Below are 72,089 nucleotides of genomic sequence, written 5' to 3' on the forward strand. Positions count from 1 at the left end.
AAGGTCAAACCCTCTATAGCAACAAACTTATAACAGATGGGTTGGTATAGCAATAATACCAACTCAGAAATATAAAACCAACACAGAAATATCAATACTTCACATTAAAGTCAGCATGAGCATTGCTTATAAAGGGAAGTACCCCTTAACCAGGGAGTAGCTTAGAACTCAGGTGAATGGTCCCTCCGGTGGCCCTGGGGTGAACTGCAGTGTAACAGGTGTAGATTTTAAATCTATTCTACACTGTACTCTTGTATATACAAATGATTGTGACAAATATTTCAGCATAAAAAAGCAGCTTTCCAGTGAGTTGGCAACACTGGTTTTCCCAATTTTTTCATGCCAAAAGAACATATTTTATTAAGTCTGTTTTCACATCCCGTAGAGTTAAGGTGTTGGACTACTGATTGGAAGGTCATGAGTTTAAATCCTAAGTCCTCCAAGCTGCCACTTCTGGGCCCCTAAGCAAGGACCTTAACCCTCAATTGCTCAGCTGTATAAGTTGAAATAAAATGTAAGTCCCTCTGGATAAAGGTGTCTGCAAAATGGCAGAAATGTAAATGTTTTTTTTAATGACTATGTTTTCCTGCAGAATGCTTACTTTCTGTGTCCTTACCACATTTTCATTCAGATTCAAGAACCAACAACAGGTATATAATCTTACAAGAGTATCAAGTATCTGCTTCCTACACGAGTATCTGCTTCCTAATTCAAACAATCAATTTTGTTAATTTGATGTTAAAAAAAAAAAATAAAAATAAAAAATAAAAAAATACATTAATGCAAGGACATTAGTAAAAAGAAATATGTGAACCCTGGACCTGCCCCTAATCTGTGAATCAGTTCTCTCCCTTCTCTAAGTTCTCTGAGTTGATCGTGGTGTATATTTTTACAAAACATGTTCTTTTTAATTGCATGTTATTTTCTTGCTTGCTTTATCAACCTTTATTTCTTTGTTTCTAGTTTTTATATTCAGATAATCACGATAATTATGTGAATATGCAAAAGTCTAGCAATGTTTATAACATTCATTAGCTACTTTCCTCAGAGTTTACAAATGCAAATATACTGTAAATTGAGCACCAATTATTTAATGTCATGCTCTTGCCCCTTGCCTGCTTTATGGACAATTATTCCATGTTTCTAGTCAAAATTATGTTTTTACCTTTTTACCTTTGTGTGTTTGTATCCCTGTTTCTTGCATATTATTATATTCCTGCAGCCTGCATTATTAGCAAAGACAAACAGTCATGAAGCAGCTGTTTGGTGTATGGCACTGCAAAGCCATTCATAGATATTAAAGATTCTCTTTAAAAATAGTTTTATTTAATATAACATTATATCTTGACTTGGGCATTATGCAAAAAGTATTCTGTTTAAAATGATTCATTATTGTTGTTATTTTTGTTTTGTTTTAATTGATATCATAGTGGATGACAAATGTTCTTTTCAGTCAAGCCAGGAATACATGACAAACTGCAGTATTCTAAAGGAACCAGGAAGATTTGAGTCACACACAATGACTTTTCCTCAACCAGACTGGAAGTGGAATCTGCAGATTTTTAACTGAAATTCTGGGCTGGCCTCATCACATCATGCCCATCATTGTTCAACATCATGGTCATATAGCATTTTGTATAGATTGCCTATTGGATGCACATTTTAGGGAAAAGAATAAAGCTAAATAAATAAACACAATAGGCTGATAGCAGAAAAAAAGATTTATTTTGTGATTGTAAAAACTGAGGTTTTCTGAAGTCTCGTTTTATTGGTTCATATTGCAGGTAAACAGAATTCTGTTATGTCCCATTATCGGGTTTGCATGCTTTTTCTATCACAAACCTTGATTAAACAATTGGATTAATGCAAATCTAGCAGTGTAAATTTTTGCACTGGAATTGTATTTGTTAAATATCTTTTTACGATTACATTAATTTTGCTTCATTGTAATAATTGTGTAACAATGTAATAATTTTAGTTAATGGTTATGTACATGGTTTTTCAGAGATAGTGATCAAACTCATTTTATATAAAAGGCTTCTTTGCCACTGCTGGATTATTTTGTTTGTAATGGCTATTGCAGTGGTAGGACATTCTTTTCAAAGTAGCCAGCATTGCCAATATTGCCTGCTGGTAAGTACTGGCCCACCACAAAGGTTGTAGTCCCATCTGTGGCTAGCCCAACACCCAGCTGCTTAGAGTCCTTCCAAACCACCTGTGTGAAGTGACCTTATAAGGCCAAAATAATTTATACAGGATATATAATAGATACAGAATATAGTACATTTGCATCATGAAATCATAAAGCTGCTTGTTCTTCTGTCCATGTTATTATTAAAAGGTTCTGCATATAATCAAATAGACACCTACTCTTATTCATACATTCAGCACAAACCATACAATTCAATACATTTATCTAATAATGTGATCTTCATGAAGCTGCTGTTTCTAATAATTACTGCAGGACTGTTTGTTTATGTGTTTTCACCTGTTCCAGAACTGAATCCCGGTTCTTAAAGTCATATTTCTTAATTTCATTGTACCAGCTGTCCACCGCTACACGCCCTGTTGAAAAACATTACTCATGACATGTAAAAGAACATGAAAGTCTAGTAACCAAACAGTAAGTAGGAAACTGGTTAGTTACTTGCCTGGAACTTTTTGGGTGGTGAGCTGTATGTATAGTACAGGTTCTATCCAGCTTTGGTATTGCTATTTTTAAGGTTTTGATCGACAGCAGTGTTTGAGCCCATGCCTGAGCAGAAAGGTTAAGCTTGGGATCCAGTGTAAGAGGTGGTGCTCCATGCTTACTACGGTATTCATTGTGAGCCTGCAGGAACTCACTTTTATCTCCTAACAAGTGCACCTCCCACTCAGGTTAAGGGGCTAGTGTGAATTAAAAAAACTGAATTTGTTTAATTTCCACATAGGTGTCATTACACATGCATTCTCACAGAGAAATTAGGCTGGGAAATGGGAAGGGCATTCTTCCAAAAACACAGACAGGTACACACCCTTTTGTTCAGACACAAGAGCAAATTTGTATTTAGTAACAGCCAAAAAAAAAATGAAAATGGCCTAGAATCTATTCACATATTCTGAACCGGTCCATTGATTTTTTTTTTTTTTTTAAAAAAAACAAACCAGAAAAAAATCCTAACATATTCATATATTAACGGTAAATATGAGTCATCTGTTTACAAGAGGACTCAAAGCACAAATTTAATGCAAGTCAAATTTATTGTACTTGTATCATACTTGTTCTTATGTGTTTTGTGTGTGTGTGTGTGTGTGTGTGTGTGTGTGTGTGTGTGTGTGTGTGTGTGTGTGTGTGTGTGTGTGAGTGTGTGTGTAGAGCACACAAACTGTGCATTCAAAGTCTAAAACCTGGTGAGCTGTTGATGACATTGACATTTTCTATTTTACAATGTGAAACACTACAAATAAATAAAAAGCTGCCTTTTTATTTCAGCCTCTTATTTTATCCTCTTATTTAGGTTTGAGGTCAATAAAGGTGAATATGAAAAAAGTCTTTTAGCTTCTGTTTCTTTGGTATTTATTAGTAGATTTGTTAAATCATCGCATATCCATCTTTTGATCTCAAACACAAATGTATTGATATATAGTTTTGGAATTCTAATAGTTTTAAATATGGTTGTCAAAGTCCCTGAGGAATGATTGTTTATTTCTGTTTCTCTGTGCCACCTCCACACTCTACTTTCACACACAAAATTTAGTTTTTGTTTTTGTCTTTTCCTCATAACTCCATCTCATGTTAAGCAACAGGTCCAAACTGTAAAATGTAGTATTATCTGAATACATATATAACACGTACAAAATATATCTGAGTTTCAATAGTAAACATGTCAGTATTATTTACATATGGGTGTCTGTGTGATGTACCTAATAATTATGTCTATAATCACAGTCATTTGAAAAGGCTCAGCACTCAGTTGCATGAATCATTGACATAGTCCTTCATAAAAGACTGTTTTTCCAAGCTGAATCTAAGCTCAAACTAATTACTCTGTCACCAAGGATTCTCATTCTTTTTTAAATTCAAGATGAAACTTATTCTGTGCCTCAAAAAAATTGGCAGCTGAGAAGCCTTAGATTAGTTTTAAGTCATTTGAATGCAACTGTTAAATTAATTTGACAGCTCTGATATGTAAAGTTATAGTAGGTCCAGTTTGTATGAATCATTTAATAATGTAGCTTGCATATATTCTATATAAACTATATTGACAGTAAATGCATATTATGGCCAAAAGTTTGTATACCTGATCATCACACCCAGGGGGACTTTCTGAACTGTTGTCACAAAGTTTGAAGCGCACAGTTGTCTAGAATGTTTCTGTATGCTGTAACATTGTAATACTCAGTATGACAGTACCCCTGTACACAATGTGATGTCCATAAAGGGGAATAAAGTAATAATCTTTAAATTTATTATGGATTACTCAGGTGTACACATGCATTTGGTAGTGTACTAGATGGAAGAATAAACAATAAAGAGAAATGTGAAAATAAAAAGGAGCAGCTGAAAGACCAACAACAACAATATATGTTTGTAAAAATGGCCACAGCTGTAGGATAACTGGACTAGGCTGAATTGTTTCATTATGTAGTCAGAAGTAGATTAAAGTAGGTGATGATATCTCTCTATATATATATGAAAGTTTCTGGCTGAAGGTTTTCACTGCAGGCAAGCAGTGATTCAACTTGTATAAGTTAAATCACGTGTGGCTCCTGCTTAGTTACTGCATCCATCCAAGATCAAACATGTATATCCTGGTTATTTTTTAAGTGCCCATGACACATACAGTACTTGGAAGAAATTAGTTTAACATTCTGTTATATAACGGTAACACCAGTAGGAGAAAACAAATACTCCACTGTCAGGATCATGCCCGGACATTTTACCTGTTGGAACATTAGGGGGCATTCCGGCAGCAAAGACAGAGCTACATAGAACAACACAGAGCTAAGGACTTAAGTAAGCTAGTCCCAGCCACATAAAGTGCATCTGTGCAACCTGGTGCAAACATTGAAAGACAAAAGACAGTGCAGACAAACAAGACATTACACAAAAGACAATACACAAAACAAATTGTGTCTTGTTTTTGATTACGTTTGTGTTCACGTGTCTGCCCCACCCTAGTCTTATTGCCTTCCCACCTCTGAACACCTGTTCCATGTCTCTTATTGTCTCCCTATTTATGACTCCTGCAATGCCTTTGGCAGTGTGGAAACTGTCATTGTTTTTGTCTTTGTGGTCTTGGTTTGGTTAGTTTTAAGTTTTGGATTCTTTTCTTTCCTCTAGTTAGAGGTTTTCAATATTTACTCATCTTTTTTTATATCCAGATTTGATAATCTGAATTTGAATAAGAATATTAAAGCATCTAGCAAGACATTTTCTGAAACCGGAAGGACAGAAATATTGTGAGCAATATATGTCTACTCTTAAAAGAAGAATTGATGATGCTCCCTTCAGGAAGGTATAAAATTCCCTAGCCAAATCCTAAAAAAAGATAAAATTAGTCTTTTATTTGAGAAGAGACTGCTCACATGTCAATGTTAATTATTCCCCACAATTATTAACAATGATTTATACAACAATGACAGTATATTTAAACATTTGGAATATTTAAACATGTATATTGGAATATTTAAACATGCAACATTTATTTATGTTTATCTGTTCCAACATTTGAAAGTCAGGAAGTAATGTCAAGGAAATCATTAATCAAGTCACAACAAGTTATCTAGTCTTTTTTGAACAATTTTTCACATTTCTGTGCACCATTTTTAGTTTAATGTTATGGTGTTTTCAATGAACACATGTTATCTCTTCTTTGTCTGTAAATGTCTGTTAGTGGGAAGAACATATTGTAACCTGGTGAATAATTTGGCACTGCAAGTCTGAGTGAGTCTTGTAAATGTGCATCAGTAAGGCGTGTTCTGTGTTAGTTCTTGATAAAGTTCATGTTAGAAAAGGCTGATTCACAGAGATAGGTTGAACCAAAAAGGCAGGCAACTTTCATAGCTGCTGTGCATACACCACTGTATTTTTCTGTGTCCACAAGGCACAAAACGTTTGATGCAGACTGATGGGCCTTGAGGTGAAGGTCATTTTGCAACGTTAGGATCTTTACCTGTCCAGCATCCAAGTTGAACAGAGCACTTAGTTGCTCAGCAGTGCATGTCATGTCCACTAGCATGAAAGAATATTTACCGATTTTTACTGTGACATTTGACTTCAGAATAGGCCAGAGTTTGTTATATACATAACATTTTTGTTTACATTCATTCATTCATTCATCTTCTACCGCTTATCCGAACTACCTCGGGTCACGGGGAGCCTGTGCCTATCTCAGGCGTCATCGGGCATCAAGGCAGGATACACCCTGGATGGAGTGCCAACCCATCGCAGGGCACACACACACTCTCATTCACTCACGCAATCACACACTAGGGACAATTTTCCAGAGATGCCAATCAACCTACCATGCATGTCTTTGGACTGAGGGAGGAAACCGGAGTACCCGGAGGAAACCCCCGAGGCACGGGGAGAACATGCAAACTCCACACACACAAGGTGGAGGCAGGAATCGAACCCCGACCCTGGAGGTGTGAGGCGAACGTGCTAACCACTAAGCCACCGTGCCCCCCTTTGTTTACATTGTTTTTAAATTAAATAAAATGAAATTAAATATAGTCATTTTAAAATCTACATTAATGCAAGCATTTTTTATTCAAAAACTACAGCAAGAAAATTTTTTTAGACGGAACTATATTTTGACCAGTGCTATTTTTAGAACATGCCTCGCGGGTGCCTTAAGTGCTCCTTGAGGGTGACCAGCTGCCCGCAGGCACCGCGTTGGTGACCCCTGGATTAGTGTATCACATATGAAAGTGGTCTACTGTAAATTGGAAATGAAAATGTCAGATGTGTTTTCTGCTGTTTACACAGCCATGGTGCATGCATGCACTTAAAAAATCTGTGTCCCTTTTGAAGAAAAAGGTCAGTTTTTTGCCAATTTTTCTTGCTTATGTGAATATAGCCTAATTGTAGCTCATATATGGCATGGAATTGGCTGACCAATGCCAGATCAACTTAATGCCAGTTATGCTTATTCATGGAGTCCCTGTCAAAATCTCAATTTCTACATCAGATTCTGCCAAAACTGCAGACAATTCATCACTTTTACTGTGCAGTGTCATCCTAATGAGGATAAGGTTCCCTTCTAAGTCTGGTTCCTCTCAAGGTTTCTTCCTCATATCATCTCAGGAGTTTTTCCTTGCTTGTTATGGATAGATAATAGAGATAAATCATAACTTAATTGTAAATTTATATATTGTTTCTATGCTTCTCTAAAGCTGCTTTAAGACAATGTGAATAAAATAAATTACAAATAAATTAAATTAAATTGAATAATTTTGGTCCAAAGAAAGCTGGAGACTAAGAGTGAAGAATGTTGTTGTTTGTTACTATAGAAATCAGAAGGCACAATGCTCTGGGCTTGAATAGACCTCAAAAGACATGGCTTGTCATTTTGGCACTGGACTACTGCAACTCACTTGCTGATAGGTCTGTCTCTGAGCACCATGCAACTTCTGCAAATGATCCAGAAGCTTGTTTCTACTTTCACACTTCAACCTTTCACACACCACTCCATTGCTTCAATCCCTTCATTGCCTTTTGTAGCTGCCTACAGCAGATTTAAAACACTGATGCTTGCATATAAATATTTCTAGGTATGCCTTTGCCCTTTAACTAAAAGCCACAAGGTAACAGAGAAATTAGGGCATCCTGGGACATAAAGCAGTCAGTCACGCCACTGTCAAAAAAAGGTTTTCAGCCTAGACTTAAAGACTGACATTGTGTCTGAGTTCCAAATATTAATTGGAAGGCTGCTCCATAACTGGGAGACAAAAAGATCTATCCCCTGTTGTATTCTTTATTATTTGAGGTATCAACACAGAGCCTGTATCTATGCTTTCCCTGACACATCTGCATTTATGCCCTACAGCACCAAGAAGAAGAACATTAAATGATTCAAAACATATTTATAATCAGTTTGTAAAGGTTACATGTTACAACATGGTACAACAGCTGTGTGTTTCAGAAAGCCTAAATAAGACATCAGTTTAAGAGAGTCAAGAAATACTTAAAGTATATTGCTGTGTAACCTCCTTCTACTTAATTCTTAAGACAAAAGTACCTTTTAATACAGCCAGAAACAGATGCAGAAAAACTTGCTGACTTTGTTACTCCTGGTCCTTGATTTATTTTTTATAAATTGTACGAGGTTGCACAGAAATTCGAATGGGTTAAAAGCAGAAGGGGAAGAAAAAAGTGATTTTTAATTTCTTTAAACATTCATCTTCATATCCTGGTTAAGTTCGTAGAGGTATCACTAGGTTGCTGGTTAAATGCATAACACAAACACTATCACACGCATAACCAAGTGCAGCATAGATGCACATTTTCCCACAATTCAGGCTTTTATATCCAGTGTGTAATTGTTTCCCATCATACATCACTTAAAAATCAACGTCCTTTTCCATCACAGTCATGCTTCACTTCCTGAATATAGTGGAGATCACTTTTGCCGTCAATTAACGTGTGTCTGATTGGACATTGGATGGGGCGGGTCATACTTTACGGCACGTGAGATTAGAGCAGAAAATTCTGAACCGCGCGTGTAGCAGTAGCAGGAAACTAAAGTGAAAGGTGTTGGGGATCTTCCTGAGAGCCGTGTTTGGGCATTTATACGCGGAACAAGATTTAAAACTTTAATTGACTTAAAATTGACCAAGTCGGACATGTTTTAGTTTGAGGTGAGTTTACCTTTTATGCTGGTTATTTACAAACAGCTTAAAAAGAAAATGGATTTTTTTTTCTATATTTTCATTCATTTAGACTTTTAACTGTAAGTGAATATTTTGCTTCTTCTTCTTCTTCTTCTTCTTCTTATTATTATTATTATTATTATTATTATTATTATTATTATTATTATTATTATTACTTTCAAATATTTATAGTGCTACACCTGCTCTGCTCAGATTTTTAATTACCCCTAACCCTAACCGCCATTTTTCTTAATTGTCTTTCGTGGTATTTAATATCAGACTGATGACAGGCTTTCGTTGTATTACATTGGTATTATAAACCGTCCTCATAACGTCAGTAGAGATTTTAATTGTTTTTTTTTTTTTTTTTTTTATAATTTTTTTGCTTGAAAAATATCCAAATGAATAATGCAGTTCTCTTTGTAGCCAACGGGAGGCTGCACGAATTTCTATATTTGCTTGGTCCAAATGAGGCAAAATCAGTCCAAGCACCCAGATACTGGAGCTCATAATCCAAGTGCCATACTCCTCCATACAGATTTATAGTCACCAAGTGCCTTATGCACACCAAAGCTTTCATGCAATTATCTAATCAACTATTCATGTGTCAGCAGTGCAATGCATAAAAACCTGCGTATATAGGGCAGCAGCTTCAGTCATGTTAACATCTATCACAATGGGGGAAAACTGTAATCTCCATGACTTTGACTGTTGCATGGTTGTTGACATCCAGTGAGTGTCAGAACAGTAGCTGGAAACACCTTTTTGGTGAGAGAGGTCACCAGGGAATTACCATACTGATTCAAAATGACAGAAAGGCAACAGTACTTGAGGTAACCACGCTATGAATAATAAGAGTAATGATGTTGGGAATGATTTGACAATGATTGACACTTTAGTGCCAATAATCCATCACCTGGATTGGCTGCAGCCCAAGGGCGGTTCTAGACCTGTTTTTATGGTGGCCCCAGCCACCCTAAAACTATAAGTATCATTTTTTCTTTCAAAAATAAACAATAAAAATTACGTTAAAATGCAGGACATGTCGTCGATGGGAAAGAAAATTATTTATCATTTTGATCCAAGAGCGATTTTTTTTACTTTGCTTTTACGCGCGTACGTTGTAGTCTTTCAAAAGTGCGTCATCAGCTGTCTGCTTTATTTGAGCGGAGAAGCACAGGCACGCGCAGCGTGCACGGGCTGTCAGAGCTGGAGGCTTTTATCTATAACGTTAATCGGCAGAAAGCCGCAAAGACGGCAACCAAAAGCAGTGAAATTTTTCCTATTATTACTAGAACTATTCTTATTACCAGAGTTGATAGCAGAAACAAAATATTAATGCAAACAATGCATTCAACACTAAATAAAAATAACATTTATTGATTTGGTCTTTGTCTTGTGAATTTTTTTTATTAATGACTGCATTCATTGGACACACTGTTTGTAGAGAATGCACATACACATGAACTGATTTGATTCAAGACTGGCATCATTACATCATGCATAAAATTTTGGTGTCCACTTTTGCCATTTTAAATAATACCATAACTTTTGGCTTACTATGTAGTCATATAATATATAATATAAAACTCTTCTTGTTTTATATTCTCACTGAGGGCTAAGCCCCCTAAAGGTGAAATCCTAGAACCGCCCCTGCTGCCGCCTATATGAGTATTGTTTCTGTCCATTTGCATTCCTTACAATTGACCATGTTCTAATTGATACCTATAGCATGATTATTCACCATTTCACATGTGGAATCCATGTCACAAATAACTCAGGCTTTTGTGAGAGCAAAGGGAGGCCCAACCCAGTATTTGTATAGTGTTCCCAAGTGTTTGGGGAGCGTATATTAGCCTCTTGTTCATGTTGCTCATCTTTGAGACCATGTCAGTTGATTAAAGCCTAAAGGGAGCCTAAACATTTCTACTCTACATTATATGCAGCTTTTAAGTCTGAAAGTCTGAAGTTCTGTGAAACCATGCTTTGATTTATCAGCTCAGTCAAGTGATGAAGCGGCGAGCACTAGCAAGACCACTAAAGGGCATCTATGTCATATTACTCCAGCCTTGAACATGCCAGTAGCAGACTTTTAGCGGGCGGGGTAACTGACAGGGCTTGCAGAAATCCTACCATGCTTAGGGAGGCCAAGGCTAATAGCAGAGCTGTTTTCAGTGTCAGAGGCTGATTGGCTGAAAGGTGGCTTAGAGCAGTCTCTCTCCTCTAGATCCTGTTGACCAGGTGTCCTTTCCAACAGATAGGATGGAATACCCACAAGCGGGAAACAGACATGTCCACATTATAGCTGAATCTAAATCTATCCCCAAGAAGGTAGTTCTATAAGAGGGAGAAAGCACGCACTTCCCTACTTTAAGCCTGAGGCCTAGGGACCTCATGTGGGCAAGAAAATGGCATCTCAATGCCCAGCTGCCACATCCCTTGACTGAGTCAAGATGAGCCATGTCTGAGTCTTCTGCATAACTGAGTACATGGATGCCGTGAGGGGCAATGATGCCAGATCAGTCTCCATGCTCTTTGTGAGCTTGAGTGATAAAACTAGGCCAAACGGGAGAGCCCGGCATCGGTATGCTTTGTGCCTGGAAGCAAACCTGGGGTCTCCTGTACTCTGGCAAGATGCCTATGTGAAGATAAGCATACTTCTGGATTATTTTCGCAAACTAGTCCTTGGAACTGATCTGCAACACAGACCATGCAGGTCTAAAATTGGGTGTAGCCCACATCCTTCTTAGGAAACAAGAAATGTGGGCTGTAAACCCAGAGCCATGCTCTGGGAGGGGAATATGATTTACAGTGCCTTTCTTAAATGCGAGAGAAGTTCCCCCTGGAGGAATAAAGTTTGCCCTGTGCGAACAACAGTGGGCAGCACACCATGAAATAAGGGTGGGAGGTAAACTGTATTCTGTAGGCTTTTGTCACAATATCTGGAACCCACCGTGGTCTGAGAGAGGTGCGATCCTCTTGCTGTTCTCACCTCAGGAGGTGCCCTAAAACAGCGAGCTGGCAGGGGCTAACCCAGGAGGGGGAGATACATAAGAAGCAGGAGAATGGGTAGGTATGACTGACCCCTGAAGCACCAGATGTGCGGGGTAGGCAGCAGTCGAGACGGTCCTAAAGAGATATCCCTGAATATGCTAGACCTTGGGCATTAGCATTCCTTTCTGGTCCATCGGGTAGAGATGACCAACCCATGACCAGTGCTGGCTGGCCTCTCAGAAGTTACACAGTGAGAAAGTTCCTCTCCAAACAACAAATAACACAAACATAGACAGAGTGCTTGCTAAATACTAACAAGCTTTAGGAATGTGACATAGATGCCTATTTATTCTCTTGCTGGCGAGCTGCACTTCATCACATGACCTACCCAATTTCACACAGAGCTTCAGACACAACTACTTGATGCATTGTCGAGTTCCCTTAGGGAACTAAGTATTTCTGTCAAACCAAAGGCAGAAATAAAATTTGCCCCACAGAAAGAGAAAGAAAACAGGATGTGAAAGAAATGTATTAATTTCTGGCAGAAGTAACCTTTTCTTTGTGACCCAACAGAATCTAAGTCGGTGTTACTATGTTTTCTTTGGTTGGTTCTTTGGTTTCTGTCAGGAATCTGCTTGGACATTCTCTGCTGGAACATTAGGGAGGGCACTCTTGTATGTTTGTGTCACGTTTTTTTTCTCGACTCATCTGTTCCTAATTGGCCATTAATGACTATGCCTATTTATTTACTCCACATGGCATGCGGAGTCATAGTCTTTTTATTTGTCTGTGTTGTTCTATGTACTTGTTGCTTAGTTTTTTTGTCAGTGTTTGTTTGCCGTACCATGTTTCCAGTTCCCCAGATTATTTTCCCTGTTTATGTTTTATTTATTTTTTTATAATAAATTGTGTTTTTTTGTTTTCCCTGCATTTGGGTCTAGTTTCATGCATTCTGTGGAAACCACCACTATAGACAGAAGGACTCTGCCACCTACAGACACATCAGGATAATGACAAGCTCAAATCACCTGATTGTGGATTGTTTTTTTTTCTTTACATTTTGGTGCTTCTGACATGTTTCTGTTTTGAGGCAGTGTTCGTGACCTCCGTGACCTCTGCTCAGTTAAGGATGTCGCTCGGCTCTGTTGCTTGTCATGGGACATTGCTCGGCTCTGTTTGCTCGATGTTAGACATCACTCGGGACACTTTGGCCTTCCTGACATCAGATATGTCAGTGTCCATTTTTTAAATGTAAATTAATGTGATTTAAGAAAATGTAATTTCCTTGTTTTTTTTTGTTTTTTTTTTACTTTTTCAGGATTTAAAATGGCATTGAAAACACTTGAGCCGAATTCAACAACATCTTCTGTGTCCATCTTCACTTTTGAAAACTCAGGAAATCTTTTGGTCGATTCAAGCACTTCCTGTCCATTTCCTACTGCCAATATTACTTATGTGGATTTTTACCTTCATGATTGCTTTGTGTCTACCATCTTCATTGTATCTTACCTTATCATTTTTATTATGTGTATGGTTGGTAATGGAGTGGTGTGCTTTATTGTGCTGAGCCTCAAACATATGCGCACTGTCACCAACCTATTCATTCTCAACCTGGCCATCAGTGATCTGCTGGTTGGAATTTTCTGCATGCCCACCACCTTAGTAGATAACATCATTACAGGTAAGTTAGGGTCTGTTTAGTATTGTTTTTGTTAACTAATTGTTAACTAATAAGGTTGAGTATGTTCTTTTTTGACAAATAATGATATACCTATTTTGAATAATTAGAGTATATACACTAACCATCCACTTTAATTAAAGCACCTGTTTAATAGCACCTGTATGATGAGCTGGTTTGAGTATTTCGCAAACTACTGATATGCTGGTATATTTAAATACAACAGTCAATAGAGTTTACATGGAGTGCTGCAAAAAAAAAACTTATTGAAAAAATTTATGATAAGAGAGGTCAGAGGAAAATGGCAAAACTGGTTTAAGCTGCCAGGAAGGATATAGTAACTCAAATAAAATAAGTGCAACACTGTGCTCAGAATGCACAACAAATTAAACATTGAGGTAGTTGGTTTAAAAAAATCTTGGTCAATCACAGGTCCAATCCATATTATGTCCACAGTGTATAATTATCTGTGTGTGTGTGTGTGTGTGTGTGTGTGTGTGTGTGTGAGTGAGAGACAGAGAGAGAGAAAGAGAGAGAGATTCTATGCTTTGCTATTAATTCAGTCTGTTTGCATTCGTATTCCTTTTTGCACATTCTTTATCTGCTGCAAAAGATGAAATATCCTTAATAAATTATAACAAGCAATATTCTGTAACATACTGTGGCCACCTACTGTACATGGGTCTTTATCACAGACTCAGTGCTGGTTGCTATGCGCTGCACCTGGCCATGCCTCTTTATAATCTTTTACTCATGTATAATGCCTCGTTCTGCATGCAGACATATATTTATGCCATGTAAAAATGCAGCATCTTTCTCTGAAAGAAAGAAAGAAAGAAAGAAAGAAAGAAAGAAAGAAAGAAAGAAAGAAAGAAAGAAAGAAAGAAAGAATCAACAAGAGTAACTAGATTAAAGAAAAGAAAGAAAGAACTAAAAATTAAGAGAGTATTGATTAAAAATAAAATAAAAATATATAGAAAATAAACAGCAGAGTATCTGACTTTTGGTATAAAGATGTGAGAGGAGTCCTTTAAGTTGTGTACAATTTGTTTTAGACTTAGTGGGTGTTTTTCAGTTTGGTCAAAGAGATTTTTATTTAATATTAAACATAGATATGAATATAAGTAAATGTAAATATAAAACTTAATGTTAATCTAAATGTAGAAGTTAAATCTTTTGGAGAAGTGGAGAAGTTGGTACATAGCACATTGAATGTAGCAATGCTGGCTACTTAACACAATATGGTGTAATCTCTTCTGGCACTGTGTTTATTTTTTTAGTTTATTTTTAAAATTTACTCCTGAAGTATCTGAACACAAAATCTGTGCTGGTGTTTTTGCTATCCACTGAAGACATTCAGGGTTCAATCAAAGATGAATGAGACAATAGGTCTGAAATTAAGCTTTCATTTCCTAGTATTTCTTCTAGATGTGAAAAACAAGGCAAGGCATGTTTATTTATACTGTATACCACATTTCATACACAATGGTAAAAAGTGCTTTACATAAAAGAAAGTAAAAAAATCATAAAAACAGTAATCACAACAATAAAGCAAGGAATTTAAAAACTTTTAAAATGATTTAAAAATTGATTTTAAAATAAAATTAAAACAATTAAAAAGAGGAAAGGATTATACATAGTGCAATCATTTTGGACATAGCACATTGCTCATTCAGAAAATGCACAGCTAAACAGATGGGTTTTGAGTCTAGATTTAAATGTGGCTAATGTTTTAGCACACCTGATCTCTTCTGGAAGATGATTACAACTAACAATAGATTCCCCTTGTTTGGTGTGAACCCTTGGAATTTCCAACTGACTCAATCCTAACAATCTGAGTGATCTGTTTGGGTTATATTCAGTGGGCATTTCTGCAATGTATTTAGGTCCTAGGCCATTTAGTGTTTTATAAACGAGTAATCTGTAGCTGTTTTGACTGAGATGTCTGAAAATTTGAAAATTTTGATATTAATCAATAATTTCCCTAATTTATTCCAATTTATTAAATTCAATTCAATTTATTTCTAAAGTGCTTTTACCAATTCACTTTGTCTCAAGGCAGCTTTACAGAAGTATAAAAAAAGAACAATAATTTAAAGTTTAATGTTTAAAAAAGTTTCTAATGAGCAAGCTCATAATATCATTAAATAAAATGAGTTGTATTTGATGCAACAAATAAAATGGAGCTTTCTTGTCATCATTATACATCTGTTCATTAATTACTCTCCTAGGGTGGCCATTTGGAAGTTTGGTGTGCAAGCTGAATGGGATGGTACAAGGAATATCCGTGGCTGCTTCTGTCTTTACACTGGTAGCCATTGCTGTGGAGAGGTAGAGAACTGTTTATATTTTTGTGTTATGGAAAATTAATAACATGTATTTTATATATTTTTATACAGAGAATTTGCTGTACATATCTATTTGTTCTGTGTCTTGTTTCTCTCCTGCTTGTACTGTCACTTTTTCTCAGGTTTCGTTGCATTGTTTACCCCTTCAAACAGAAGCTTACTATTTCCACCTCCACTCTCATAATTGCAGTCATTTGGGTTTTGGCTATCTCCATTATGTGTCCATCAGGTGTCATGCTGCAGGTCACTAAGGAGAGCCAAATCTCCATTTTGTTATGGGATGGTAATTCTACAAAGCCATTTTACTGGTGCCATGAGAATTGGCCCAACAAGAAAATGCGCAAAATATATACCACTGTGCTCTTTGCCAATATCTATTTGGGTCCACTCACCCTTATTGTCATTATGTATGCCCGCATTGGGCTAACTCTGTTCAAGACAGCTATCCCCCCCTCTAGAGACCAAGAATCTAGTACTAGATTTGGAACTGGCTCCAGAAAACAAAGTGGCTATGAAACTCGCCAGATAGCATCAAGGAAAAAGAAGCATGTAGTTAAGATGTTACTGGTTGTAGCATTGCTGTTCATTCTGTCGTGGTTGCCTTTGTGGACACTGATGATGCTGAGTGATTATGCCAGCCTAAATGAATTTCAGCACCGGGTAATAAACATCTATATCTACCCTTTTGCCCATTGGTTGGCCTTTTGCAACAGCAGCATCAATCCTATCATTTATGGCTTCTTTAATAAAAACTTCCGCAGGGGATTCCAAGCTGCCTTTAAACTTCAGCTTTGTTCAATTCAGCACAGCAAGAGTAGGACTTATTTGCACCACATTCAGGGGAATGCTGTCCTGCCAACCAATCTGAATTTGGAGATAAGTAGTGGTCCGCGCAGCAGACTGGGTAGGTCCAAAGAGTTAGGTAAAAGCAGTGATAAAAGTTTGGTGAGGAACAGACAGTTCTCAGAAAAGAAGAACCAGAAAGAGCAAACCATGATCATGGAGGATCTAGAAAAGTTATGTATTAACAAGGACTAAATATTGTAAAAATTTTATTTGTTGTAAATGTTATTTTTAAAAATCTGGTATAAGTTATGTTAAAAGCATCCACCCATTTACAGTGGTTCACAATTGTTTTCCTATGGATATTGTACACTTGTCTAGATTCTTGACTAGCATACCTAAAAAGGCTGAATTATGAGAGAAAGAAAGAGAGAGAGAGAGAGAGAGAGAGAGAGAGAGATGGAGGTACATTGTAATAGCGCACTTTAAAAACTTGTATAAGAAAGTATGTAGAAAGATTATGGATAGTTTTATTCAGTAAATGGGCATAACTAATGAAACAGTTGACTCATTTTACTTATTACCACTCATTACCACTCACTGCTCTGTCCTAAAACCTATTTCTACGGTGGCTGAGAAGTGCAAAACAAATGAACAAATCCGAAAACACATTTAACAAATCCGAAAATAAATGAACAATTCCGAAGTTAATTGATGCATTAACAAATGCACATGTCGTGGTCATAATTGAGGTATAAATTTAAAGTCATAGATAAGGTTAGTTTTTCATTCATTTGTAATTAGAACATGTTTTAATTCAGCTTTATTTTATAATTAGATAAGTACAGTATTAATTCGGATATTAGTGCATGAATATTCATGTACTGTAATTGTAAAGTGTTACCAAATAATGTTTAAACAGCTCATGAAGAATGCTTGGAGGTGGAACAAAGTCTGAAGGGTTTTTCAAAAAAAAACAAAAACAAAAAAAAAATATATAGGAAGTTTGTAATCAGTGCAAACTTAAGTAAAATGTGATGAGATTTTTCTACTGACCTGTATGCGTGTTAAGAGTGTCTGATAACAATTTCCATGCAACTGTAAAAACTGTAAATAAATAAATAAATACATAAATAAATACATAAATAAAGAGGAGATTTATGTAGGGTGACATGATTAGGTAAAGTAGCTTATCTCAAGCAAGATGTCATTAAAAATGTGAAAGCTGAACTTTCTCTCAAAGAGTACATTTTATTTATATTAAACTACATAAGAGTTAAGTAGTTACAGTAAGTATATTTGTGATGTTTCATATGTTAAAATACATACAAAATACTTTTCTGATCTAAATTTTATTTTATATGAAATGACTAACTAAAATAAAACTCTGTTGTTTCATATCAGTTAAACAAGACCCTATGTTTATTACCAATTCAACTGTCCCTGTTTGAGCACCTGTGTAACATATAAGATTCTAATATTGTCATGTAATATTTTGTTCTAACTGTAATTAAAACTGCATAAAGTTTTTGTCTGTAAACACACAATAAGGGCAAACAAAAAATTAATAAAATTGAATCATTTATGTTGACAAAACGTCATACAGTATGTTTGGCTTGGATTTTACCATTGTATCTAAAAAAAGATCTGTTTAGAGCTACAGGTACACTCACAATTAACTCCTAATAATGACACTGGCCAATAAGAAGCTTCCAATATAGAATTACTTACATTTATATGATCTTACAGATGTTTGAAGAGACAGTTAACTTTGTGTATGTACACTTTTGTCCCATTGAAGTTCTGGTAAAGTAAAAAAAATAAAAAAGTAGAAATCTCATCTCTTAGCTATTATTTTAAAATAATCTTTTATGAAAATATACCATATTTGACAACACATTTGCTAACATTAGATACTAAAAATAATGGTCATTTTATTTTAACCAATTATCTGTTATCACAGCTCAGGATACATAATCAGTAGTTGCCCTGTCATCTATAAATTGAGGATGTTGTGTATTATCAGGGTAAAGTTATAAAAGAGGTAATAAGAGAAAAATATTAAGTAGCCCCTTGACAGTGTATAGTAACAATTTGCAGACATCATCGTAGCACTCAGAAAACATTTAAAGTGCATATTCCCTAAAGTGGGTTTTAGAAGAGCACCAAGAGATCTACAGGGGGTTTTGCTCACCATTAAAAGATTATGTTAGTCCAGGGATTAAAACTGTGAGTTAATAAGTGAGTTAGTGTTTTATGTATAAAGTGGAGTTTACACTCGACTCATCTATACACCGTGGGGTTCAAAAGGCTGAGATCACAAATGAAAATACTATTTTGCATTATTTTCTAATTTAATACAACAATCAAAATAATCACAAATTATATTACTGATATTATAAGTGAAGGGGCACGGTGGCTTAGTGGTTAGCATGTTCACCTCACACCTCCAGGGTTGGGGGTTCTTACTTTATTTGTTTAAAATATTTGTAAACTGTCTTTGTAAACTTATTTGTAAACCGAATATGAATTTGTACATCCATACAGTTTTCCAATTATTGCTGACTGAAAACATAGACATAACATGATACTACTTCCACAATGCTTCACTATCATGACTGTCCTCTCAGAAACCAAATATTCTCAGTGTTCAAATTTTCCAGGATAGTAAATTAACACATTTTATTACATTATATTATATTATATTATATTATATTATATTATATTATATTATATTATATTATATTATATTATACAGTGTTGTATAAAGGGGGGCACGGTAGCTTAGTGGTTAGTACGTTCGCCTCACACCTCCAGGGTTGGGGGTTCGATTCCTGCCTCCGCCTTGTGTGTGTGGAGTTTGCATGTTCTCCCCGTGCCTCGGGGCTTTCCTCCGGGTACTCCGGTTTCCTCCCCCTGTCCAAAGACATGCATGGTAGGTTGATTGGCATCTCTGGAAAATTGTCCGTAGTGTGTGATTGTGTGAGTGAATGAGAGTGTGTGTGTGCCCTGCGATGGGTTGGCACTCCGTCCAGGATGTATCCTGCCTTGATGCCCGATGACGCCTGAGATAGGCACAGGCTCCCCGTGACCCATGGTAGTTCGGATAAGCGGTAGAAAATGAGTGAGAGAGTGTTGTATAAAGTACTAGAAAGCAATACTTGATTAAAAGTACAAGTATCATACTAGAAAAAGACTTTGGTAGAAGTGAAAGTTACCTTTTAGAATATTACTCAAGTAAAAGTCTTAAAGTATCTGATATATACTGTACTTAAGTATCAAAAGTAATTTTTTGATACTTAATGTACTTAAGTATTTGAAGTAAAAGTAAAAAGTGATTTTCGGTAGGCATAAGAGCAGGGGCGGTTCTAGGATTTCATCTTTAGGGGGTTTAGCCCTCAGTGACAATTAAAAACAAGAAGAGTTTTATATTATATATTATATGACTACATAGTAAGCCAAAAGTTATGGTATTATTAAATGGCAAAAGTGGACACCAAAATTTTATGCATGATGTAATGATGCCAGTCTTGAATCAAATCAGTTCATGTATATGTGCATTCTCTACAGTGTGTCCAATGAATGCAGTCATTAATAAAAAAATATTCACAAGACAAAGACCAAATCAATAAATGTTATTTTTATTTAGTATTTAATAGATTGTTTGTAATAATATTTTGTTTGTGCTATCAACTTTGGTTGCGGTCTTTGCGGTTTTCCGCCGATTAACGTTATAGATAAATGCCTCCAGCTCAGAGTAAAAATACTTCGTTACTGTACTTAAGTAATTTTTTCTGGTATCAGTACTTTACTCCACTATTTATTTTTCGGACAACTTTTTACTTTTACTCTTTACTTTTTGCATTTTTACACAAATATCTGTACTTTTTAGTTCTCACATTTTCAAAACAGACTCGTTATTTTAGTATTATTTCTTCTCATTGAGCGCTGTTTTCAGCCTATCATCCTATCATTGTGCGGCTTTTTCACCATGTCACTGATGTATTATTTACTGACTATCAGAGATAGACTAAGGATAGCAGAGCTAACAATGAGCAGCACACCTACAAAAGGAATGGCTAATGTTAATTCAGAGGGAGTCACAGATGTTAAAATAACTAACAACGAGGACATTCCTGAACACCCATGGCAATATATGAGGGAGATGTTTGAAATAATCGGCGTCAAAAAGGATTCCTGGCGAATGCGTTGCGAATTGTGTCAACCCAAAATTGCTGGCTTTCAAGAATTTGCCATCAAATTTGAGAAAGCACATACAGGTAATCTAACGTTTTATTGTTATCTTTCTTGTCTTGAGCCATTTTAATGTTTTCAGTAATAATGGTGTTTGCTATGTCTGTAATGTTAGCATAAATTTTTATGAATGCACATTTCAGACATGTGTTTGCTTGATTAGTGAATGTTAGTTAACTTTGCTAGTTATACATTTGTAATGTGAGCTAGCTGTTATTTTTATTGGAATATTAATTAACTTAATTCACCATCATTATATCACCCCCGGGTGCATAAGGTTTACTTTTAAGGAACTGTAATTCTGTTAGTTGAATTAATTTTCTATGTCCTATGTGTCTGTCTGTTTCTTAAATCTACTTGTCACTTCTAGAGAAAGCACCCCAATCACTTGGAGAGGTATACCCAGCTCACTTTAACTGCTCTAAAAAGAAGATCGTCAGATGAAGGCCCCTCATCAAAGCAAATGAAGTTGTGGTAAACCAAGAGGGTCTCACAGCACAGCATAGATGAAGCTATTGTAAACTTTGTCATTCAGGGTCTACATCCACTAAGTGTTGTTGAACCGGAGGGTTTTAAATCCCTTGTGCATCTCTTACAACCAAGTGTTGCAGTAATGTCTCGAGGTACTGTAAAAAACAAAGTTCAAAAGGCAACACAGGAAATGAAGAACAACCTGAAAGCAGCCATGAGTGAAATTGAGTTCATTGCAACCACCACTGACTGCTGGACAGCACACCGACAGAGCTTCATAGGTGTCACAGCACACTGGATAGATCCAGAAACTCTACAGAGATGTTATGGTGCCCTGCCATGTAAACAACTAAAAGGCACACATTCTTTTTCTGCACTTGCAGGTGCCATGTATGAAATTCACACTGAGCATCTTTAACATCTGTGACAAGATTGTTCGCACAACAACTGACAACGGCACCAATTTTCTAAGCATTTAGAATCTATGGTGAGCTTGAAGAAAACAATAATCCAGAAACTGTGGAAGGGGCCAGGCAAAGTCAAGAGGGAAAAAGAGAGAGTGGTGATGATGATGATGATGATGATGATGATGATGATGATGATGATGATGATGACTATGAAGAGGAGGAAAACATTGAGGGTGTTGAGTTTGTTGAAACTGGAACAATGTTGGACCAAGATGATGGCCTGGAATATCAATTGCCTAAACACCATCGCTGTGCCTGCCACCTCCTGAATCTGGTGTCTACAGTTGATGACTTGGAAGCCAATTTCAATTCAAGTCTGTGGCACAAAAGTGCAAGATCCACCACAGCTGCTGAGATAATCAAAGAAAACTGCAAACTCCAGCTCTTGAGGCCAAATGACACTAGGTGGAATTCCCTTTTTCTAGCTGTGGAGAGGATTGTGAGAATTGTGAGGGAACAAGGAGAAAGAGCCATTACAGCTGTCTGCAGTGCATTAAAAAATCCCATGTAAGTACCACGTCATTTTCAGAACTTAGCCTATTGGTTGTAGTATGATTAATACATTATTTATGAATGGATCATATGAGATCCATTCATAAATAAAAAAGTAAACTTTAATTTCTTACTCACACACAGTATAAATGATATAGTACTACTCATTAACATTACAAAACAAAATCTGATATTTGTTTTAACTTGCAACAAAGCATGACAGTCTTTTTATTTATTTATTTTTTCACAGAGTCACTCCTGCTGAGCTTGCATTTCTGGAAGAATATGCAAAGACAATGAGCCCATTTGCAAAAGCACTCAGTGTTCTTCAGGGAGAGACCAATGTGCAAATGGGGTGGTTGGTACCTACAATAACACTTCTAAACATTTTCCTCCAGGTTCTGTGCGCCTTTGGTTGATGCTCTTCTAGCAGGAATCGAAAAACGTTTTGGACAGATGCTTGTTGATCCAGAGCTAATCGCTGCTGCGATTCTACTCCCCAAATTTAAGACGTACTGGACAAGTGATGAATGTGTCCTGAAACTTGGTAAGCTTTGAACAGTTTACTTTATGCTTTACTGCTGAAGATAACAAAAGACATTTTGGCATTTAAAAAAAAAACATAGTGAGCAATTGTTTTTCATGCAGGAGTGGGCAAAATGTTACCTAACCATCTTGGCATAAAAAAAAATCCTTCTTGGGTTTGTATTCGATAGGTCTTGACTGTATTAAAAGCCACCTGAAACAACAAATGGAAGTGCATCAAAGTGAGACCTCACATTCCTCAGAAGATGACTTTTTTTCAGCGATGAAAAAAAGTTCCACTCTTGATATCACACCAGCCAACTAGAGACCTACCTCAACTGTCCCTCTGACACTTTGGAGATACTAAAGTTTTTCTCTCACTCTGCCACTTATCATTGAGGCTTAACACACCTCAGCTGCCTGGGAGCGAATTTTTACAACCAAAAAGAGCATGTATGGATTCCAAGTACTTTGAAAATCAACTGCTTCTCAAGCTAAACAAAGACTTTTGTTAATAAGGTTATGGCTTAATGCCAAGTTTATAAAACTTGAGGCTAAAAAGAAGGCTCTCATTGTTTGTTGTATATGCCTTGCCTTTAAATTCCTTGCCCCAGTTTTTGGAGTGGCTAAAGTTTTTCCCCTACAATTTTGTTTATGTTTATATAAGGGATGCTGCCACATGGTGCTATTTTGTTTTAATATGTTCGTAATATTCTTAATTTCTGTAATATGTAACTGTTATCTGAAATCTGATTCAGTCAGAGTTCGATAGTTTCTATATGCCGTAAAACTGTTATAGAGGTAGTATAAAGTATAAATTAATAATTTTTCTTCTCAAAATGTTCCTGTTTTAATTTCAATAAAATGCACAGGTTAATTCACATTAATTTTGTCATTTGTAAAACATCACAATAATTTTGAGTTGTTTTCAAGGACAGACCTGGAATCTCCCTACAGTTTGGGATATGGCCTTGGTGATACACTTGGTATACATTATATTTCCAAAAGTATTGGGTCACCTGACCTTTCCTGCTATATGTGGTTGTTTTCTGATCTCATCCCTACTGAACACCTTTGGGATGAATGTGAACGCTGACTCCACCCTACCTCACCTACATCAGTGCCTGCCTTTCGTAACACTCTTGTGGCTGATGAATACAAATATCCATCAGCACACTCCAAAAAATTTTATATATATATATATATATATATATACGTATGTATATATATATATATATATATATATATATATATTCATTCATTCATCTTCTACCGCTTATCCGAACTACCTCGGGTCACGGGGAGCCTGTGCCTATCTCAGGCGTCATCGGGCATCAAGGCAGGATACACCCTGGACGGAGTGCCAACCCATCACAGGGCACACACACATTCACTCACGCAATCACACACTAGGGACAATTTTTCCAGAGATGCCAATCAACCTACCATGCATGTCTTTGGACCGGGGGAGGAAACCGGAGTACCCGGAGGAAACCCCCGAGGCACGGGGAGAACATGCAAACTCCACACACACAAGGTGGAGGCGGGAATCGAACCCCGACCCTGGAGGTGTGAGGCGAACGTGCTAACCACTAAGCCACCGTGCCCCCATGTGTGTGTGTGTGTGTGTGTGTGTGTGTGTGTGTGTGTGTGTGTGTGTGTGTGTGTGTGTGTGTGTGTGTGTGTGTGTGTGTGTGTGTGTGTGTGTGTGTGTGTGTGTGTGTGTGTGTGTGTGTGTGTGTGTGTGTGTGTGTGTGTGTGTGTGTGTGTGTGTGTATATATATATATATATATATATATATATATATATATATTTATATAAATATATATATTTAAAACATGACGTCCAGTTAGAAGCATGACACTAAACAGGTAGTAGGAACGGCGACTTTTTACTTAAGTACATGTCAGAGCCCATACTTCTTTACTTTAACTTGAGTAAAAGAGTGTAGTCACTACTTCAACTTTTACTGGAGTCTTTTAAAAAATGAGTATCTGTACTTCTACTTGAGTAAAGGGTGTGTACTTTTGCCACCTCTGCTCCAGCTCTGACTGCGCGTGCACGCTGCATGTGCCTGTGCTTCTCCGTAGAGCAGCAATCTAGGAGCAGTGATACCACAAACCTCCCTTATTGCAGTCGCACACATTTCTTCTGATTTTATTTTGTAGTAACGAGTAACGAAGATGCTTAGTGGAAATATAAAGGAGTAAAAGTATACATTTTATGGAAATGTAGTGGAGTAAAAGTGAAAGTTGACAAATTTAAATAGTGAAGTAAAGTAGAGATATGTGAAATTTCTACTTAAGTACAGTAACAAAGTATTTGTACTCCGTTACATTACAACACTGATATTATATTATATTATATTATATTATATTATATTATATTATATTATATTATATAGTAGAACATTTAGCCCCACTATATTAGCCATTTATTCAACTCAATGAGGTATTCCCATTTTATATAAATAAACTATATTTAATAATATACACATAATGATTATATGTTGATTATGTTGATGTGAACTGGACCCCCTGACCAAGACAATATCCTCAGGAAGGCCATACACTGTGAATACACTGTGAGAATAAACAGGCAGAAGTCAGTAAACCAGAAAATCAGTCAGTGGACTAAACAAAAATAAAACACAGGATCCAAAACACAGAACTGATATTTTACAGGGCCAGAAGGTAAATGAAAGTTGATAGGCAATTTGAAATCTTCAGTAACTGTTTAACTCAGAACATTCTAAACATAAACATTCCAATCTTTTAAACGCAAATAGAATACGTAATTCATAAAATTTTAATATGACATTTGGAAAATATTATATAATATATCAATAAATATATATTCATTTTAAAAAATGGCATCTATTAGATACCCTCAAAAATTCACAGAATAATATTACAAAAAAACTAAACCTTCTGTAATTTAAACATGGGAGCCTGAAATACTCTTGCAAATGTAGTATTCCAAATGTAGATTTGGATTTAGAAACATCTCCTTAAAGTAGAAGTTGTTTGGCATCTGGCAGATTTAGTATTTGAAAAATTCTATTTATGACACATTCATATGCATAGTATGAATGTACATATTTATGCAATATGCTTGAATGGATTGCAATCTGGGAAATTTAGAGGCCATGTTAACACTTTAAACTCTTTGCCATGTTTATCAAACAATTCCTGAAAAAGTGTGTCAGGGTGCATTATCCTAATGAAAGAGGCCACTGCTATTATGGAATACTGGTGGGATGAAGTATTGAGTAATTAGTCTCAATAATGTTTAAGTAGATGGTACATGTCAAAGTAACATCCGCAAAGAGTGAAAGGCACAAGGTTTCCTAGCAGAACACCCAGGGCATCAAACTGTCTCCTTTCCTCCTGTAATGCATCCTGTTGACATCTCTTCTTCAGGTAAGCAATGCAACTGATCATCTATATGATGTAAAAGAGAATGTAATATGTTAGGCCAGGCCACATTTCTTCTATTGCTGCCTGGTCCAATTTCTGATGTCCATTGTACTGGTGAACATAGGTCAGCACCATATACAGCAAATTGCAAAGCACTGGGTCCCTACCAAGATATAAAAACATAAAGCTAAAGAAAGGCAAATTCTACAGTAATGTTACTGTAGAAAAGTTTTATTACTGGATCTTTAAATAGATTATTGGACAGTTAAATGAAACTCCTAACTTTGGAATAGCGTTCCTGACAGTGTTTGTGGGCTCAGGCACACCCTCCCAGATTAAATATATATTAAAGACATAGCTCTTTAGCCAGGCATACACATAAAACATCCTATAACCATGTGTTCCAGTATATTTTCATTTCTCATTATCATCTAGTGCTTGCTAATATTATGAACAGCAGCTATGCTATTTCCTCTCCATTTGCTTCTCTTATTCTACCCATCCCAAGGCATACAGATATTGTTCTGCTTAATGAAGATTTCAGACCTCAAAGAGAAGAGGCCAACCCCATGAGGATCCCAAGTTATCTAGAGATGTACCAGCTCCAGTTGGATTCCGCTTCATGAAGTTTTTGGACATTTGCCTGATCAATACAGATGCTGAGCTACTTTATGAGTTTCTTAGGAGCTCCTGGTTACACAACTCCAATTGACTGTATAAGGCTGTATAAAGGACATTATTTATAATCCCACTCTCAGGTGTTTATGTAATTCCACACTCTGCAGTATTTACTATAACATATTCACACTCTCTAGTGTCATCCAAATGAGGATGGGGTCCCTTATAAGGCTGGTTCCTCTCAAGGTTTCTTCCAATTCTTCTCTAAGGGAGTTTTTCCTTGCCACAGTCACCGCAGGCTTGCTCATTAGGGAGAAATAGGGATAATAAATGTAAATAAACATTTTATGTTCTAGAAATCTGCTTTGAGACAATGTTAGGAGGAAGAAACATTGAGAGGAATCAAACTCAGAAGGGAACCTCATCCTCATTTGGGTGACACTTGACACTAAATAATGTAAATTAAAATAGTCATTTCTGCAACAGTTTGTAGATGAGTGGAATTTTAAAGTAATACAGTACTTTGATGGTGGAAGCCACTAGCTGGCCAACTGTTTTACAATAATCATTATAGCATGAATTACTTATGAGAATACATGTTACACAGCAGTTTATGGTCATACAAGAGCCAGACAAGAACTGGTCTAATTAGATGCGCAAATGGACACAGAGTGGGTTTCATTTCAAACTGGAGAGTATTCTTGTGGGAACATTAGTTGTTATATGTAGTGCAACTAACTTATTTTGGAAATGAATGGGATGATACACAGTTGACAACACCGGTTAAGGGTGCATCATGCAACAAAAAGCTCTGGAATCCCCAAAACCACACTTTTGCATCTTCATATTTTCATCACCTGTACTTGATAAACATGATCAAGGTCAAGGCATGAGCAAAAACACAACTGTACCAAATTGTGAATTCTGTCGTCTCAAAGCTCAGAAACAAAATACTACATATATTCTACATGCCAGATAAAATATAAAACTGTTATGTATACATCACACTAAGCAACTGATCCCGAATGCATCTGTCACATTCTTTTATCTTTCTGCATTTATAATCCTGCTACTCCACTGTTCCTTCTACTGGCTTACAATAACTGCCTGCATTCAATTTAATGTTATATTTATTAAAAACAGAGACAAGTTTGGCTTGAAGGCTCTACCCATAACTCTTCAAGATAAGCAACATGAATTTCAAAATAAGAGTCCCATTTACATCTTATGAATAGAAAAAAGTTGTAACTGCAGGATAATCACAAGAAAAAAATTCTGACAGACACTGTAGGACTATTTATAAAAATGTTTATTATCAATTACGATGATTCAAATCAAACCTCTTTGCACTTTCAAGTCATAAAAACCTTAAAAACTTTATTTCAAAATCTACCTATAAAGACATTTTCTCTCTCAACCTTCAAAACTACACACATATCTTGACAGTGTTATCATGAGATCCCTCTCTTGAGGGCAATGTCCTTCCAGCAAAATGCACCATGCTCCAAAAACACCACAGGGCTCATTAATCATATAGTTAAGACATTGATTGATTAAATATGAGTTCAGTTTTCAGTGTTGTTCCCAAAGATGTTCACAAGCTAAAGTAGAAGTGACAATATTTCTATCCAAATTTCCAATTGAATGTAAGCAACTAATTAAACTTTTCCCATATGAAAAATGAAATTTTTTTTTTTTTTTCATATTTTTCATATATGAAAAATGACCAGAGATTAAATTTAAAAAGGTTGTGTCCCTGACTGTTAAAAAATATATATTTTACAGGGTTACATGATACATGATTGTTACATGATACATACATGATCCCATCATGGCATCTGAAATAAAGCTTCATAAACATTTATAAAGACATTTAAAAAAAAAGTGCTTTTAATCTACTTTGATAGACTAATTCACAATTTAACATTCAAGTTATATTGAATGTTAACAAATGTTGTTAACATGAGACATTTTCTTGCCTGAAAAATCCGACTTTGTATTTACTTTTGTTGTGTCAGAACCATATAGTGGTGATGTGACACAATAAAAATTGTCATTTACATCAGACATATGAAACAGAAATGAGACACACACTTTACAACTGTCACTGGTAATAACATGATGGATGTGTCATATAGCTTTTTTTCTGTGGTGGTTATCAGCAAATGCAAATGAGTTCACGAGATACAAAACAGAATTTCTTTGAATTTTGTTAAAGCAAACTATAGTCATTACTATTATATGACTATGACATACAAAAATTGCACTGAGCTCTGAAGTCAGTTGTCATGGCATTATATAATGTTGTAACCCTATATAACCTTGTGTTTGTCCCTTTTGTTTTTGGTGTATTGTCAACATAGGGGTGCTTTATGAATATTTCAACAATTAATTGATGTAGTATGGTTATATGAGTTATATTTTTTCCTAGACCGGCCAATATTGGAGTTCATCTTTTACACCTTTGACTATATTGATACTACAGTATATTGAGGCTACCGTGCATTAAAAAGTGCTTAAAGGGCAGAAATATTATTTGTTTCTTTATTTATTTAACATCCTTGATTATATGTATAAATCTATTTAGTTTATGGCTTTAATGAAGTAGGATGGTTTATATGTTTAATTACAAGATAATGCAAGTATATTAATGTGCACATGATGGAACAAATTTGGGAACAATTAGATCACTGAATCAACTCACATAAATGCAAGTGATTTGATGAGCTTATCATTTTTCAATGTTATCAAGATGACAGAAAGCCATGAAGCTCATTTCCAGAAGATGTAGTTCAGCCATCCTCCAAGCCTGTGTTGTCCTCCTGGTCTTCTGTGCTGTCCTCATCACTGTAGATACCCTTTATTTTAGAACTGGAATTAGCAGAAATAGTAGTGCTTCTCTCCCTACTATTGTCAAATTTGGCTTTTGTTGGTTCTGATTTTACTGAAAGAAAATAGGAGAAAATAGTTTCAACGTATAAGTTTCACAGTGGACACAAAATTTGTATCCTAATCTTATTTGTCTGAATACATTATTTTTTGGCAGTAGTTCATGAGTAGAAAAGATGTACTAGGTCATGATACTTGTAATGCATTTGTGGTGGAAACTGCAATTTGATTTCAGAACAAATTCCACAGAAAGATGGTGCTGACAGAGTCGACACAAAATATTATGTGCCATGTACACTATGTACAAAACGCAAGAAGGAGGTAACACACCTTACCATAAAAACTGAGATAACTCTAAGAGAATGTTCCATTCTCATGTGTTCTCTTGTTCTGCAGACTTTATAGTAGGTAAAGTGAACCAGGAAGTGATAGAGCTGATGGCATCAACAACCATGTGTGATTACCGTGTTCTCACATGCCCAAATGAACTGAATCAATGTGGAAAACACATCAGGGCTGGATTCACACAGACTAAATACTACAGACTAATACTATTGTCTTATGTCTTAATCATATTCTGTACTGGACCCCAAGCTGAATAAATCTAAGATTTTTCTTTAGGTGACTGAGATAATCTGATTATATCTAAAATAATGGGGGAAAACAGTATTTTGAATAATTGCATATATTTTAAAAACTGCCTTAATACATTTTTCCATTCTGCTTTGTAGTATCCATAGCTACTAACAGATAAATTTTGTCTCCAACATTTCAATTTTTTCAGGCATTATACAGTATAATAGGTCTTCTTCACTGTAAACCAGGATATAATGTCTCTTTTATACAGATGCAGCAACTAAGCACTTAATATGATTTTAGCACATTATATGCAGTCAGACATGTCCTACATATACTGTATCATGTTTCAAATTAAATGTGTAACTATACAGTATAATAAAAGGCAGTGTCTGATGGCTTTCTGTGTGTATATGCAGAAGGACTAATCCAACCATGTACTGTAGCTATGGCTCTGTGGAAATTGAAAAAGCATTGAATAAATGTTGGAAATATTTTGCAGATACATATATGCTGTATGAACCCACTTTAAGTTCTGTAATGGGCAAAAATGCAGAGAAACTGCTCTTCACCCCCAGGAAGCAGCTGACAACAACTCCAGGCACTTCAGCACCAGGGTCAGCTCTGCTGAATAAGAGTGCAAGGCGGGCAGCAAAACTCCCATAAAAACCAGCAGACTAATCAGGAGTGCCACTGGGGCCATCACCCTCCAGCAAGAGAGCACAGTGGAGAGCTAGGCTCGGAAACTAGAGGGACGTAAAGGGGGCAACCCCCACACAGATGGAAGTAATGTACTGTCTCCCTTTGCTGTTTCCTTTACTCACCTGTCAAGTTCACATCAAGCTCCTGGGTCTTCATCTTCCAACCACTACCGGTTGGACTCCCTACCTCCCTCGGCTGTGGACCGCCCATGTAAGTTTGCTAACTTCTGACTGCTGGACATCTTTACCTGTCTTAAATAAACACAGACTGTCTTTTGCACCTAATCCCCATCTCTGTGCTGTCCTTCTGTGTCTACCCGACTAGCGTGCAGTACATTGGTGGAGAATGCGGGAAACAGACACAAAGGAAACCCCTGGGCCCGGCATGGAGCAGATCCTACAGCACCTGCTACAGTCCAGCCTCCACCAGCATGTTTATACCCTGCAGCTGGCCAAGAGCATTAAAAATGCTGGTCAAACATTGGAAAGGTAGACGCTCAAACAAGGGAAAGGTAACCCGCAGACATTGGTGACCCCTTTCCCCAATCCTGGCCATGATGCTCAATGCCAGTTTACACTAAGGTTATGGCAGAAGATGACATTGAGGCCTTACTGGACACCTTCAAGCATACTGTGAACTAGTCGGGCTGGTCAAAGCAAGATTGGGCAGATGCTCTAGCCCTACTGTTTAGTGGAGATGCCCAGCTGTCCTTCTATGCCATGGATCTAGAGGACATGGCAGAGATTTTTGTCCGCTGCAGCCAATCTCCTGTTAACGCCACTGGCGATTTCCATAAGTGGCAGTAACACCCTGTGAGCAATCCCTGATCACAAATGAAGAAGCTGCTGAGGATCATGAGGCAGTGCCTCCAATATGACCAGCTAAGCACCAAGAAAGTTGTCTGAGAGGGTGGCAATAGACTGTTTTCTGTGGGCCTTAACAATGGAGAAGCAGAATGCTGTGGGGATGAAAGGACCTGCCAACCCCAAGGAGTTCCTGAGCACCTTGCAGTGTGTCATGGCCAACCTGAAGATCGGCCAGGACAAAAAGCCCTAACAATTGCTGAAGCCAGAGCTGGTCAGGGAAAGGAGAAAATTGGAGAATAGCCCTGCCCCGGGACCAGTCAACAAGCCAATGCCCACCAAGTCAGAACCCATGCCGCCACCCAGGGGCCACAAGCAGTGGCTTGCTGGCTGTGGTCTACATGCACTAAAAGCACCACAACTCACCATGGAGGTGAATGGCTGTCTTGTTTTCACACTCCACAACTAATAGCATGGCCAGCCATCCTCTCTCTAGTAAAGTCTGCACAGTCTGTCAGTAATGCTGCACAGATTAAGATCCATTGCAAGGGTGGTGATTGGCCACTCCTCATCGGCCTCATCCCCGACCTCTCCGTCCACCTGCTACTCGGACATAACTGGCCATCTTTGTGGCCGCCATGAGTTTGCCACACAAAAGAAGTTGGATTGTGAGCAGAAGGAGCGGATGCAGCAGGCAGCATGGCTTGGGAAGAACGCAATGCGGTGTCAGTGCAATCCCCTCCTAAATGACACAGATCCCAGAGGGCTGATGGAGATGGGGGAAGCCCTAGCACCCGCACGGGCACAGTGCCTGGGCTACTGCATCGGCCGTGGCTACTCAAACCGCAGGAGAAAACGATTGAGGTCATCAGGGAGTACCCTCGTCCAATTAAAAAAGCAGGTACATGCCTTAAGAATAACTATGCCACAGTAGAACGGGAAGCCCTCACAATTAAATGAGCCATCGAGGAACTCCACTATTACCTAGCAGGGTGACGGTTAACCCTCGTCAGGTGAAAGACACCAATACCAGGGTGGTAACTCGGTGGTTCCTCTCTTTGCAGGATTATTCGAATCAGGTCCAGCATTGTGCCGAAACCCAGGGCAGGAATGGCAACGGCCTCTCAAGATGCTTACACTCTCTGCAGGGGCTAAGTGCTAAGAGATGCTTACACTCTCTGCCAGGCAGGGGCTAAGTGCTAAGGGGGGCCCCTATGTGTTGTGCAGCTAGTCCTCTGTTCTTTCCTTCAGTTTCTCCCCGACTAGAGTGCCCTACAGTTCATTCAAGTAAATTAAATCTTACTATCCAGGTTTAAATGCTTGGCACACACTGCCTCGCTGCCTCCAACAGCATCGGTGTCCTCTTGATTGATTTCTACTATCCGTTGTCTTGCACTTTCAAAGACTGACTTCAGCACAATGGAATCCTCAAAGATCTGAAATTATAGTACAAATACACAATATCACAACCATACTAGTTTGATAGTAAAATAACTTTAAACATAGTTTATAATTGGTGTAAAACGGTGAACATATAGTGGTCTTTAAATTTCTTTATTTACTAGAAACTGAAGTTGAAATAGCTTAAAAAATGTTTCATATGCATCTTTGGCTATATTAATGTTTATTTCACAAATGTAAACAAACTAGAATAGCAAAGACATTCAGTTTGCATCTTCATATTGTTATCCATTTTACTACACAATTAATAAATCCAACTTTACTAACTTAATCCCAATATGGCCTTTTTTACTCCATTAAGATGTGATATATTTGCTTTTCAAATTTAGCATTTCATGGTAAATATAATTGGGCCAAGTCAAATTGGAGCACACCTGAGATCCCTCCAGGTTGTAAGTCTGAGCATTGTGACACATCTGTATAATATCTTTCTCCAAGTCTGCAATGCACCTGTATTTGTGGTTACGTACTCGTTCCTACACAAAAAAAAACTCTAGTTAGAAAATTATAACTTTTTACTAAAACATGCAAGAGATATATGTGGTTGGTTTATTAAAATTATAGTAACATATTTGCATAGTTCCTTTTTGACAATCTGTAGACAACACAAAAACATTCTCTTAAGATTGTTTTGTATGTTGAGTATAGATTGAGACTGAGAATTCTCTTAAGATGAAAGAGAGAAATGGCATCAGTTAGCTTGAATCTATTTATAGACTGAATATACTGTTGTAGTTTGTCATTTTTACGATTTTTTCACAAGCTATTTTGCATATAGATGAACATTTGATGCATTGTCAATCGAGTGCCTTGCATAAATATTCGGCTATATTAGTGTGTTCAATGCAGAATTAATTATTCTTTCCATCATTAGTAGTATATTTTAGTTGCATTAAAGGTGTGAATCCTTTGCTAAACCTTTAAGGGCACCAGCTTTAGTTAGGTGTATATCAGGAGCCAGTATGCAATGCCAGACATATAAAACAAAACAAACAAATGGATAATTGGAGAAGTTTTGAAGTCATGGCATTTTAGGGCAGGATATGATGCCCTCATTTCTTGCAGCACAGCTCATAGTTTCAGAAAAAAAGCCTAGTTAATTAGTGACACTCCAGAGCCAAGGCCAGGGAGTAGACAAGCAGGCTAAAATGGCCATCACCTAGCTGCAAGTTGTCACTCAGGTTCCACTATATTGAGACTGTGTCTGTTCCTCAAACAAAAACAAAAATGTAGAAATACTCAGAAAGTTTGTTTAAGTATTTAACATAAAATTAGATCATAATGAATGCACAGTGAGCTCTATTGATCTGAAGCTAGGGCTGTTAAATATGAAATTTCTTATATTTAAAAATGCTTTTAAATGCTATTACTGATTAGTAGTTTAATGTACTGTGTTTCAGAAATGTGGAAATGGTAATTGTTGTTTGTGAATGAAACAAATAAACTGGTAATTGTCTTCCATTAAAAAAATTATGGACTAGGTGAAAAAATGAGCATCACTCACTGATGTTGTATGCACTCAGCTGATATATGCATGTTGTTTGTTAAGTTCACCACCACCAACAAGAAGAGAAAGAGTGCAGAACAGCGCATTTGAAAATTGTGTTAAGTCTTATGTGTTGTTCATAGCAGAATCCACTCTACACAAATGTGTAAATATGAATGATGGATCTTTTTTCGTTTTGTTACCATTAAAAACTATTTCACACACATATCTATTTTTATTACACTTGTATCCTCATTCGAGACATCTCTCAATACTAGCCTACACTAACTGAAATGTCTTTCTTCACCAGACCTTCTCTTTGTGGATTGGACATGCCAATAAAATGTCATAATACTAAAACCTGTCTATTGAAAAGTTGGCATTTTAAATAAATGTATTGAGTGAATAAACAATAACTTACTCATGATATCTAAAAAGACACTTACTGGCACCATCTATTGGTGCAATTATGTAGTTTACTCAGAATCACTGAAGTAATCAATGAGTAAACCAGTGCATGAATCTGAACCAATTTTTTGGTGAATGAAATCAAAACATTTGAGTCACTGCAATAAATTGAAATGACCACAGCTAATTTCATTAAATCTATCAGTCAGGATGTAGGCCTCATCATAGAACAGAGAGAGCACTGGTTAAAGTGGTAAATGACCTAATACTGACAAGGGTTGTGTCTCCTTCCTTGTGTTGCTTGACATTAGTGGACCTTTCTATTTATCACAGCATTCTATTTGATATATTATAAAATGTTGTTAGAGATAAGGAAATAGCCCTCTCCTTCCTAAGGTATTATTTCATGTTTTATTACCAGTTTGTAGATGACTTCTCTATGCATACTAAAATTATAGTTTTAGTTACTATAGATAAGTTTTAGATAAGTTCTGTTTTAAAGTCCACTGTTTTTTAACATATCTTACCAATAGTTAAATTATTTTTTAAACACACTATTAGCATACACTGATAATACATAACTGTATGTTTCAGCAAAGCCAGAATAGACACCATTACAAGAGGACATTAGACATTGCATGCATATTACATCATTCTTTCTACTTAATTCTACTTAATTGTGTAAAAGAAAGACGTACTTTAACTAGGGCCACATGCCGCTAGAAATGAGCTTTTTGATCACATACTAAACCTAGACGACCTTTAGGTGTTCTCATGTGCAGCAGGTAAAGACCTTGGTGTGATTATTGACTCCAGTCTTTCATTTATAGCTCATGAATATAAATTAAGCAGAATAGATTTTGCATATCTCAGAAATATTGTCAAGATAAGAAATATAATGTCACCATACAATGCAGAAAAACAAGTGCATGCCTTTCTAGATTGGATTATTGTATTGACCTCCTGTCTGATTATTCCAGTAGGTGGTGCCCCAGTTAAAAAAAGAAGATTTGATGGTATCTCGAATAGTGAAAGCAACCGCAGGGGGTAGAACTTTTTTCCAGAGTTAGAACAGCCTGACAAATATTGTTCAGGACTCAGACACAGTCTCAGTGTTTAATTCTAGGCTGACAACATATGTGTTAAGTTAAACTTTTTGTTAATAGTTTTTTCTTTGGTAACGGTACAGATCTAGAGGGATTGTGGGCATAGAGTGTTTTGTTGATCTGGGCTGTTTGGATCCTGTTTGAATGTCAGTCGAAGTCTGCAAGTCCTGAGATAATTTTTGCATTTGTAATGGATTCTCTATAGGAGGATCATAAATCCTGCAGATAGTATTCAACAACGGTATAAATATTTTATACACAGTATATTTACCAGTCTAACTATAAGCCATTCTTCTCTCTCTCATGTAAAGGTGGTCATTCTACATTTATAGCATTTGGCAGATGCCTATTTCAATGAATTGTTGAAGTATTTCACAGTTTAGTCAATGACAGTCCTCTGACATATTGCTGACAGTCTATGTATACTTTGTTTTATTGTAGGATGTTTAAGGTAGGATTAAAGTACAGTTCTTCACTTTGTAGTACAGTTGGACAATAAATATTTAATGTTTTGATGGCTCGTATGTATATCACAGCAACCTGACCCACACTAAAACTACAGTCTATTCTCTCTTTTCTGTTTGAAGAAGTACAAAATTTGGTAGAAGGTAGGATACGTTTCCAATTACCCTGATCCTCCGAAAGTCCACAGGCTTGCGAATAAGCTCGTAGTATTCTGGTACCTCTTTCCTAGATGGCAGCTGAACAAAACCTTTGCTGATCTGGCGACCCAACCTGTGTGACAGTAAATAATTAGTTGTGGGATACTACCATTTAATAACAATATGATACAAGAAAAGCTGTTTTGCTATATACAATAAATGAGAGAGAGAGAGAGAGAGAGAGAGAGAGACTGCAACAATCAGTCAGCTCTTGAAGATGATGTGTTGGAAGCAGGAAGAATCAAGAGTGAGGATCTAAATGACTTTGACAAGGGCAAAATTGTGATGGCTAGTTGACTGGGTCAGGGCATCTCCAAAACCACAGGTCTTTTGGGGTGTTCCTGTTATGCAGCGGTAGGAACCTACCAAAGACTTTTCACAAAAATATAAGCAGTGAATATGACCCTGGCAACAGGGTCATGGGTGCCCAAGGTTCACAGATGTGTGTGTGGTGAGCAAAGGCTAGACCATCTGGTCAAATCCCACAGTCAAGCTACTGCAGCACAGAATGTTGAAAAGGTTCGCTATGATGAAATGTGCCAGAGGACATCCAAGCTATAATGGATATAAAAATTCAACACAATTATATGAAAATTGACAGGCTTTTGTGGAAAAAATTTAACCAATATAAAAACATGTCATAAAAATTGGATAAAAATTGGCTGAAATCCATCCAAAAGCTTATTTTGGGGAAAAAGGAAACTATAATGCATAAGTGTGCATGACCCTAAACTAATACGTTTGATGTTCTAACCCCACTTGGTCTTTTATAGGTAAGAGTCTATGAGCATGGCACATCTTGACTTGGCAATATTTTCTCCATCTTTCTTCTAAAAACATTTCAGATTCTTCAAACTTTAAGTGTTTCTCCTGTACACACTCAGCTACAGGTCCACACAGAGCTTTATTTGGATTCATATCTGTGCTCAGACTAGGTCATTCAGAAACATAGATATTTTGGTTAAACCATTAATTTGTTGATTTGGAGGTATGCTTTGGATCACTGTCCCACTGAAAGGTGAAATACCTCTAATCATCACCTAAATGTTTTTTAAATAATATATGTAGCTATTCCTTATTCCCTACACCTTCATAAAAGCCATAGTTCTGGCGGAAGAAAAACAACCCTAAAGCATGATGCTGCCACCACAATACTGCACTGTAGTTCTGATGATGTTTGTGTTTTTTTGTACAAAATAATATACCTCTTAGTATTAGTCTCATGAGATCATAACATATTTTGCCATATAGTTAGAGGTGATTTAGTTACGTTGAGTTCTTTTTCTTTTTCTTCTTCTTCTTCTTCTTCTTCTTCTTCTTCTTCTTCTTCTTCTTCTTGCTACCTTACCCCATAGTCCAGACAAATGACAAAAATGAGAGTCTGTTGTCACATGCAGAGGGTAATCAGTACTTATTAAATAATCCTTTTAATGATGACATGACAGCATCCCTAGTTTTTTTTGTTGTTGTTGTTTTTTTTGTTTGTTTGTTTTTTGATAATAGCCATGGTACACGGTTCATGAAACTTGCCCTTTTTACACCCCTCTCATGATCTATACCTTTTAACAAGTGAAGTAAAATGCAGAGCATGATTTCAGCAGTAAGATGAAACCAAGAAGATGTGAAGAAAATCTTTCCAAAACATCTGATCGTTATTTGGGGTTAATCAGAATAATATAATTGATGACAGCTGTTTAAAAAATAATTTGAACATGAATTGATTAATTCTGAACACATCCACATGCCCGATTATAAAAACACATTTGTACAAATTTGCAAGAAAGTTTTGTAACTTTTGTACTGTATGTTATGTTAACTTTTGTATGCTTTTGATTGTTTTTAATCACCTTATTTTTATACATTATAAGTTCATATCAAGGTTGTAGAACCTTCAGACATAATTTATATTGTTTTTTATATTGTTTTTTTCACATCAAAAAAACCTGCCATTTTAGTAGAGATATATAAACAAGATATACAACCATTGCCTTTACACTAATTTTCAACAACTTCAATTTAGTAACTAATAGCTCACTGTACAAGTAAATTTCAGATCAGGATATAAAAAATATTAAATGCAATATAATATAATAGCTTGTGCTGGATTAAATGCTATTTTATAAACAGCCAAATAAAGAGAATGTTAGCGATATCTTTATAGCAAACCTATTGCAGTGGTTGTGATGATTACTAAAAGGACTATTCATACAGCAATACACTAGAAAAATACTAGAATCCTGTTGAATGTTTATTTCAATGCTAAGCATCTTTACATACATTTTTCACTAAAATTAGACAGACGCGTAACTTGATTCTGAATAACAGGAACTTTTATAAATATACACATAACTTTCAAAATTAAGTTACCAAATGAATATAGCCCAAGCAATGCATTTTCTTACCTGTAATGCTTTTTCTATATATACATTAGAAAATACAAGGTCCATATCATTTTCTGTCTGGGCATGCAATTAAAAAAGTGTAACTATATTTAATTGTTTGTTTCCAATAATAACTGTCAAATTCTCACTGCTTTGAACAATATAACTAAATGCTCACAGGTCACTGCAAATATATACTGTAGCTCTGAATGCATTATGATCAAACACTTCTGATACACAAAAACAAACAAATACTTCTTACAGTGAAGTCACCTACCTGTGTTGGTAAAGTGTGACATGAACAGTAAACATCCACATAACCAGATTTTTTATCTAATGGGACAAGACCTGAAGTCAGGAAAAATTATTGTTTTTTCCCATATTGTTGTAAGACTAGATCTCAGGAAGCAATAACATGCACGTTTTTGGAGCAAAATTTAATTTAAAGTCTGTGATCTGAGACTGCTGTGTCTGAGACCATTTTAGTTATCACTGACTATTCTCAGAACAGAACAAGAAACAAAAGAACAATTATTATTATTATTATTATTATTATTATTATTATTATTATTATTATTATTATTATTATTATTATTATTATTGCTCAATATGTCTAGGTCATAAATGGTTAGACTCAAAAAGTAAAGATATAAAGTAAATATGTGGTAGAGTCATTGCTACTTACGTGTCTTTGTAGTTGATGACCATGTCAACAAGAGTGTTCATTTGCTTGGTAAGTTTTGGGGGATTTGGTGGAAGTTTCTCAGCTGGTGGTCGACCACGTCGTTTCTTGACTTTCTCAACAATCTCCTGCCCAGTCTCAGAGGCCTGGATGCCCTGTTGGTCACTTTTTCGTTTCTTCAAACTGCTTTCTTCCTCCATATCCTCAGACGCTCCTTTTAGAACAGCCTGAGACTGTAGAAACAATCCATGGGAATGATGAAGAGTGAATGAGGGTCAGGGTTTGCTGTAGGGTCAATAACAATAATATGATAAATTAAATGTAAATATTTGCAAGTAATCATATATGATTTAAAACTACTACACTCTTACATGCTTATTGTATTTTATGTTATTATCATCTTTGGCTATTATTACTGTGCTTAAAAACAAATGAAAAAAGATTATATAGTTGCATATCAATATATTTGAATTTGAATCCATTATCAATAGCTGTTCCCTACCATTTTAGTGATAAAAATGATTAGCTTTCTGGCATAAATTACAGTTTCTGTTAAAATAATATCTACTATAATATTATGCTAATATTTTAGTAGCAGTTGCACAAACAAAAACATTTAGGTGCAAGTGTGTGAGAAATTCACTGTTGTTAAAACGCTGATGTTTAATGATAGACAGAATAATATGGCTTTGTAATGCATAATGAAACATAATATATATAATAATATATAGGATATAGAAAAATATACGAGTAACATCAAAAGTGAATACTCAAAATTACTCAAAATATCAGTTCAAAACAGGACTTTGTGTTTGAGCTAACAGGTGCCCCAAAAGGCAGTGAAATTCTAGACCATAGTGGGGTTGTATTTGCCTCTGTACAAAGAGATTTCAAATCTCACACAATCTATTGTGACAATGTGGCACTCCATCCACATCAGTTTTCGGTTCAACCAGGTGAAAACAGGGAAAAAAAAATGCTTATGTTCAACCAAATTACCAATATACCCATGTATACTAGGAATATTTTATATTTTTTACTTAATATTTTATATTCAATACTAATGCCTGGTAATACACATGCAAAAAAAGATTATTCACAACCTTATTTAATGGAAAATGCTGCTGTATTTAAAAACAGATTATCAGAGCAGTGCTACACTGCCTGTTTATCTAAAATGGTAAAAAATTGGAAGTGGTATTTTTAGCCAAATCTGACTACAGCCTGCTAGTTGCTAGTTAATGTAAAAAGCTGTCATGTTTCCCCGTGTATCCCATTTTTCTTACATGGCTACAGGAGAAGGAGAGGAAAATCTGTGTGTGTGTGTGTGTGTGTGTGTGTGTGTGTGTGTGTGTGTGTGTGTGTGTGCTGCTGAGACTATGTTCTACACAAAGGCAATTAAAGTGTAGTGATATGCATGCCGCAGCTCTGTTCTGCTGGCAGAGAGAAGCAAGAAAAGGAAGAAAATATGAATTCTGAATAAGCTGCTCTGCAGGCAATGCCAGCTATTGATGTCTAAGACACACTCACACCAAATATAAATATGAAACACACACACACACACACACACACACACACACGGAAAACATTTACTCTCCCCAGGGGAGAATGGGTCTGGAGGCCTAATAATCAGAGGAATTATAATGGAATGCAGACATGCATATGTGTTTGCATACACACACACAGAGAAAGAGAGAGAGAGAGAGAGAGAGAGAGAGAGAGAGAGAGAGAGAGAGAAACATGCTTGCATATTTGCACAAGAAAAGAAACTGAGCATAAGGACACCAAAGGAACACTCATTCAGATAGACTATTTACAAAAAACATATAGCAATGTGTTTGGACATATGTGCATATGTCTGTGTGTTTGTGTCCGTGTTCCTGCTCCTCCTGCCTGTGTGCGTACATGCGCTGTGCTGTCCTTGTAACCTCTAGAAAAAAAAAACATGCCAGGATTTGCACAACACCCAATTCGTCTGGCCAATATTCCCCAGTTATCAGACACAGCTCACACCTACACATGCCACACACTCTCCCTTGCTCTTCTCTCTCGCTCTCATTCTCTCTCTCCCTCTCTCTCTCTCTTTAGCTCCCTCTCCATTTGTATGACCGTGTGTTGAAACCTGGCATGATGACATGCTCTGAGGATGGAGAGCGAGCAAGAAAGGGTGAGAAAGAGAGAAAGGAAGGAGTTTTTTTACCTGGCTGTGGTCTCCAGGCTGCCGCTTGTCTGCAGGCGAGAGAATTAGCAACCCAGCATTGCAGTGTGCACTCAGTCTCTTCATCAGCTGATCATTCAGAACACACAGGCAGAGAGGGGGGCGAAAAAGCGCCCAGCTGTTCATACACAAATCAATTGACGCGGGGCTGATGAGCGAGAGAGAGAGAGAGACAGAGAGAGACAGAGACAGAGAGAGGGAGACAGAAGGAGGGAGAGAAAGATAACTGCCGTAAAGTGTCTTTTCTTTCTAGTCGTCCCTTTGGAAAGGCCTGGATCTTGGTTTCCTCTCTGTTTCTCCCCCTCTCTCTCTCACACACTGCATGTTTTAATATCGACTGTCGCAATCTGATTTTTCTCTTTTTTCTGTGCTCCCCCTCTCCTTGCTTGTTCTCACTCCCTCTTTCTTTTTTAACATTGCACTTTTAAAGTAGTAGGATCCATTTTTTTGCCTGTGTTGTGCTGGTCAAAAAAGAGGGATTGAAAGTCCTCCATGGTGATTCATACACACACGTGACAGAATGGAAAAGCTCTTTGGTTGTCTGTGGGATTCCATGTTTATGTAATATAAAATGCCAGCTATTGCTTTTAAATCAAATAGTCACAAAAGATGAAGTCTCCCTGACTCCAACAATTTTAGGTATTACTAATAGCAAAACATTACCTGAGGTATTTAGCTTTAAAAGGACCAGCAGTGGCATTACATGTTTGTTACTCTAAAAGAGAAAAATGGGAATCTGGAACTTAGTTGCTAAATCACAAATATTCTTTCATTCCCAAGGTCACTGACTGCAGCAAGTGAGCATTGGTTTCAAATTTATGTTAATTATATTTTGAACAATCTTAGGTAATCTCCTAAACAGCTGAAAGTGCTGTTTCATTTATCATAAATCCCACCAATCAAATCCATCAGGCTTTAATTATTTTCCTCTTTGTTGATATCACTTGCGGACAGGGATAAAAAAATACTTGAGTGATTCTTCTTAAATACTATACTTAAGTATTGCCTTCGGAAATGTACAGTATATTTCACTTGAAGACATTATTTACATTGACATTATTTACTGTCCACTATCACCCAAATGATGAGGTTCCCTTCTGAATATGGTCTCAAGTTTTCTTCCTCATATCATCTCATGGAGTTTTTCCTTGCCACTGTCACCTCAGCCTTGCTCATTTAGGATAAATATTAGAGAGAACTAAGTACCTTATTTTAAAATTTAAATTTTTTATTCTGTTTCAATCTTTCTGTAAAGATGCTTTGAGACAATGTTAAAAGTGTTATTTAAAAAATGAATTGGACTGATTCTTCATCTCCTTCTACTTTCGGCTTTTCTCGTTAGGGGTCGCCACTCTTTCAACACATCCATATATCTCCTTGGCCTTCCTCTTGACCCCCTGAACTTCCCTCTCTCTCGTTTGTACACATGTATTCTGTCTTATTTTGACTTACTTTCATTCCACTTCTTTGCAAAGCAGACCTCCACCTGCTCCCTACTCTCACAACAATGTCACAATGTCATCCGCAAACATCACTGTCCACAGAGAATCCTGTCTGACTTAATCTGTAAGCATGTCCATCACCATAGCAAAAACAAGAAGGAACTCAAAGCCGATCCATGATGTAGCACCTCCACCTTGGACTCCTCTGTCTGACCTATGGCACATCTCACTGCTGTCATACTCCTCTCATACATATCCTGAACTACTCTGATGTACTTCTCTGCCACTCCTGACATCCTCATACAGTACCTATGCTCCACTCTCAGCACCTTGTCATATGCTTTCACTAAATCCACAAATCCTTCTGACCATCTCTGTACTTCTCCATTAACATTCTCAGAGCAAAAATTGCATCAGTAGTGCTTTTTCTGGTCATGAAGCCATACTGCTGCTCACAAATATTCGCTTCCTTTCGTAGTCTAGATTCTGCTACACTTTCCCATAGCTTCATTGTGTGGCTCATTAATTTTATACCTTTGTAGTTCCTACAACTCAGCACTAGAACACTTCTCCATTCCTCAGGCATCTTCTCACTCTCTAAAATCGTCTTGAACAACCTCGATAAAAACTCCACTGCTGTCTCTCCTAGAAATTGAACAATGTACAATGATCTTTTCAGGCAGTAGGGCATAGCAGCACTAATAGCAGCAGCATCTTATCTCAGCTTTAGATAAATAATAAAACACTATTCAAATAAAAACATTAAGTAATTTCATCATTTAATAAGCAATCACTTTTTAATGTGTATGTGTCAGTATGTGTAAAAAAAAATTCTTTCATCTGAGTATATTTTGTAGGGGGCACGGTGGCTTAGTGGTTAGCACGTTCGCCTCACACCTCCAGGGTTGGGGGTTCGATTCCCGCCTCCTCCTTGTGTGTGGAGTTTGCATGTTCTCCCCGTGCCTCGGGGGTTTCCTCCGGGTACTCCGGTTTCCTCCCCCGGTCCAAAGACATGCATGGTAGGTTGATTGGCATCTCTGGAAAATTGTCCGTAGTGTGTGATTGCGTGAGTGAATGAGAGAGTGTGTGTGCCCTGCGATGGGTTGGCACTCCGTCCAGGGTGTATGCTGCCTTGATGCCCGATGACGCCTGAGATAGGCACAGGCTCCCCGTGACCCGAGGTAGTTCGGAAAAGCGGTAGAAAATGAGTGAGTGAGTGAGTATATTTTGTGTCTGGGTACTACCAATTTATTTTAAGACACATAACAGATATATATTTTCACTTTTCCCTTGTTGGGATTTCTGATTTAAAGCTTTGTAGAGACAGGTTTTTGTCACTCAGTGTACCCAAAAACATCAAACATTCACTGAAAGATTCTATTTCAATGACTCTGCAAGCACCCTAGGTCATTTTCTAGGACACTTTATGACAATAGCTCTAATTATGAGAAATGCTGGTCTCTGTAGCACCTCATGCTCTATATAAATGATGATGCACATAATCTGAACCACCACCATCAAAACAACCTAAATTGTTTTCTACAATTCAGTACAAGGTGTCTGCTTTACATTATCTGTTGTGGCATAGAATGATTTTAAATTTCATCATAGTTTTCTACATATTACTACATTGGCATACCTATAATCATGTTTATTCTTTACATTTATTATACACCTGCTTTTAACTATATAAAACTGTAGATGAAGTAAATTTATAATAATTTTCCTTAAGAATATTATAGTCTCATCTGTTCAACCCCTGAGGCAGCTTTCACAAGTGGGAACATTTTTTTAATTGCAATTTTGCCATGGCAACAGTTGTAGCACCAAGGACAGAGCACAGTGATCAAATATTAATGCAGCTTTATTCCAAGAATCATGTTAGAGATGACATTTAGCCATTAAACCAGCACCAATAGGGCAGTGTGTATGATTACCTAGTGCAATGCTGTTATAACAATATAATTCATATTCATGCTATATACCGTGATGGACTGGGGCATTTTTGTAAAAAAAATCTCTGTACGTTACCATGGCAACAGCACGTTTTACTGCCTGCAGAGCTGTAACACTCTCTATAGCATTCACTACACATGCAAGCATACACACGCGCACACACACACACACACACACACACACACACACACACACACACACACACACATACAAAGAGATAGCAGTACAGACTTTAGGTTGTACCTTTATGAACCATAAAACAATCTCAAATGGACAAATAAGTAATATACATATATATATATATATATATATATATATATATATATATATATATATATATATATATATATATATATATATATATTATTACAAGTAAACAAACCTGTGCTGGGCTGAACCCATTGATTTGATTCACTGCAATTTCATATAAAAATCTCAATTCCAGTTTGTTCTCTTCCTCTGGTGATCTTTAAGCATCGTATGAATTGAATAATTACTTTTTATAATGTAACTGTAATGCAGGAGAAGCTATCTTAGGTACGTAGGACACTTCCTTGCCAGACCACCAGAGAGCAACCCTGCACATATGAGTTAAAGTCTTCTTTGGTTATATGATTAATTTCCTGTGTTCACTGTGCTCACTTCTTCTGTGTTTAGTGACTTATTTAAATTCCTATTTTTCAGTCTTTCCATAGCTTGGTACTCTATGTGTTTGTTGAACCAAGCCCTGTTCTTACAGCTTTCATTCAACCAGGTTCAGGTTAAACAATAACAATATGCACTCCTCAACCTGTACAACAAGCAACAACTCTGTTTCTGGAGGAGCAGGTTGTTTCTGCAGAAGTGATGTCAGGCATTCCAGAGTCTGCTGCAGCCCACTGAATATCCAGCTGTGTCCCCTGCCTTCATGTCATGTGTGGCACTAAACAAGATGGCCTTGATTTTTAACTGTCTTTTTCTGGATACAAATTGTACCCAGTGTGTTTGTTGAACCTAGTCCCTTTCTAGTTTTTTGAGTATGTAAGTATGTTGGTATTATTTGTTAATTGCTTTTTTTTATTCCAGGTCTTGTTTGTAGTTTTCTGCATTTGCATTCTGTCCCATCAAAGTAGCCACTCTGCCTACTTGCTCAGCTGAGGATGTCACTCTGCCTCCTCACACAGCTGAGGTCATCGCTTTGTGAAGGACATCGCTCTGCTCCCTCACTTTCGTGTGTTTCTTATACCCCGGGCTTCATTGTGATCCCCACTCAACCCAGAGCTACAGGCCTGGTCAGGTGTTGGTGCTTCCAGACCTGAACCTTAGAGAGGCACACTGTCACAGATATCTGAGACACTTTCCAGCCAGACCACCAGATGGCAACCCTGCAAATTTGAATTAAAGTCTTCTTTGGTTGTATGATCAATTTTCTGTTTTTATTGTGTAGACCCATTCTGTTTTTGGTGATAAGTCACATTATTTAAATTCCTATTTTCACATTGTCTTTCCCTAGCTTTGCACTCTGTGTGTTTGTTAAACTAAGTCCTGTTCTTGCAGCTTTCATTCCACCAAGTACAAGATAAATTCCATCAAATCCAACAGTAAGCACTCCTCAACCTGTACAACAAGTAGCAACTCTGTTTCTGCAGGAGCAGGCTCTGGAATGCTGATTGGCATTCCAGAGTCTGCTGCAGCCCACTGAATATCCAGCTGTGTTCCCTGCCTTCATGTCATGTGTGGCACTAAACAAGGTGGCCTTGAAGGATGATCCAAGGACCAAGTGGCCTTCCTGGAGCTCTTTGAGCATGTGGAAGTAGCATGAAAATAGCTCTGATACTACTTCTCATACTATCTGGGGAAGCCCAGCTTGCTACCCAGCAGATGCTGACACAGTCACAGCTGGAGTATTCCAGCATCAAGAGGGTGGTCCTGCAGCGCATTAGCCAGACACCTAAGGAGCACTGTTAATACTTTCAGTCACTGCAGTTTCCCAGTGTCAGCTGTTCTTTCACTTACACACAACAGCTGAAGGACTCCTGCTACTGGTGTTTGAGAAGTTTATGCAAAACATATCATCAAGATGATACTGGAGAAATTCATGTTTCAACTCAAAATAGTGGCACTTGCACCGTTAGGTGGTACAGCAGACCAGCCTATGCCATATAGTGGTTGCCAAACAAAACTGTAGCAGTTTACTTGAGGTCCTGAAACATAAGCCATATTTCCACTAAAACTTTTACTAGTGGTTGAAACACCATAAAAAATCATCCCCAGGCAGGGGGTGAAAGGAGTGGCACATCCTTATTAACTACACCTGTGGGGTTGGCCCTCTGATACTGTGGGCAGACTGATGTCTATGGCCTGACACTTCAGGAGTCCTACAACCTTACTGTGATGGCCTTGTGCATTGAGAGTATTGGGCTTATAGCATTATTCTGGAAGGAGCTTTGTAATCTTCATCCTCCACATTCCCCAGAAGCCAGCTATGGAATCTCTCCACATGTGTTGAAATCCCTCAATAGCTTTCCTAATAGACCAAAACATGATGTGGGCAAGAGTATCAACATAGACATTTAGCCGGCACCTCAGCAAGGGCACCTCAGGCACCTCAGCAAGGGCTGAGAGGAGTAAGCTTGACCAGTGTCAAAACTCACATTTCCTACCCAATATTAGGTGTTTCAAACTAAAAATACTGATAATTGACTTACAATGTCCAATATGGGTCAATCTGTAGAATGATTCCTACTGTGCACTAAACATACTTAATCATATTAGCTGAAAACAGAATAAGGGGCAACAGATTTATTTCTGTGGCTTAAAAACATGGTGACAGGTTACTCCACATGGAATGTTCATTCTTAATCTGTGCTGTACTTATCACGGTATCATCATGAAGCTCCATTTCAAAAGATAGCATCAGATGATGGCCAGACACTCCTTCTCTATTGTGCTGTGCTGGATCTCCTACACTATGGTTTTCTGGCTGAAGTACAACACTGAGCATTCCTATCCCTCCACCACCTAGGGGCCAAAACCCTCCTATCCAACACATCAGTCTGCACAAGAAGTCAGGAGAATGCAAGAGTGGGCTACACTGTTTTGCACTGTTTTACTAAGATGCTTATTATGAAGAGAAATTGCAATCTATAAATTAAAAGTGAATACATTAAGAACAAAAATGTACATTAAATTGCATTAGTATGCACATTCCTAGACTATTGCTAAGTTAAAGCACCCTTAGAAATTATCACTGCACTCAGTATTTGTTATAAATAAACGATATATTGCCATTCTTCCTTGTAAAATAATTCTAACTCCCTGATCCATGAGTGGTACTCCCCATGATACAGCGCCTCTAATTTTAGAACAGCTGCTGACAGCCCCACACCATGCACCTATAATGCATCCACCAACATTCCCTTTAGTAATGCCAATTGGACTAAAATATAATATACAAATTGTAGGTAGTTTCATTGACATATACTACCACAATAAATACATTTGTGCACTATTTTGCCATAATATGTAGTAGGGTAGGATTTAGAATTTTGCTGGGCACGAATATATTACATGACTCAGGCTTCAATTTTAAATTACCTTTATTAACAGCATGCTATAAAAACAATTTTGAGACTATTTGAAAAACTTGAAATGATATGTATCGTTCTCTGCATGTCACATGCTATAATATAATACACAAATATAAATCCATTAGCTGAGTGCATCTGAAAATTCATAATCTAAGTAAATGTTCACATGCATATTGCTCTAATGCTAAAATGACATGCTTATGATATTTAGTCATGTAGTTAAATATTGTTAGTAAGGTTGTCAATTCAAATTACATTTTAATGTCATTTAACACTGCATACTGCATAGCCTGTGTGTGGTGTTACCTGAGAGAGCCAAAGTTATTTGATTAATAGTGATAAAGTAAATTACAGACAGCATGCAGTGTTTTCTGGTTATTCCATGGGGTGTCTGTAGGCTTCAGTTGTTCACTGCCTGATTTAATATCTGGAAATGTAATTACATTTAAATATATCTTGTTTTGTTTTTTTTTTTAAATAACTGCAATAATTCAATGTATATGTGTATTTGCTGGTACAAGTGAAACAATGCAAAGGAGAAAAGGTATTGTCCTGTACTCAGGATTATTTTTCTGATGAATTAAAATAAGAATAATTAAATGATTCAGTAAATCATTCACTGTAGATTTATTATAGGTTTGATGTCCTTATATCTGTCCTTCATGCATGTTATGCAATTATGCAACTAGTTGTGTTTGATAAAAATACAGAAATGTTTGATTTGCAAATACAATATAATGCCCAATATTTCAACTGAGCTTATAGTCAGATGATTATTATTGGATCATCCATCCATATATTGATTTTATACAGAGCTTATCCTAAACAGGTTCACTTGGAACCTATTGCCTATTACAGAGGACCCAGGGCACCTGCAGAAAACCCCTGAAGCACGGGGTTAAACCCCAACCCCAAAAGTGCTAGGCAAATGTGATAACTATTAAGCCACCACTACTGGATCATTAGGATATATGTAAATACTGTCATCTAGGCCTTGCTTTTGCACAAATCTCATGAGAGTGTCAAGACAAGATTTAAGGTAGCGACCTATGAAGATTTAAAAGGACCAGGCATGCAGTAATTGGAAATAAGTTAAACAAATCAATGAAAAAGGCCTGTAGTTGGTGAAGTGTCCAGCTTCAAGAAATAGCCTGCAAACACAAAGATATAAAGGTTAAATACATTTTCATCTTATAACTAATGTTACAGTCCTCACTGTATTCCATGCAGCAGTATCACAGTCAATAGTCACAAAATATGAATGATCCTACCAATGGCTGGCCCATTCCATAGTTTATATGCGCATACATGAGCATGGCAATGTCATTGTGGCCAGCATCCAAGGCTATGGACATTGCAGTGCTGTCATCCTACCAGAAACACAAAGATACACACATCAAAGAATTTGACAATGATGTAAAAAAAATGTGTTGCTTGAAATCATATAGACTGCTTACATTGTCACTCAGAGTGGCATCACAGCCTGGCTGAGCCAGTAGTAGACGAACAATATCAACATGACCATGCTCACTGGCACACATGAGTGCGGTAGAGCCCTCATCATCCTGAATATTGACCTTTGACCCCGTAGCTAGGAGAATTTTCACCATGTCCATGCGTCCATGACTGACAGCCAGCATGAGAGCAGTCTGACCAGCCTACAATATGAGAACAATAGTACACAAATATATACAAGACACATATTTACACTACACAGAGACAGACACAAAACCTGAATGGCTTTGGCATTGACGTCTCCCTTCCTGAAGAGTCCCTCTACCACGCTCATGTCCTCCTTGGTTTCCACAGCAGCCAAAGCAGCCAACATGATGGGAGTGTATCCAGCCTTATTCTGCTGATTTACATTACATACTCCTGTACATCCAGACACACACACCAGCTTGCATTAATAACAAGGAAATAATACTAATATAATAAGCAAGCAGCACTATTGCTAAGATTGTTAATATAGTAAAGGAAAAACTCTTAACACTCCATGTTATGGCAAGGGGACAAAGGAATATTGCTTTAAAAGGTAACGTTTTTAATGTTTCTGCAAGTCCACTTGCCTTTGGGGAAGATAATAAAACCCTGATTCATCCTAATGAACAAATATTTTTTTTTGAGCACTTTTTTAGTTTCTTCCATAATAATAAATGTAATAAACCATATAACAAATGTAATAATAACAAAGCTGGCTCATTTAACTTGAGGTTGTTTGACAACATATGATGTTAACATTTTCTGAGACAGGCAACAAATTAATTACTCAGACTCTTTGATAAAAAGAGTAAAAATGTATACCTGCATCCAGTAGTTTCTGCACCACCCTGAAGTTAGAATGGGACACGCTGTAATGCAGTGCTGTGTTGCCATTCTGGTCAGCCATGTTAGCCACCTGAGTAAGAACAGCAGGTGATACATGACGACACATGCTCAGAAAACCATCAACTGCATCTGGACATGCTTTCTTCTGACTGGACGCACAGAACCAGTCTTGCTGGATTATGTTCAGACAGGAACGCTTTAAAGGCATGAAATCAGAGAAATTAGAGAGATTATTCAATACCTGGAACTCTTCTTGTCATGTTTTTCATGTTCCTGAACAGTTTTTCTGTGTGGCAGGCTAAAAGAGGCCAGTGCCATTATGGAATATCATTGTCATAATGGGCAGAATTTGGTCTGCAACAATTTTCAATGTAGGCACTTTCAGATGTGGACAAGTATTAGCTTGGGGCACAGGTATGTGACAATGTAGCCTCATACATAGGAAGCCTCAATGCATTGTGTGTTCTGACACCTTTCTATCATAGCCAACATTAACTTTTTTATTCTGTTTCTATGTTTATGAGTTGTACCACTTACTGGGAACATCCCACAATGCCATTTTGGAGATGCTCTGTTTAGTCATTTATCTAGTCATCAGCACAATTTGGGTATTGTTGAAGTTGCTCAGATCCTTACACTTTCCTAAATTTCTGGCTTCCAACACATCATTTCCAGCACATCAAGACTGCTCAAATGCTAAAAAGATAATCAAATGTTATTCACTTCACCTGTCAGTGGTCTTAATTTTATGGCTGATCAGTATATATGCCTCATTCTATTAAAGCAAGTGTTCAGATGACATCCCCGATTGATTTTATATAAAATGGATATATAATGTAATGCCAACTCCAAGTGCTAAATAGATCGAGGGCATAGAAGCCTTTATTACCACCACATATACATTACAGCACAATGGAATACTTTTCTTCACATACCCCAACTGAGGAGGTTGGGGTAAGAGTGCAGGGGCAGCTATGATACAGCACCCCTGGAGCAGGGAGGGTTGAGGGCCTTGCTCAAGGGCCCAGCAGTGGCAGTTTGGCTGTGCTGGGCCTTGAACCCCGATCCTCCGATCAACAACCAAGAGCCTTAACCAGTTGAACCACCACTGCCCAAAAATATCATTAGTTCAAAAAAACACAAAAAAAGGTTTCTGCTTTTCACACTAGTCAATAATATAATTTATATTGAAAATTAAGAAGCATTTTGCTTCTTTTGGACCCACTGTGTGTGTGTTCAATATGATCATGATCCATTTTACATTTTGTTTTCTTAGAATACATGTACTGTATTTAATTAAGGTTAGATTTCTCATATTTTCAGTTTGACCCAGTCCTACAATCTAAGCTAAAAACTGCTTACCAGTAGGTAATTGCAGGTTACATGTGACAGCATGGTAATGTGAAACCCAAGAGAAAATAGTTTATACTTAGTTTATGTCAGACAGAAAAGTGCAGTTTTACAATTTATAGTCATCTAGAAATGGTCACCACAAACACACCCATAACTCCCTCTATTTTTCTTTCAAATAAATTTATTTTCAGCTTTTAAAGCACAAATTTCAGCTTTTAAAGTACGTACATAAATCTGTTCCTGTTTAGGAACCACTGTTCTAATCAAACAGTTTTTTATCTAAAGTTTAGCTGATCCATTAGCAGCCAGTAAAAGTGGCTTCAATAGCTCAAATGTATTCTCCTCTATAAAGCAAAATCAAGAATACTATAATATTTGTTTTCCTGATTACAGCCCCCAGTATTCATATTTTCTAGATTTTACCTTTAAACATATTTGCATATAAATAAAAAATGAGTATTATCCTACCTCTTTTTATCCTTATTATCCACTTGTTAGACTTAATATCTTTAAAATGATACTTGTATCTCAGTTGCAATATTGAGAATCTTGTCAGGCAATTAAGTCTAGATTAAATGAAAGTTAACAATGAGAAGTTCACAAGAAATTCTATTTGATAGAAATTAATTATCATTTAAAATGTATCCCTAGGCAAGGCACAGTAATGTTAGAGGTATGGTTCAAAGTGCAAGGATTCCACATTTCACAGACTGCAGAAGAATTTCACAAGAATTCACAATACTGTAATTTTTTTTTATGATGATAACAGCTTAAAGCCCAAGCAGGGAAGAAACACTGCTTACAATCTACAAATATGCTTCAGGTTATGGGGACTTACCAGTTCTCGGTTAGATAAAACTTTGGTGTCATTTAGGTGGGCTTTTAATTTGTGACATGCAGAAATCACCTGGTCGCTCATCTCATAACTAAAAAATATGAAACAATTCATACTTAGTGCTAACATCGAAGCATAATACAAAATTTTAAACCAGCAAAGAATATTCAAGGGGGAAATTGTGTGTATGGAAATGTATTTTCTTATCAACCAACCCTTGTCTTCTCTCCATTTTAGAAGATTTTGTACTGGTCTTGTGGCCCTCCTCTATCTGCTTTATTCTTTTCCTCCTCTCCACTTCAGAATCAGTCCATTCAGAGAAGGATTCTTCAGTAATTGATAGACACTCAAACCTACAACTTAGACATAAAGAACTAAATCAGTGTTCAGAAGTCTGCGATTCATACCTGAATACCTAGATGTCATGTTCCTTTCAAGTCATTAGCTAAAAAAAGTGAAAAGGAGCTGAAAATTAAGCTCACAGGAAGAAAGCTGTGATTCAAGAGTGTTCTTGGACGTATTAATGAGCTGTAAATGATATGGGTATGCAAATACTTTGCAAATGTGATTATAAAGCAAAATACAAATAAGAATTAATATTAATAATTAATTCTAACAAAAATAATTAATGTAGCAATGGGCTAAAAAAAACATGCAATACCGTTAACTCAATACACCCAGCTACCTATTTGTGCAATTTTTGAAGAGATGTTGAAAAAACTGCCTCATCCTCACCCTGCAGAAAGAGGTTTGAGGGTCTTCCTGTTTTCTGCACATCTCAGAGATATGTCCTTTTTTGTAATAATGGATCTGCTGGTGCCATTATCATCTTGAAGACAACAAAGAGAAGAAAGGAAACCCACATTACAAATTCAAGTTCAATGGTAATCAGCTTCAGTTTCGTTACATACATGCTCTCTAAACCATTTATTAACAAATATAAACAGAGCAGACTGATCATTTTCACTGCAGTAGCACCTGTTTAAGGCCTTTTTAAAATGATGAGGATTTTAGATTTGTGTGTTCCTTTTCTTTTCTTCACCATGCACAGAGCAGCTACACACAAAATAGATTGTATTTATGTTCTCTGTGTGCCACATACCACTGGGCTATGAAAGTTTTCCAAACCACAATGGTATCCAAGATATTCTAAGTGTAGGGCTCATCCAGCCAAGAGGCAAACCAGAGAGAGCTATTTCTATCTCCTGTCTGCATTCCACTTTTTAGAAAGGAAATAATGGGGTCTAAATCTTCTTCTAACAAATACTGGAAAGTTTTACTTGAATGCACAAAATGCTTACCATTGAAATGTCCCATTAAATTCTTTGATTTAAGCTGCATGCTATCATTGGCTTTTGAAGAAGGGTCATGCCCAGGTACTGGGAATGTTAGAAAGAAAGTTTATGTGATATTGCACATAATATCATCAATGACATCCTACATAAAAATGAATAGAATTGAATTGAACAGAATTTTGCACCAAAATTATAAATGTTTTAGAAACTGTCTGCAGGTCTCCAATAAAAAAATGTGAAAATCAAATGCATTACCTCCATGCTGTGTGTCCAGGAAGGGCTGTGGTTGAAGAGCAACCTCATCCTTCTGTTTAAAATGGCTGCTAGTTAGTAGACTCTGTTGCTCTTTTAGCAGTTTTTGCATACGGTCTATGTAATGATCTAGGCCAGGTTCTGTCTGTGGATGTAGAAGGTGTACAGGCATCCACATATGCCCATCCACATCCCGTATTCTCCCATCACCCACCTCGACCCCAATACTTCGGGTCTTGTTAGGATCTGGTAAGCGGGATGGACCACATGCCATGTTCCGTGTCCGGAGCCCAACCAAGAAATTCTCATTAATGTTAGCCAATCCAACACCAGTATCTCGAGTCATCACTTTGTGGGTGCTAGGGGTGACTGCTCTTCCCTTCAGGTATACAGGAGTTCCCACTCCAATGGAACACATTTTTCGACCCACTTGTTGATCAACAACTTTACCATCACCAATTGCAAGGGTTCGAGTGGTTATTTGGGCAGTGTTGGTATGCCTCGCCTGTGTATGCATATTTCTTCGGATGGTGCTTGATTTAACTGGTGAAGTGCTAGTACAGCAGGAAACTGTATGGACCTCAGTGTTGGTGTATTGGGACATGGTTTGTGGAGTCATTACACCAACATCTATACCTCTGACAGGTTCAGTGACATTACCCTGGGAAATCAAAGGCTTAACCATGTTGACATTCACATCTATAGTGCAATCACCACAGCCTACTGTTCTACTAGATGACTTCATTTTCATCAGAGTCTCCATCGACACTATTGTCATAATACCAACATCACAAACACTAACAAATGTCCCAACACCTTGACTGCAAGTTGGCACATATTCTGTTCCTACACACTGAGCCCTCTTTTCCACCTTCTTCTGTATCTCCCACATTTCAATGGGTGTGTCTAGGCCAGAGGCCACATCACTTGTCTCTGGCTGGCAGGTCACTCCTACAGTGTTAAGAGTTTGCACAGCCCCTTCTCCAACAGCAGCATGTACAAGTTCAACATGATTTCCAATGCCAATTGTCCTTATCAGCATTCCTGTCTGAGTTGCAATGCTTTGCATCTCTGGTTGTAAACTAGAATTCTTGGTAGCCCCAGCTTCTGGAATCTCACTCTTTAGCCTGCACAATTCTGCTTTAAGCATTGCCTCTTTAAGCTCCAATGTTTGCATCTTGTCCTTCAAAACTTGAATTGTTTGTTGTTGTATCTCAAACTCCAACATAGTGTCTGACACCACCCCCAACATGGACTCAGTAACACCAACTCCTACTGACCGTACATTGAGTTTGTTTTCTGTAGCAACATCCCTACAACAACTTCCTGAATGCACAAATTCCTCAACCATATTCTCCTGATCACTGATAGTCATATGCATTTCAGCCTTTTGTTGTTTAAATGTATTGCATTCCCAACTGTCAACTATTTTAGCAGGCTCCTTCTGGCCCTCATCATCATTTTCTGGCTTGGAATAATACACAGTACTGCCTGTGCTATATGCTCTTTTCCTGAATACACCTTGCAAATTTGGATCTGGATTACAACCTAAATTTTGACTCTCTAGGTTTTTTACCAATGCTCTAAGCTGTTTCCTTTCTTCCTTCAAGACAGAGATCTTAACTTGCAATACAGGTATGACCTTTACTTGTTCTTCCATCTCTTTCAGCCTTTCTAGAGCCACCACCATTTGATCCCTGACCAATTTAAGGTCCAGCGGACTAACAGTAGTCACTGGATTGGTCCTGCCAGAGCTCATTGGGCTGGTTCTTGAAGAGCTGCTTCCTGAGGAAGACTGATCAAGATCTGTTAGTTTAGACCCTTTATGGTTTTCCTGGGACTGTGTGTGATTAAGAGCATTCCAACTGGTTTGAAGTGGCAGAATATTACTTGAGCCTAGGCCAGCAAAACTAGCTAGCCTACACCATGGGTATGCCTCTGAAGTCATTGTCTGAGAAGAACCCTTCTCTTGCTCTAAACACTTTTGTGTCTCCACCAAAGCCCTTTCCACTAAAGGATTTTGTTTAGAAGTAGTGGATCGGCGAGTCTTCCCATCTGAGCTATTCTGGCAAACATGTAGGGCTTCTTTATGTGAAGAACTTTCACTAGTGGATTTAGATGAGGAAAGGGAGGGAGGAAGAGGAGGTTTTCTTCTGTTAACAGAAGACGAGGAGGAGGAAGAGGAGGTGATAGAGGAGTTCCTAGTTTCATTGCTGCTTACAGATAACCCAGGGGAGGCCCAGTGCAAAGGGTCAATCCCACTTTGCAGTTCAGTGAGTGGTTTGGCCCTGGGCCGTCTGTTAAAACCCAGCTGCTGAATGATGCTAATATATTTGATGCCGTCCACGTATTTAAAATCTACTTCAATGTGATTGGTGCAAGGCGTATAAAAGCAAATGGACAAATTCTGGGAGGTTTCAGCACCATCTGTACAACAATGGGGAAAAAAAACAAGTCATCATATCATATAGTCAAGAGTTTAACAAAAATATGCTGGCTATTAATATTGCTATACAGCTAAAAAAAAGATTTTTTTTTTAGATTGGGTTCCATCTAAAGCTTATCTCTGCTGGTCACTTCTTGCAAAGTCAAATCTCCACCTAGAGTACATATGCTCACTACAAACCAAATTATCATTCTTGTTGATCAAGAAATATCATCAGATCTTTACAGATTTTACCTCAGTGGGAGAGTGACCAGAAGAAGGCTACTGCTAACAAAGGTTAATATACACTCCTGTGACTGTGACTATTCCTAGAAGTCATCTGGTAACACCATTCCTACCACCCAGGACAAAGGTGGAAACTTCATACTCTGGGTGTGAGAAACTGGAAATTTTGATGTCATTATGGACTTGAAAAATTCCTTTCTAATAAATTTAAATTGCAACAACAAAAAGAGAAATAATCACTAGAGGGTGACTACATTCTGGAGACACTGTACATTTTATTTGGCATACAAAGACAATGGTGAAATAGAAAAACGCCAGCAAACTTTAATCTGTTTCTATAGCCGATATATTAGGCTGCATTAATTTTTTTTTGTCATTTAAATAAAAACATTTTACAAACTTCAGCAACAAATAAATGTAAATAAATATGCAGAATGATTATTGCATATTTTGTTTATATAATAAATAGGTTTTGCTCACCTGTCAAATAATGTAGTCAATTAGTGCATTCCAGAGATAAATCATTTCTTAAACCAGTGACTGCTCTCTAGGTCTCTACTTTCACCCTTCAATTCTCTAGGATCTTATACTCTCCTCCCTCATACAATATTGCTCTCCTCCTCTAACCACCTATTCCACTCCTTCTGTCTCTTTCATCATCTCTAAGTAAATAACTAAACTGGACAAACTCTCCATAACCTCGAATGTAAACACAATGAGACAAAATTTATTTCTGCAGCTTTAAATTGTTCATTCTGTAGTCAAGACAACTATGATTTTAAAGACAGTTTGCTTTTATGCAATTATGCATTTTTATTCACCTTACCGTTTATGTATATGTCTGTTTTGTCTGCAAATCATAGCTGATGTTTTTTACAACATATTTCATATGCTGCTATTTATTTCTTGCTCATTTTATGCTTATTTGTTCCTTAAATACCTGTATTATGTGTCTTGAACATTTTATTTACCATATATTGTATTTCTTTTTCCCCTATATACTGCAGTGATGCTAATCAATGAACATAATAAATAAAGCTCTTGAAATCTCTTTAAATTTAGTGTATTTCTGTCTATACTGTGTGTAGTATATTGCATTGGAAGCAAAGCCCTTTTTATTTATAATCAGTTTTGGAATTCCCAATGTAAATTGGATAGTTTGAAATTTGTGTCTTAACCTTAACAAATAAATATTTTTTAGTAGAAAAAACAAAATAAAAAATGCTCACAAGAGGGTCGTAAGATATAAACCACTGATATGCCAAAAAAAAAGCAGACTAAACTATCTAAAGAATTTCCAAATTAAATGTTTGTTTTAAAAAAAATGAACAAATGTGGAATTTGCTACTTGCAGCTTATAATAATATAATAATTATTATAATGAGCAGAAGTAAATGCTTATATACAGTTGTGCTCAAATGTTTGCATACTCTGAAAGAAATTGTTAAACATTGACATTATTTGGAAAATATGACTGATAATGCAAAATATTTTTTTCTTATTTTAGGATAGTGGTCATGTGAAGTCATTAATTATCACAGTTGTTTGAGTCCTTTTTAAAACCTAATGATAACTGAAATCACCTAAACAACCCTGATTGAATTAAGGACCTCATGCACAATAATTACAAAAGACTGCATGCTATCATTGTTGCTAAAGGGGGTACTACTGTAAGTACTAAAGGTATGCAAATATTAGAGCAGGAATTATTTTCCTTGTTTTCTTTTTTGTTATGTTTTGTTTGATGATTGTACCACTCTGTTATGCCTTACATAATAACTTGAGTCCTATAGGAATAAACGTTTTTATCTTTGAAAAATGTTACACATTTTGCAAATTCTCCCTATATACTATATACTCTTGGTCAAACTAAAACCAATGAAGTACCCAATATCCATTCACAGATCAATCTACAGCAGCAACATTGTCATTATCTCCTTTTACAGCACAGTTCTTAAGATTAACTGGTGGCCTACACAGCCAGTCGGTCAACCAGTGAAGACCTTCACTAAGAAGGTCCTTGTCACTTGTAGAAGCCAGAGGTAGTGGTTGAATGAGTGGTACTGGAACAATATGTCACCAGACCTCAGGCTGGCACAGAAAACTTGGTCCACTGGCACCACAGTGCCACACCCAGGACCAACCCTAAGCCACAGCAAGCTCCACAATACTGATCCATGCTGCTGGAGAAAGAAATTGCACAGCAGATACCAATGACCAAGGCCAGCCAAAAGAGAAAGGAATTGGATCCAGCATTTCCTGCCCAGAGTATGTTTTCCACACCAAAATTATGGTAACTTATTGACTGTGGTTTATTCAATAACCTGTGGTTTCATTGACGCTACAGCCTACAAGCCTACATTTGATATGCCATATTATGTATAATGTTATGGTTGTGTGCAGCTTCACATCATGGTTTAAGAGACTTTTTTCTCTCCTGACTCATGTATATTTATTGTAGTCATGCAATCATTTCAAAAGTAATGTAAACAAAACAAACATTTTGTCATTTTTATAGAATGTTTTTAATGTACTGCTATTATTCTTTTCTTGATCTTCCTTACCTTTTCTATTTGAGCAGGTTTTGGTCATTCTTTAATTACTAGACCCATGCACCTATACCTTCATCTGTTAGTGTTTAGTGAACATTAGAGTCACATTTTAAACAGAAATTTAATCATAGAAAAGACTAGTTTGTGTATATAACTTCCACAGTAAAATGGTTAACCACTGATGAACTGCAGCTGTTGCATTTCTAGTTTATTAAATGATACCTACTCCATTGCTTCCACCTACTGGTAAAAATTGGCATTGAAAGGTTGTTAGTCAAAACAAAATCTCTCATACAAAATATCATGCTCCCAATTTTATGTCAGTGGCCAGTGTAATACACATGGAAGAAAGTGCTACATGCCTTCCACAGGACAACATGAGCGCATATGTATATATATATATATGTATATATATATATATATATATATATATATATATATATATATATATATATATATATATATATATATATATATATATATATATATACAGTTGTGTTCAAAATTATTCAACCCCCAATGCTGTAAATGGTTTTAGGGAATTTAGTGTACATTTGTAATTGTATTCAGAATGAAATCCTACAAGGACTTCTTAAAGAACCATATGCAACTAAAATGACATCAATTAGTTTTGTAATACAGTAGTAAATGTTTCTTTTGTGAATTCTTCATTGACATAATTATTCAACCCCTTAAAGACTACCACTCTGAAGAACAGAGGTTCAATGAAGTGTTTTCAATCAGGTATTGAAAACACCTGTGGATATCAGGGAGCAGCAATAAAGCCTAATAAGCACCAATTAGGCAGCTTTAAAATGACTGTGATACTCAGCTCCTTCTAGACATTTACTGGTGTGGTTACAAACATGGTGAGGTCAAGAGAATGGTCCAGGAAGACAAGAGAACAGGTGATTACTCTTCACAGGAAGGGCAATGGCTATAAGAAGATTGCAAAGATGTTAAACATACCAAGAGACACCATAGGAAGCATCATTCGCAAATTCAAGGCAAAGGGCACTGTTGAAACGCTACCTGGTCGTGGCAGAAAGAAGATGCTGACTTCGACTGCTGTGCGCTACCTGAAGCGTAGAGTGGAGAAAAGTCCCCGTGTGACTGCTGAGGAACTGAGAAAAGATTTGTCAGATGTGGGTACTGAAGTTTCTGCTCAGACAATACGGCGCACCCTGCGTAATGAAGGCCTCCATGCCAGAACTCCCAGGCGCACCCCCTTGCTGTCCCCAAAGAATAAGAAGAGTCGACTGCAGTATGCCAAAAGTCATGTGGACAAACCACAGAAGTTTTGGGATAGTGTTCTGTGGACTGATGAAACAAAATTAGAACTGTTTGGGCCCATGGATCAACGCTATGTTTGGAGGAGGAAGAACAAGAAAAGAACACCTTGCCTACTGTGAAGCATGGCGGGGGGTCAATCATGCTTTGGGGCTGTTTTGCTTCTGCAGGTACTGGGAAGCTTCAGCGTGTGCAAGGTACCATGAATTCTCTTCAGTACCAGAAGATATTGGATGACAATGTGATGCAGTCCGTCACAAACCTGAGGCTTGGAAGACGTTGGACCTTTCAACAGGACAATGATCCCAAGCATACCTCCAAGTCCACTAGAGCATGGTTGCAGATTAAAGGCTGGAACATTTTGAAGTGGCCATCGCAGTCACCAGACTTAAATCCGATTGAGAACCTCTGGTGGGACTTAAAGAAAGCAGTTGCAGTGTGCAAGCCTAAGAATGTGACTGAACTGGAGGCTTTTGCCCATGATGAATGGGCGAAAATACCCGTAGATCGCTGCAAGACACTTGTGTCAAGCTATGCTTCACGTTTAAAAGCTGTTATAACTGTAAAAGGATGTTGTACTAAGTACTAAGATTGAATGTCACTTGGGGGTTGAATAAAACTGATAATGATGTGAGCTCAGAAAAGACATTTGTGGTTATTTCATTATAAATGTTATGTTATATTTGTCTGACCTACATGTGCCTCTTTGATTTAATTGTAAGCAGGATGACTGAATGATCATAATCAATGTCAAACCGACCAAAACAATCAATTTCAGTGGGTGTTGAATAATTTTGAACACAACTGTATATTTATTTAATTTTTTTCCTGTATAAATGATTTGATTTTAAATAAAGGAAAAATGTGGCTGTGGCTAGGTTATAGTTGCAACAGAGAATTTACAGATGCCAAAAAAAGCTTAAGGAATTGGTTGTTTGGAACTCATGGTAGTGTTTTTCAGATGAAGCAGGCACATACCCCACCCTATCCCCAACACATACACCATCCTGCGGTCTCTGCAGAAAAAATGGAAACCAGAAACCATCTTTGTAATTACCATTGTGTCAGCTGAATGTCTAAGCATAGGAAGAGTCACCCCACACAAGTTCATAAATTAGTCTTGATCACTGTTCCTGTATGAATAATATTTGTTTTGGCGTACTCAATAAAATTATTTCACAGTACTGAACAATATGGGCAATGAGTTTGACTTCACAATTGTCTTTTTTCTTTGCTTCCACTGAAAATTTTTATATTTATTGCATTTAGCATATGCCCTTTTCCAAAGCAGTGTAAATTTATATGATTTTTCCCAACATTGCAGTTGAGGGCTGCAGTTAAAGACCTTGCTTAAGGCACCAGCAGTGACAGCTTGATGTGTGATTTGAACCCATGACCCTCAAAATAGCTCCAATATATTTAATCCCTGAGCTACCACTGAAACTGCCTTTACATTCATACAGTGTTACGCCACATGATAGGAATATAATGCAGGAACTTCTGCAATCTTAAGGGGAAAACAGAAAAGTCATATAAAATAATATAAATTAACTCTATTGGACCTAAAATTGTCTTGGTCTTGTAAAGGCAAAATGCACTGGAAACAGTAATATATAGATAGCTTTTTTAAAGGTAAGAGAAACAGACATATTTCATGTAAAACTTACCAGCATACATTTTACGCATACATCAGTTGGGAGAAAAACTGACTGTGGTCAAGGCACCAGCGTTCCTGATCATTTTGTTTGTTTTATTATTAGATCCCACTAAAAAATCCACAAAAGAATATATGATATATAAATATTAAAAATTGATTTAAATGTGTACACATATTATCTTACATTTTGGATAAATCCCATAAAGATAAAACCTCGTACCTTTTCAGCACTCCTCAAAAAGTCCTTCTAAAAACCATAATGCGTCATTGCTCTAATTCGTTCTCTAACTCGTTCAGTGATATTTAGCGCGTGTTGATAGTGGATGTGTACGCGCGCAAGTGAGATTCCGGTTACGTCATGACGCACAGGTACTCTGCGTTTTTCCGCGTTATAGCCAGTGCAAAGGTATATATGAAATGTCGTCATTCACAGGGAAAAGCCAAGACATTGTTGGGATAAATAGCCACTCCATGCATTTTAAATGCACTAATGCAGGTTCTTGCCAGTCAGTTGAAATTACCCTTAAGAACTAGAGCATTACTTAGCACTGGACATGTAGTAAACATAAGGTACTTTACATCACTCAAGAAAACAAGCTATTTGCGTGGACAAGGTGGTGTCCAATTTGATACAGTGCCTTAACCACCTAGTTCGGTGGTTAAGGCACTGGACAACTGATCGGAAGGTTGCGAGACCCTCAGTTGTATACATGAGATAAATATAAATGTCTCTGGATAAGGGTGTCTGCCGAATGCTGTTACTGCAGTGTAGTACCAACTCCAAATTCATTCCAACCGGGTTGGAGCCACACCTGATATCATTTCAACTCCACACAGCTCACCATTGACTACCGCTTTAGATGCTCTCATCTTCAGCTCCTTTAACTCAAGGGTGTCTAATTCTAAAAGACCGATTCCGGGTTTTCGTTCCAGTCAAGCAGAAGCCACATCCGATTCCACTTGTTTAATGTTGAACATGGCTTTTAATCAACTTTCCTTCTGCTTGGTTGGAACAAAAACTAGTTGAAGCTCGATCACGCCGAACGCATCTACTTTTCCATTGTCCTACTCTACATTACAGCTATATTTTTTACATTTGAAATACAATTTGGTGATTCTATTTAGCGTTTTTAATGTTTAAAATCCACAATTCTGAATTTAGTATTAAGCATCCTGAATTTTAAACACTGAACTCCAACCCCTAGAAATTTCAAAACAAGTTAAGACATGCGTTTAATTAAAATATACAACATTTATATTTAAATACCTTTGACAGCTTACAAGCTCCTGACTTCTACACCCTAAATATATTTATTAATTTTTAAATCTGACTTTTTCAGATTTTAATATGTGGACTATCACTCAATTTCAACCATATTTGGCATTGTATGATTCATAGATCACATTTAAATTGCTACGTTTCGATTTCTTAAACTTCGGCACCAGTACAAACATTAATACAATAACAAAAGGTGTTTATGCCATTTAGGACTTTATTAGGTAATCAAATGGAAAATGCTTCTTAAACACAATCAGGAATTAGACACTGGCCAAGCTCACATTCCACAAACATCTTATTTTTAACAGTGTCTTTGAAGCAGTTAAGACAAAGCCACCAGATGTTCTCCACCTGAGCACTGTAGTAGACAGTAAACACAGCATGTGGAAAAGTCTGCTACATCAGAAATCACACAGACCCCAATCAGACAGTATGATTTTCCCTTTTTTTAAAAACAAAGATGTACAGTTGATGATGTTACAAATGATCAACTAAAATCTGACAGGCTTCTTATTATTTTTTCTTTAATATCTAGCTGCAGATCTGATGTGATTTTTTTTCATGATTTATTTTCAGTGCATTTATTCAAATAAAATGGAAAATAACCTCCAAATACTACAAATACATGTTTAAAAAAGAAATGATAAGAAAAAGTCATTAGTGGACATGCTGTTTAAGATCATGCAGCTTTTTAAGCTTTGGGACAATAAATTCAATAAAGGTTATATTATAGTGACACCTCAGCACAAATATTCAGTGTATCAGTGTGTGAACCACCATGAGGCACTTTCAAAGTCACTGTTGAAATATAGATCCACCAGGACAGATGTGTCTATTAAAGAAATATTATAATCAAAACTATGGCTAAAAGCAAAGATGGATTATCATAGGGTTAAACATTCTTTCGGACAACTGATTGTAACAAAGTAATACATGTTTAATTAGACCTTTGAGACAGGAACAACCCTGGTATAATGAATTTGTATATGAATACTTTATATAGGTGTAGTCATGGATGATATATCAGAGTTTAGTATATTTTACATTCCTATTTAAATTCCTAATGCAGGGAAATATGGTGGTCCATACTGCTTTAATAACGGATTGCCCCAAAACCTGCAATGATGAATACCACTTTTTACAGCATTATATTTTAAAGATACGGTTCTGATTGTGAATTACTGTATAACTTATGTGAATTACTAGAGCTTGTAAAATAAGTGTAATGATCAGACAATAGAGTACAACAAAATACTCAATCTTTGAAATCTATAGGCCCAAACTCTATGTACAATTTGTAAATATATATTTTATTTACTCATCATTAAGTCACTTCAGCAAGAACAGACACACGGTATGTGCTTTCTCCAATTTTTAAACACCAAACTCATTTTCACTGTTACATACAATTAAATACGGACCATAGCTGTTTATGTTATTCAGTTATGGTTAAATCAGCAATGAAATATATTTTGCAGAGATACTTTTGTTCTGGCATTGTATAAGTACTAGGGTGACCATGAACCTCCCACCAGCAACTGAGTCTGGGGTGTAAGCACACCAGTCTATCATTTCTAGACTTTCCCAGTCTTATTTCTTGTTGATGGATATGACTGAAATTGCTAATCTGATTTTCAGTTCTGTACTAATACTTAACAAACCAATTTAAAGCCAGGTCAGAAATCCATTCTATTCCTTAAAGCAAGCTTTACCATCAATTTCCTTTTTAATACATATTCTGGGTTTCTGGGTGTCCTTTATTTAAAGTATAATAATGTAAGGTGAATTCAATTAATTTTATATGTAATTATTTTTCAAGCTGTTATTGTTTTGTTTTTTTGTAAAAAATCTGTATTCAAAATGGATGAAGCAGTGTATGAAATAAAACATGACAAAACAATATAATCAACAATCACCAAAGGAATTTTCAGTCCATTATTTCAATATAAAATACCATCCCGTAAAAGCACTGATAAATATATTTCCAAATGCCATTTTATTATGTATATACTTCTATCTATATGTGTAAAATGTGAGCAATGCAAAGAAGTCTACTATGTCGTGAAATAAAATCAGAAGTCTAAAAAAAAAAATCAATTAAGTTTACATCAAAAAGAACATTTTCTTATCTATGAAAATGGTTAGAGGAAAAGTCACTGCACTTCCTCAGAATGAACAAGTTCAAATTGGCCCACTCATTAATAAACCCCTCTACATAACCCACTACCCACTTGATCAAAGTTGGACCTTGTCTTTATGTGTTCATTCATCAAGATGGCCCCTTCCTGGAATTACGTGCTTCTTTTATAACATTGGCCAGCAGAAGCATGTGAAGAAAAACCTGTGCAAAAGTGCATTCTGCCTCATTCACTCTCTCTTTGCGGTGCCATTATATACAGTACGGCTAGCTCAGTGTATAACAGATCGACGTGCAGACATTTTCAACCAGGGGCCAACAAGCCCATCGATAAACAATTGAAAAACCAGCTCTAAAAGAATATTCTATAGTTATTATAAAGTGGCTAGACAATATTTTGGACTTCTTGCCTATGGCATGAAAACCATGCTTTCCCTTTCTCCAGAGCCTCAAGCTCCTCTTTCACTTTCTAAAACAGATTGTAGCAGTACCACAGACCAATCGGCTTGGTTGTGCGTGTGGGATTCGTGGAGCTGTGAGACATCTGCTTGCATGCTTATTGCTCTAAAGACACTTTAGACAGAGAGAAAGAGAGAGAGAGAGAATGAGAGAGATAATGAGAGAGTGATAATGAGAGAGAGCGAGAGAATGAGAGAGAATGAGAGAGAGTGAGAGAATGAGAGAGAATGAGAGAGAGAATAAGAATCCCTGGTGATGGAAAGGAAGAGGTAGGAAGTCCAAGAAGCAAGAGAGGAGCAGAAAGACAAAGAAGAAAAAGACGTCGGAACAATGGCAAGTTATCGAGCTAGCAGCTTGATGAGGTTAGCACACATCTCGAAGAATTCGATGGTGTGACTGCCGGGCCGTGGGTATGTCTCTCCTCCTGCTGAGTCAACTGAGGAGGTCAGTGAAGAAGCGAGGGAGCCCTCTGCCTGCTTAGCCCCACCTACTGGGGGTGTGGAGGGGGCTGAGCCTTCGCCCTTCACATCCTCTGATCCGTTCTTCTCACTCTTATCGTTCTTTAGTGTAGTTCGGTAGTTGCCAACCGAGCCAGAGCGATGCGGTGTGGCAGTACCTGACTTTGTCTCCAAAATATCATCTAAATTAAAAATAAATAATAAATAAATATATAAATATATAAAATAAAATAAAATAAATAAATAAAAGGGTAAAAGTAAATACAGAAGTCACTCTTTCATTTTTTCTCTAGCAGAACTGGTATCTCGAAGACATTTTAAACCATAAGTTTTCCTATTTACTAACTATGTCTCTGTAAAAAAAAATTAGTAACTTTCTTGCTTCCCTTAAATTGATCTTTTTAACAGAATGGTTCTGTTTGACACACTGACTTCAAAATATCACCATTAAATATTCATGGATATTTCCATTCTACAACAGTAGGGTGACAAAACAGAATTTCTTTTTCTTCTATCTGACCTAATCTCCACTGGTATCATACACAGACCACAATACAGAAATTAAGCAACTGATTATGTTTTTAAATGTCTTAAATCTTACAATTTCCATCATATATTTTCATCTTTACATTTTCTAGAATACTGCTAAGAAATATGGTCTCATCTTCAGTCGAGCTGCACTGCTCTGCCTTTCCTATCAGTGAGTTGGAAAGTGAATCCTACGCACATGCCACTTAATTAATGTGCATTTGGAGTCAAATTATTTGGTTTTTTTTTTGTGCTAAAAGTTCCCAACAACACACAATGGCTCTGTTTCTAAAATATTCTAAAATATTTTTTTTCCTAGAGTTGCTTGCATTACCATCTATGCTCCTGAAGTCCAGTAGATAAGTCCTGCTGTCCACTTGGTAAAGCTGCAGGCTCATCTTGGTTTGCAGGCCTGTAACTGGGTTCTTCCTCCGCACACGTAGATAATAGGGATTAACAACCTAGAACCACACAAAATAATCTAATTTCTCAAGCAAGTATTTAAAAAAAACACTTTATACTGACTACTGCTATCATGTTCATGTACTAATGTTAAAGATTATCAAGATTCATCCCTGTTGTTTTAAGGATGTGTGGTATTTCATATACAGTATAATATATACACTCTCTCAGCATTTTATTAAGACCACCTGTAAATGTATGCAGTTATTCATTCACTCAGTAGCAGCACAATGCATACAATCATGCAAATACAGGTAAAGAGCTTCAGTTAATGTTCACTTCAAATATTAGAATGTGGAAAACTCTCTGATGGGTTAATTTGAGTATTTCAGAAACTGCTGATCTTCTAGGAATTTCACATACAGAACATTACTGGACAGGAAGTCTAGATTAACTCAAATAAGTACTCTTTACGAATAGCATCTCATCAGGTTGCACTCTTATCAGCCAAGAACAAGAACCTGAGGTCATCATGGTGCAGAGTTGTTCCTTTTAAAATGGACACAGAGTGTAGATTCGTAAACTTAAAGTTGTATGGAGGTTACAAAACAGAACATGTGAAGACCTTGAGTCATACAAGGCATTAAGAGTTTATTCTGAGCATTTGTTTCAATTGTTTTGAATCGTTAACGATGCTAGCAAGTCAAATAGCAGTTAATATTGTCGCCCTGGTAAGAGCGTCACCACATGGTGTTAAAAGAAGCACTGAAAACCAGTGTCATCACCTGGATTAGAAATAGCAGACCGTTTTAAAAGTCATTCTGCACTCAAATATTGAATAGTTTTACTAAAATAAAACCTTGCAAACAAACTTCCTGGGCATTACAAATATGATTAGATTATGGGGCCTGATCTTTAGTAATCTATTATCAGTATAGTCCTGGAAAATATTCTAGATCCATAGCATACAATAAAGGCAAACCTGAAGCACTGCTATAAAACCTTATATATATATAATTGTAAGGTAAATGGATTTGGTTATACAAGGCAAAAAAAGCTAATCACACTTCTCTGATTGAACAGTAGGGGTAAATAATGCATAAAAACCGTTTTATAATCAGAGGTTGTACTCGTCCAGCCCCTACTTCCACCTTACCTTCCACTCGTAGTCGAGCTGCTTCATGGCCCGGCAGACTTCGCTCATGATATCGTTAGGCCTGCTCTGGCTACGGATGCCTAAGTGCCATTTAGCACGGCGAACACCCAGGTGCTTGGACTTTTGAGGGTTGAGTTCATCCAGAGTGTGACGGGGTCGCGGTGGTTGAGCTTCAGCCACCAGGAAGGGCACTCGCTCTGGGTGAGGCTTGGCAAAGTGGTGAGCAGGCAGATCATCAAGGAAGGAGTCAGGGGGACTTGTGGCCAGGTAGAAGTCTTTGGCTTCACTCATAATGCGTCGGTTGTCTATGATCAGATGGTATGCAACCGCAAGAGGGTCCTGGTTTTTCCGACTATAGAGAAAGCATATAATAAAAATTGAGATGGTGATGAACAAAGACAGTGAGATAAGTTTACTTAGCAGTCTATATTTGTATAATGTACACTCAACTAGCGCTTATTAGGAACACCTAAGCATTTAATATCACTCATGCTATTCTTTAGCCAATTGTGTGGCAGAAGTGTAATACATAAAATTATGCAGCTACAGGCCAGCAGCTCCAGGTTATGTTCATGTGAATCATCAGAATAGGGGAAAAATTGTCATGAGTCATGACTGCTGGTGCCAGACAGGTCTGAGTTTTGCTAAAATTGCCGTTCATCTAAAATTGAATCACACACACACACACACACACACACACAAGTGAACACAAAAAAAAACAATGCCACAGCCTATCTGAGTCATTATTAGCGAATGGCTAATTCTAGCATGAAAGCTGCCCTAAAAAGCAGAAGTCATCATAAACTGGTTTCATGATCATGAAAATTAGTTCAAAGTATTTCAATTGCCTTCCCATTTACTGGATCCAAATCCAAACACACTTCTTCTACTTTCGGCTTTTCCCGTTAGGGGTCGCCACAACGAATCATCTGTCTTCACCTAACTCTCGCCTTGGCATCCTCTACTCTCACACCAATTACTTTCATGTCCTTTAACACATCCATATATCTCCTCTTTGGCCTTCCTCTTGACCTCTTACCTGGCAGCTCTATCTCCAACATCCTTTTACCCATATAACCATCTCATGTACATGTCCAAACCATCTCAATCTAGCCTCTTTGACCTTTTCCCCAAAACAGCCAACCTGAGCTGTCCCTCTGATGTGCTCCTTCCTAATCCTGTCCATCCTCGTCACTCCTAAAGAGAACCTCAACGTCCTCATCTCTGCCTCATGTCTTTTCCTCACTGCTACAGTCTCTAACCCATACAGTATAGCCGGTCTCTCTACTGACTTGTACACCTTTCCTTTAATTCTTGCTGACACTTTTCTGTTCCTAATAAAGTGCTACATTAGTTTATACATCTGATTTTATACCAAACACACACCTGTAAAGGCAGTTGAGCACCTCCTCCTCTGTGCACTCAAACTTCTCACACACCTCCTTGAGTGCTTCCTCATCAATCATGGTGTTACTGTAAGAAGCATCCTCTGGAAACAGATACTTCGGTAGGTCCTGTTTAAACCACTCATCCTCCCTAAGAACAAGAAAAGAGAAAGACAAACTAGAACCTACTTTAGATAAGATTCAAAATGTGTTTGTTGATTAATAATGACTCAACGCATAAGTTATTAAAAAAAAGAAAAACTATTAAAAATTGTGAACAGTACTGTATGCAAACTTAATTGGAGAACTTATTACATGCATGAGGCTTCCCAAACTATACAATAAACTGAAGGAGCCACTGCATCAAGATGTTCTAGGTAGGACATCATGTCTAGCTTCTTATCTATAAGCAAGTGCAGAGCTTTTGAGAAGGAAATGGTTGATTTGCATATGAACAACGTAAAAACCTTGTTTTGTGCATCTGTGACTATACATATGTGGGTGTGTGTATGAAAAAGAGAGAGATCTCACCGGATCTCTTTAATGGTGGCTCTCTTCATGGGGTCCACCTGCAGCATGTGTTTGAGAAGGCTGATAACTGAAGGATTCAAGTACTGTGGGGTGAAGAAGATGCCATCACAGATCTTCTTGAATAGCGTTGGGACATGGTCGTCATCGAAGGGCAGCGTCCCGCACAGCAGAGCATACAGGATCACTCCACTGCTCCAGATATCTACCTCGGGTCCCGCATACAGCCTGAGCACAAACACATTCATACATACACATCAGTCATATACAACCGAAT

The 72,089-nt window shown here is 37.1% G+C and overlaps 5 protein-coding genes across 5 annotated transcripts in view; 1 reads left to right on the plus strand and 4 right to left on the minus strand.

Moving 5' to 3' along the window:
- Nucleotides 1-2,074: 2,074 nt before the first annotated feature.
- glipr2 (GLI pathogenesis-related 2) lies at nucleotides 2,075-4,945 on the minus strand. The gene is given in 6 exon segments (XM_060863738.1): nucleotides 2,075-2,229; nucleotides 2,489-2,515; nucleotides 2,518-2,565; nucleotides 2,648-2,725; nucleotides 2,728-2,853; nucleotides 4,924-4,945. Coding segments are annotated over 6 exon segments (456 nt in total).
- Nucleotides 4,946-13,176: 8,231 nt separating this feature from the next.
- On the plus strand, nucleotides 13,177-16,914 carry LOC132841387 (neuropeptide FF receptor 2). Its single transcript, XM_060863740.1, has 3 exons — nucleotides 13,177-13,531; nucleotides 15,760-15,859; nucleotides 15,999-16,914. The coding sequence occupies exons 1-3, from the start codon at nucleotides 13,177-13,179 to the stop codon at nucleotides 16,912-16,914; spliced, it is 1,371 nt and encodes a 456-aa protein (XP_060719723.1).
- An 11,278-nt stretch (nucleotides 16,915-28,192) lies between these two features.
- Nucleotides 28,193-42,722, minus strand: LOC132840859 (probable global transcription activator SNF2L2). The gene is made up of 6 exons (XM_060862907.1): nucleotides 42,263-42,722; nucleotides 40,066-40,295; nucleotides 36,967-37,072; nucleotides 33,712-33,813; nucleotides 33,180-33,312; nucleotides 28,193-29,850 (listed from the first exon to the last, which is right to left on the minus strand). Exons 1-6 carry the CDS (start codon nucleotides 42,404-42,406, stop codon nucleotides 29,699-29,701), a joined length of 867 nt encoding a protein of 288 aa, XP_060718890.1. The 5' UTR covers nucleotides 42,407-42,722; the 3' UTR covers nucleotides 28,193-29,698.
- A 7,543-nt stretch (nucleotides 42,723-50,265) lies between these two features.
- kank1b (KN motif and ankyrin repeat domains 1b) lies at nucleotides 50,266-63,500 on the minus strand. The gene is made up of 11 exons (XM_060863741.1): nucleotides 63,491-63,500; nucleotides 55,314-57,737; nucleotides 55,065-55,142; nucleotides 54,499-54,592; nucleotides 53,979-54,122; nucleotides 53,767-53,854; nucleotides 51,552-51,771; nucleotides 50,980-51,122; nucleotides 50,705-50,905; nucleotides 50,519-50,617; nucleotides 50,266-50,398 (listed from the first exon to the last, which is right to left on the minus strand). The coding sequence occupies exons 1-11, from the start codon at nucleotides 63,498-63,500 to the stop codon at nucleotides 50,387-50,389; spliced, it is 3,513 nt and encodes a 1,170-aa protein (XP_060719724.1). The 3' UTR covers nucleotides 50,266-50,386.
- Nucleotides 63,501-64,955: 1,455 nt separating this feature from the next.
- The window catches only part of prkaa1 (protein kinase, AMP-activated, alpha 1 catalytic subunit), a 16,984-nt gene continuing 9,850 nt past the window's right edge, over nucleotides 64,956-72,089 (minus strand). Inside the window, exons 6-10 of the mRNA XM_060862421.1 lie at nucleotides 71,816-72,040; nucleotides 71,286-71,435; nucleotides 69,900-70,251; nucleotides 68,676-68,802; nucleotides 64,956-67,995 (exon numbers count right to left, since the gene is read on the minus strand). Coding sequence (XP_060718404.1) covers nucleotides 67,694-67,995; nucleotides 68,676-68,802; nucleotides 69,900-70,251; nucleotides 71,286-71,435; nucleotides 71,816-72,040 — 1,156 coding nt within the window. The 3' untranslated portion in view covers nucleotides 64,956-67,693. The remainder of the gene's footprint in view (nucleotides 67,996-68,675; nucleotides 68,803-69,899; nucleotides 70,252-71,285; nucleotides 71,436-71,815; nucleotides 72,041-72,089) is intronic.

Source organism: Tachysurus vachellii, chromosome 26 (assembly GCF_030014155.1).
Source record: "Tachysurus vachellii isolate PV-2020 chromosome 26, HZAU_Pvac_v1, whole genome shotgun sequence".
Classification (NCBI taxonomy): Eukaryota; Metazoa; Chordata; class Actinopteri; order Siluriformes; family Bagridae; genus Tachysurus; species Tachysurus vachellii.

Excerpts from the sequence above, each read along its gene's own strand:
- kank1b (XM_060863741.1), bottom strand. Across the intron at positions 55,143-55,313 it reads CCTGGACACACAGCATGGAG|TACCTGGGCATGACCCTTCT; the intron begins GTAATGCATTTG and ends TAACATTCCCAG. Across the intron at positions 51,123-51,551 it reads GCAGAAACTACTGGATGCAG|GAGTATGTAATGTAAATCAG; the intron begins GTATACATTTTT and ends CTGGATGTACAG.
- LOC132840859 (XM_060862907.1), bottom strand. The coding sequence starts at position 42,406 with ATGAACAGCTGGGCGCTTTTTCGCCCCCCTCTCTGCCTGTGTGTTCTG. Across the intron at positions 37,073-40,065 it reads GTCATCAACTACAAAGACAC|GTTGGGTCGCCAGATCAGCA; the intron begins GTAAGTAGCAAT and ends ACTGTCACACAG. Across the intron at positions 29,851-33,179 it reads CAAGCATTTAAACCTGGATA|TAAAATCAGAACCAACAAAA; the intron begins GTAAGATTTAAT and ends ATTTTCTTTCAG.
- LOC132841387 (XM_060863740.1), top strand. The coding sequence starts at position 13,177 with ATGGCATTGAAAACACTTGAGCCGAATTCAACAACATCTTCTGTGTCC. Across the intron at positions 13,532-15,759 it reads AGTAGATAACATCATTACAG|GGTGGCCATTTGGAAGTTTG; the intron begins GTAAGTTAGGGT and ends TTACTCTCCTAG. Across the intron at positions 15,860-15,998 it reads GTAGCCATTGCTGTGGAGAG|GTTTCGTTGCATTGTTTACC; the intron begins GTAGAGAACTGT and ends ACTTTTTCTCAG.